Source organism: Macrotis lagotis, chromosome 2 (assembly GCF_037893015.1).
Source record: "Macrotis lagotis isolate mMagLag1 chromosome 2, bilby.v1.9.chrom.fasta, whole genome shotgun sequence".
Classification (NCBI taxonomy): Eukaryota; Metazoa; Chordata; class Mammalia; order Peramelemorphia; family Peramelidae; genus Macrotis; species Macrotis lagotis.
This window is the reverse complement of record NC_133659.1, coordinates 167,040,102-167,112,190: the sequence shown is the minus strand read 5'-3', so window position 1 is coordinate 167,112,190 and position 72,089 is coordinate 167,040,102. Positions and strand designations below refer to the sequence as shown.

The window sequence follows — 72,089 nt, the reverse complement described above, 5'->3', positions numbered from 1 at the left end:
AGGAAAACAAAAGAGCCAAAATGGGCACATGCAGAGTAAATACGGAGCAACAGCCCAAACCATAGTCCCCCCCAAATTTTGAAGAGTTCCCTTATGAATTTGAACAATAATTAGACAAGATGAGAAGCCATTGAAGGTAGTAATTAGGAGGATTCACTAGATTAGGGACCCAATTGTCTCACAAGGGGCCCCCAACTTACATTATAATAGCCATAGAGGCTCTGATAATGGCTAAGATGCATCGCACTTTTGATTATAATTTGGAGAAAAACCTAGACCTATGAAATGATTGTACATATGATAACAAGGATTTCTAACGGTAGGAGAACAGTAAGAAAAACACCAAAATATCTACTGGAGCACAATTACATGAAAAGAAAAATGGTTCCGGAAGTAAAGTTCTATTCATTAGAGAATGTCTATATGCACTTTTGAAGTGAAATAAGGTCTTATGCCATACATGAGAAAGATTGAGGAATGCAGAGCATGATGCAAAGACCTCTCTGCTGATACACAATTAAATAAGGTAGCCCAGAAATAAATGTAAACAATTATTATATCACTGTAAATGGGACTAACAACTAGCTTCTTTGACTTTGTATGACGCTCAAAAGTTCATGGAGGTTCAGTTTTCCCATTAGACACAGCAAGATAACAGTCTTGCTTCTGAGATTCAGTAAATGCAGATGTAGTTAAGAGGCATAGTGGATAGAGCACTGGCCCTGGAGTCTGGAGGACCTGAGTTCAAATTTGACCTCAGGCTCTTAATAATTACCGAGCTGTGTGACCTTGGGCAAGTCACTTCATACCACTGCCTTGCAAAATCCAGAGAGAGAAAGAGAGAGAGAGAGAGAGAGAGAGAGAGAGAGAGAGAGAGAGAGAGAGAGAGATATTATACTCTCGTAAATAAAAAGTAAATGGGACAATAATTGTTATAAGAACCATGTAGTGCTCTACAAAAGAAGCATTTTTCCAATGATGGAGGTGCCAAGAGCTCATCGTGAAATGTGGATTAAGAAAACATTAATATGAAAAGAATTGACAGGACTTGATAAATGAGGGGAAAAGTGGGAAATGTAGGCGAAAAACAGATTGTCCACTTTCACCATGAAACATACTTTATTTGGGGCATGGAATTCAAGCAAAGGTAGGAAGACCCCAAATGGAAATCAAAAACCAGATCAGAGCACACAATAGAGAGAGAGCCAATGGGTAAGCTTCACGGGACCAGATCTTGATCTCTCAACTCTCAGCCTTGTCTATACTCCAAGTTTCTAGGAAGCTCAAAACGAATTCAACATTTGTTCTTTCCTTACAGCTCTCATCCCTGGAGGTGGAAATCTGGAGAGAGCCAGAATGGTGTTTCTGAGATGACTATAGCTCCCAGACCAAAGATTCTTCTCCCAGAGATTCCATTGAAGACACATCAAGGACATAAATAAATGTAGATTCAAAGAGCAGAGTAAAATACTCCTGTTATTATATTATATTATATTATATTATATTATATTATATTATATTATATTATATTATATTATATTATATTATATTATATCATTATATTATAATGATAGAGGGGCCAAGAGTTCATCAGTAAACATGGAGTTAAAAGGAATATGGATTTGAAAAGAACAGACACCATTTGATAATTGAGTGGTTAGGGTTGGGAAGAGAGGAGAAAAACAACTAATCCAATCTCATTATGAAACAGATGCTTTATTTGGGACAATGGGAGCAAAGGGAAAACCACCAAAGGTGGAAATCAACAACCAGATCACAGCACACACTACAGAGGAGAACTGATGGTGCATCGAGGATTATTGTTTGATTATTTTCAAAGTTGCCTTTCTTCCAAGATCCCAAGAAGATCAACTTTTTAGTTGATGTTCATCCTTTTTCCTGCTGTTTCTCATTTCTGGAGGTTGAAATCAGGAGGGAGACAGAATCATGTTTCTGAGATGATTGTAGTTCCAGGAACAAAGGCCTTTTTTTGTTTTTCAAGGGCACAGATACATGGAGTTTCAGAGAGAGGAGCTAAGATTATAGTCCTCCCCAGATGCCTCTTTCATGGATTGGGCAGCAATTGATATTATTAACACCACCTGGGTTGGCACGAAGGCTGCCAAGGGGGATAGTATGGGTGGCAAGGATCTGGACAATGGCGTGGTGGGCATGAAGGGACGCAAGGGACAAAACAACCCGAAGGGAGACACTTTTGAGGTTGCTGGTTAGATGCTTGGATCAGCTCATTCTCCTTCTCCTGGGATGGACACTTGAGCGTCTGCTGGGAAGACTGCTGGATCTGCTGATTTTGCTGGGAGGACATTTTTCCTCGAGTTCAGTGAAAAGCTGAAAGACAAAAACGTCACAGTATTTCCAGGCAGGTAAACTCACAAAATTAAGAATGTCCCAGTTCTTTTACTGAGAGAGTTTGCATTCTGAAGAAGCTCTTAGGTTAGCTTGAGATTAATCAACTATGCATTGCACAATGAAGACCTCTCTTCAAACAGTAGTTTTGACAGGCACTAGCTCTGTGACTAATTCTTTAAAAAAGTCAAAGTCTTGGTTTTACCCATCCCCAAAACTGACCTCACATAATCAGCCTGTTTAGCTACTGAACTCATGACACTGTTCAAGGAGGAAAACCCCTTATAAACTTTAAAGTGCTAGATTACTGTGAGCTGATCACATTTTGTAATCCCATTCTCCTATTCCAATTCACCAATTTCCCTAGGCCACAGAATTGAAGTCTAAAGAATGCAACAACAACAACCAGAAACTTACAGCTGGAAGGGTTTCTAACATAGATCGAGCAAAAGATATGTTGTGTGTCACCTGGACTGTACCATCAGATGATCAATTGTCAAGGACATGTCTACTTACAAAGACCATTGCCTAAGGCAAGACAGAATAGAATTCTCCTGTCAGTGAAATTGTGAGTCTTTGAAGTATTTCTATTAGTGCAGATTGATTCAACTACATTCCCCTGCCTTTAGACATTTACTATCCATTTACTCAATGGTCCCGTCAGTTAATTCTGTCTTCAATTCTTTTTCTAAAACCTATGGAAAAACCCAATTCAGAATGGAAATAGCCACTTCAAATAAGCTATGGGGCCCCTGATCAAATTCTCCTATTTCTGTTTTTCAATCTATAAAATAAAGTTCTTGGACAGGTGGTATACAGAAAGAAGCAATGGTCTGGGTGTTTGAACACATGAGACAGAAATAAAGGAAAAAGAATCACTGCCCATGAGATTAGACCAAGAAAGATCTTATCTAAAGCAGGAGGTTGATGTCAAAAGAGTTGAGGTGACATCTACAGCTCCTTAGAGGCAAAACATAGACTAGAATCCAGTTCCCAAGGTCTCTGATTCCCAGACCAGAGTTCTCTCAGTGCCACCAAACAGTCTCCTCTGCCCTTCAGCCTCCAAGAGAAATCCCAGTCCTAAGGTAAGCCCCGAACAACTTCAGACTCACCAGATGCTTCAGAAGTGAGTGGGAACCAGGTTGCCAGTAGATGGCTATGACAGAAACAAGAGTCCCTTTATAGTTCTCGGGAGTCCTGATGAACCACCCTTCTTAATAATCCTTACTGGGGCCACTTCCTGCCTTTGAGTGATTCATATGATAATCCTTGTTGTTTACTAAAATCACACTTCTTTGAACTTTAAGGCATTTTTTTTCAAGGTTGAGGCAATGGGCTAAGTTTTGAAATAAGCAGTACATGGTTTTCTGAAATTTTTTCCTAGAAATAATTGATATTTAAGATTGATAAGGAAAGAAGCAGCCTGGGATGGAAAGAATTCTTTTTGGGAGCTTGGGAGTGGAGGAGGCATCCCAGATTCCTTGGAGACTTGGAAGGGACTTAAGAGATCAACTCAGCCAACCTGACCTGAATGGAATTCCCACTGTGACACACCAAACCAATGGAAATCCTTGAAGTATGATTTTCCAAGTTTAAGGCTACATGTTAGCTGAAGCCAGATTTCCTTTGCTTCTCTACCACATACTCCAAGGTGGGGAACTTGCTTTTTTCTTTGCTTACCATTGCACCTCAGCAAGCACTACTGATATTCAAGGAAGAGAGTGGATGACCATTTCTCTAGTCTTTTTTTTTTTTTGCACAGACTCCTCAATCATGAGTTGACCTTGATGTTGACAGAGGTCTGTTTCACCTGTTAAAGAGGTGGGATTACATGAGAAAAAGGATCATAAATTTAGAGCAAGAAAGCATTAGAGTAATGATATTCTGTCACTTTCACTATACCAATGGAGTAATCATGGTCCTATAATGTGATAGGGTTAGGATTTGAAAACAGGTGCTCCCTTTCTAGTATTCTTCCTTCTATACTATGGTCTCCCTGTTGTACACTTGGCCAAAATGAGGCACTTAACAATTTCGTTCCCCATTTCTGAATTCAGCAGCTGTGGGTTCTTTCTATCCAAAGGGACTCACTAAGAGAATGAAGATTCTCGTTTTCTTTTCTAGTCCCTCCTCTCTACCCACCTTATCTGACATCTCAGTGCCCTAATTCTCTCATTGTCCAAGGATGATGTATGGTATCCCTGGGGTACCTCTTTGGAAATGACTTAATATGACCATAGCCTAGAATGCCCTTGATTTTCTCTGGAAGTGTTGCTTGTAAAGGGGCTTTGTCATTTGGGCTGATACCAGTCAGCTAAGGATCAAATCCTATTAGGGACCTTTAAAGCCAATCATGATATGAAGTCAAAGGTATTTCCATTTGTGTCTTGTCCTCCTACTGGCAGGGCCTGACTCTATTCACTCAAGCATACCTCAACCCTGGGAAATAATTTTCTCAGATTCCATAATATTGCTCACATCTACCAAGGATCAGTGACATCTTGGTGATATAATGATTTCTCCATACACTGAGAAGAATCAGATTTGTGGAGCAGAAAGACAGAACACTTGCACCTTATTCATCCTTTCTTTTCTTTTCTTTTCTTTTTTTTTTTTTTTGCTTTCTTTTGGCAAGGCAATGTAGTTAAGTGACTTGCCGAAGGCCACACAGTTAGGTAATTATTAAGTGTTTGAGGCCAGATTTGAGCTCACGTACTCCTATCCCCAGTGAACTGGGATGGAAAAGAGGGGTTCCTTTTTAATTTGTTGGGGGGTCAGGGAGGTAAAGTACACAGACCAGAGGCACCTACTTGCTTCCTGGAAAATAATAAAATATTTCCTCCTACCTTTTAATTTCCTCCAGGTATTATGTCACATTACTCCAATACCGACATTCCCCACAATAAAAACGATTACTCTGGTATTGCATGGGTCAATGCTAACATCTATGTGTACCTCCCTGGAAGGCATGCTAATTCACATACAAAACTTAGAGCATCCTCTTAGCTTTTCCTCTAAACTTCTCATGATCCCTTGCCACGTGTGATTTCTCTGCAAAAGAGTATTTAGCTTAAACATACATTTAGCTTTTGAATACCATGGCCAACTCTTCAGAGTTTCATTGTCTTCGGTAGAGTTTAAATACTTTGCGGTTTAGTTTAACAGAGGAACTCGGTGTCCAGTACTTTATCCTGCCCGCTGAGTTTTCTGAATCTTTCAAGATAATTCAAATAGTAGCAATGAAGTTCCTACTATGCCAACGGTATACCATCTAGATTTCACAGGCATACAACAATGAGGTCAGCACAAGACTTCTGAAGTCATTCATTCAGTTAGGTAGCCTCCATATTCCCTAAACACCTACACTTTACTTCAGAGTCTCTCAATCATTGAGTTACCCTGGTCATTCATGTGTCAATATCCTCATCTATGTCTACACGCTGGAAAGCATACTGCCAAGGGAAGTGAACTTATTCACATTCAAAATTTCTTCATTTACTGTTGCTGATGGTTCCACATTGGGATGGTGCAGGGCAGGCTGGTGGGGATGCTCTGGTTTCTTTGCCAGGCCCAAAATACCCCAAGTAGCAGAGCCCTGATGTATATACTCTTGTACCTCAAGCTCAGAGGCTGCATCAAGTGCACAGTCATCTGGGAAGAAAAAGTCATATACCAGTCCATCAGTGTCATAACTGGCCTTGATACTCTTTACACAGTATCCTGAAGACATTCTATAACATTGCCAAGAATCGTGGTAAGAAGGCTGGGCCCAAGCACACAGCCCATTTCACTCCACTGAAGACTGGAAAAGTGACAGAAAATCATCAAATATTCAGAAGTCGCAAAAGCACCTTGACATGACACTAAATAGCAGGAAAATATTTGCTAAGCTAGCTGGACCCCAATATTGCAAATGCAGTGTTCAAACAAGGAAGAAAATAACATACTGCTACACTGCTACACTGCTTTGCTCACATAAGACCTGTAATAGTTCATCCTATTCTATTCCTCATATTTTCAGAAAGACATTGCCAAGTTGAAAGACATTTATGTAAGGAAAGCTAAAACTCTAAATCAAGTCCTATGAAGAATGGTAGGAAAAATGGGATGATGACCCTGGGAAAGATTGGAATGGAACCTACAAGGGTTTAGCACATCAACAAGTGAGGGCTAATAAACTTTGCGTGCCAGACTCTAAGTTAGTGTTTAACACTGAACAAATTCAGAGGAAAAGTTGACTCAGAAAAAGGGAATTCTGGAGGGAGCAATTGTGAAAAAATGACACAAGATAGGGCTAATTAGAGAACTGAATCAGATATTTGATGATTGGGAAGACCAGAAAGCATTTCCCAAGTAAGGTATTGGAAATAAAGAAGATTTTGATCAGCTTCTGGTGAAAGGTACGAATTCCACAGACATTGGAAGGAAGTCAGAGAAGCCAGGATGCCAGGTAGAAGAAAGAGAACCTTGGTGTTTATCATGCCAGTGCAATAAAACCTGTAGGAGACCCATAAGCTTTTCTCTTTGAAGTCACTGCAAGAGCAAAGACACTGGAACATGGGACAGACATTATGTTCAGAAAATATTTCCTGAATTGACTAGATTGTGGTCTGCATCCCACCGTTAGAGAAACAGTGCTCATAATAAGAATGAAAGCAATATGGACATACACTGCTTCATTCAGTGAAGACAAGGACTTATTTTGTCCAGGACTCTGAACCATAACTTAGGAAAGCCATTGTGAAGTTTGAAGACAGTTGTGTAAAGTAAAATTTCTCTCAAAATCAAGTTCTGTGAGGAATGGTAGAAGAAATGAGATGAAAAGTCATAGAAGGAAATAACAAGGACAGCTAATGCATGTGGGAATTCCATGTAGGAGAATGATTTCATGACTCAGTGGTTCTCTGGAAGTCAAGATCACAAAGGTGAGAACAGAGAATAGAATTGGAATGACCAATAGAAAAATAGTGCTATAATCCACAAAAATAAGATAAAACTCTGAACAGGGATTACAGAAGAAGAGATCAAGATCAAGTCCAAGATTTAGGAGCTGTAAATTGATGATTGAATGAAAAAAAGATGAATGAGTTCTATTCAGTCCTTATTAGATAACAGTTTCTTAAGAATCACATACACACACAGACCCACAGACTCACAGACCGCACCCCCCACACACACAAACACACAAACAGACACACAGAGAAACAAACAGAAAAATAATAAAAATTCCTATTCACAAGGTGCTTCCATCATATCCTGGAATATGACCTGTTTGAGGCAAAGATACTTGGAGAAAAAAATATTCTGACTAACAAAATCACAAAGAGGAAAAATGGAATAATACATTGGCAAGAAGGGTTCATGGTCCCTATTTTAGTTCCAGCAAGGACTTTCCCATTCTGTCCCAACATCTGCAGTAATGAATGTTTCAAAACCAGAGTCTCTTGCCCTAGTGCAGAGGTGAGATGAACCAAACAGGTTGGTGGAGTCAAGAATGCAAAGAAACCCAGGAAGTTGACTGAGCTCTTCACAGTTTTCCTCATAAACTATGTTAAGTCAAGCCTCTCAATGAATCCTGCAGGAACAGAACCCACAAAAAGAGTAAAGATATTTTACAGCTGACTGTAATGTCAATAGTTTCTAGAAAGTCGAATGTCACTTGAATAGACTGGATTCAGTCCAACACAGGGGAGAGTGGATAAATGTGCAGGAACCTCTTGACTACAGGACCCTACTACTACGCTCCCTCCAAGATCCTTTGGTTCAGGCTCAGCTGGGCAGCAGACTGGCTGGGAGGTGACTTAGCCCATGGCAGAATGTGAATTGGAAGTCTTATAACCATGGCCCAGCACAGGGGTCTCAATCACACAGGGACACCCCATCTCAACCATAGTGCAGGGTGGCTAAAGGGAAATTCTCAAGTACAGCAAATGGACTATGACTGAGGCCCCAACTTCTGGGGAAAAAAGGGCTTTTAGAAGAGTTATTCCAATAGAAATTCTTTAGTTAGTGCTTTGGAGACTCAAGAAAACACCTTGAGTTGAACGATTTAAGTAAACATCCCACAGGACCTCAGTTCCATTTAACTATTTAACAATGAGATTATCATTACAAAAGAAATAAATAACTATATAAATTCATATAGAATTATATATCAATATGTGGCAGAGGTAAAAGAGAATCAACAATTTTGCTGAATATAATGCAAAGGCTCTTAGTCTGGAGGGAGCTTTGCCAGTACAGGAAGAACATTCAAGGGGTTAACACAAGAAAACTATTGCCTAAAAAAATTTGTGTGTCAGACACTAAGTTAATGTTTAACACTGAACAAATTCAGAGGAAAAGTTGACTCAGAAACAAAGGAGATACTGGAGTGATTACGTGTGTGTGTGTGTGTGTGTGTGTGTGTGTGTGTGTGTGTGTAAAATGATATTATAACACAAGGTTGGGTTACTTGGAGAACTGAATCAGATATTTAATGATCAGGAATATTAGAAAATATTTCACAAGGGAGGTCTCAGAACTAAAGAAGAATTTGATCAGCTTCTGGTCAAATGTGAATTAGCATGCTTTCCAGGGATGTACACAGGGATGATGGCATGGATACATGCATTAGCAGTATTACCTTTAATATCATGGAGAATGCAGGCAGTGGAGGAATATACCATGATACCTGTAGATAATTAAAAGCCAGGAGAAATATTTTATGATTCTCCAAGAAGGAATAAGAAGCCTCTGGTCTGTGTACTCTATCTCCCCACACCATCAATCAAAAAAGAATCCCTCTTTTCCATCCAAAGTCACTGGGTATATTCAGGAAACAAATGCCTAAAAAGTGAATGATTAGCAAGGTAGAAGTGTTTCCACTTTCTGCTCCACAAGCCTGGTTCTTCTGAGTATATGGAGAAATAATGATACCACCCAGATATCATTGAGAGTTGGTAGGTGTGAGCAATTGTTGTCTACCCCAAGCGAGTGATGGAGGGGCATGAAACAAGGATAACAAAGGATATAAGTACTCCATCAAGATCTCCAAGTGTTCTATTAACCAAAACAACAGTGTCTAAACTCCTTTCCAGTCTCTAATCCACTCTCTCTCCCAACACAAGGTGGCACTTAGTAAGATAATACTTTGCTGTTCATGGGAAACCAGGTGAAGATAATTCACAATACTCTGATACACAACATTTCCCATCAAGCAATATTATGGAATCTGAGAAAATTATTTCATGGGGTGGAACTATGTTTGAGTGAATTAGGGTCAGGCCCTGGCAGTAGGAAGACAAGTGAAAATTGGAAATTTCATTCCATAATATCCTTGGCTTTAAAGTTTCCTTCTAGGATTTAATCATTACCTGTTTGTCATCATCCCAATGGATAAAGTCTTTTCCAAGCAACATTTTGAGAGAAAATCAAGGGCATTCTAGGCTAGGGTCATATTGAGTCATTTCCAAAGTAGTATGCAAGTGCTACCATGCCTTATCTTTGGACCTTGAGAGCATTAGAGCACTGAGATATCAGATGGGGTGGCTACAGAGGAGAGGGTAGAAAAGAAAAAGAGAATCTTCATCTCCTAGGGATGTCCATCTTAGGGAGTCCATTTGGATAGAATGAACCCACAGCTACTGAATTAAGACATGGGGAACAAAATGGTTAACTTCCTCATCTTGTCCTAAGGGTACAACTGTGAGACTGTGGCAGAAAAGGAAGAATACTAGATTCGGAAAGAGAACACCAGTTTTCAAATCCTAACCCTATCACATTGTAAGACCATGATTACTCCATTGGTATAGTGAAGGTGATAGAACTTCATTACTCAAATCTATTGTTGCTCGAAATTTATGACCCCTTTGCTCTTGTAATCCCACCCTTTTAACAGATCAAACTGACTTCAGTCACCATCAAGTTCAACTCATGATTGAGGTGCCTACACACAAAAAATAGTAGATTAATGATCATTAAGGCTCTTCTTTCAATATCATTAGTTTGTTGCTGAGTTACAGTGCTAAGGAAAGAAAGAAGGAAGCTCCCAACCTTGGAGTATGTGATAGAGAAGCAAAGGAAATCTGGCTTTAGGTAACATGCAGCATTAATCTGGAAAATCAGAGTTCAAGGATTTCCAATGGTCCCTATTTTAGTTCTAGCAAGGAATTTCCCTTCCTATCCTATGACTGGACTCTCATCATCTATGTTGAAGGATGTTTCAAAAACAGAAGGTCTTGGATCATGTGAGTTAATTAAATTAGGCAGAGACACCCCACCTTATCCATACTGCAGGATGGCCATTTGGAAATTCTCACAGGCAACAAAAAAACTACAACTGAGTTCCCAAATGCCAGGGCAATAGAGTCTTTATGAGAGTTATCCCTAATAAGAAGACGTCCACACAAGAAGGAGTATATACAAGTATATATTTCCATCCCTATCTCTATCTCTATCTCTATCTCTATCTCTATCTCTATCTCTATCTCTATCTCTATCTCTATCTCTATCTCAATCTCTATCTCTGTCTCTATCTCTATAATCTTTCTCTATCTCTCTCTCTGTCTCTATCTCTATCTCTGTCTCTATATCTCTATCTAAATCTATATCTATAATCTATATTTTTATCACTATGTATTCCATAAGTGACTAGCAAGATCCAGCAGAAAGAGCTAGAAAAAGAAATCCCATTCAAAGTAACTTCAGACAATATAAAACAGCTGGGGTTCTACCTGCCAAGGCAGACTCAAAACCTTTCTGAAAACAATGACAAAAAACTTCCCACAGAAATAAAATCAGATTTAAATAACTGGGCAAATATCAACTGCTCATGGATAGGCTGAGCTAATATACTAAAAATGACAAGTCTCTAAGTTAAAGCACTTATTTAATGTCCAGATTCATCAAAATTCCAAGCCATTATTTTAATGAGTTGGAAAAAATTTCAAGTAAATTCATATGGAGAAATAAAAAATCAAGTATTTCCAGTAATTTAATGGATAAAAATGCAAAAGAAGCCTTACCATATCTAAAAGTAAATTATAAAACATCAGTCATCAAAACTCTCTGGTATTGGCTAAGCAATTGAGTGGTGAATTAGTGGAATAGACTAAGTACAATAGCAGGAAATGATTATAGTAATTTGCTATTTGAAAAACACAGAGTCCAGTTTGGGGAGTAAAACTCTCTTTGATAAAAACTGTTGGGAGAATTAGAAGTTAGTATGGCAGAAACTTGGATTAGACCACTACCTCACACCCTACACCAAGATACCCTGGATTACAGGATGTAGACATGAAAAATAATATCTTAAGCAAACTATGAAACCAAAGAATAGTTTACCTGTCAGATCTATGGAAAGGGAAGCAGTTTATGACCAAGGAAGAGCTGGAGAACTTCATTACAAATAAACTAAATAATTTTGATTACGTAAAATTGAAAAGCTTTTGCACAGATAAAATCACTGTAATCAAGATCAAAAGAAATGTAGGAAATTGGGAAACAAGTTTGACAACTAGTATATCTGACCACAGTCTCATTTCTAAAATATACAGAGAACTGAGTCAAAGTTTGAAAACACACTAGCCATTCCCCAAATGGCAAATGGTCAGTGGACATGCAAAGGCAATTTACAGATGAGGAAATGAAAGCGATCCATCGTCATATGGAAAATTGCTCTAAATCACTACTGATTAGAGAAATACAAATTAAAGCATCTCTAAGTACACATCTCAGATGGGGCGATATGACCAGAAAGGACAATGATCGATGTTGCAAGGGATGTGGGAAATCTGGGACACTAATACATTGTTCTGGAACTGTGAACCCATCTATGTTTTGTGGAAAGCAATATGGAATTATGCCCAAAGGGCAATAAAAATGTGCATATCCTTGGATCCAACAGTACCACTCTGGGTCTATACCATAAAGAGATAATGAAAAAGGGCAAAACATCCCTCATACAAAATGTTCTTAGCATATGATTTCTCTCTCATCACATTCAACTTAGATCAATGTATACCCTGGAGAAAATGTAAAGACTAGCAGACAGCCTTCTGTGAGGTGTGAGGGGAGGGACATGAGATTAGGGGGAAAATGGTGAAATTCAAAATAAATTAATTAATTCAATAAGAAAAAGAAAATGGGATGGTAACACTGACTAGGGTCAAATAGCAATTGGAAAGAATTATTGAATAATACAGAATAATTTACTTATTGCGGACAGAATGGACCAGGGAAAAGGAAGATTTCAACAGGCTTCCTCCCAAAGGGAGGATTCTGCTGGTATTTGAAGGCAGTCCAGGATGCCACAAGGCAGCAATGAGGAGGGAGAGCCTTGATGTTTATCCTGCCAGTGAACTGAAACCACTCTGAAGAGAGACTATTTGGATTTTTATCATTGTGTTCCCAACAAGGGCCTCTGTCTCTAGCACATTTGCAAAACTGACTGGATATAGTTCTGGACCCCCAGTAATAGAAATACAGTGTTCAAACAAGGAAGAATATAACATAGCGCTACACTGCTTTGGTCACATAATACCTGTAATAATTCGTCCAGTTCTATGCCCCATATTTGATGAAAGACATCTCATAAGGCAGGAAAACAAAAGAGCCAAAATGGGCACATGCAGAGTAAATACGGAGCAACAGCCCAAACCATAGTCCCCCCCAAATTTTGAAGAGTTCCCTTATGAATTTGAACAATAATTAGACAAGATGAGAAGCCATTGAAGGTAGTAATTAGGAGGATTCACTAGATTAGGGACCCAATTGTCTCACAAGGGGCCCCCAACTTACATTATAATAGCCATAGAGGCTCTGATAATGGCTAAGATGCATCGCACTTTTGATTATAATTTGGAGAAAAACCTAGACCTATGAAATGATTGTACATATGATAACAAGGATTTCTAACGGTAGGAGAACAGTAAGAAAAACACCAAAATATCTACTGGAGCACAATTACATGAAAAGAAAAATGGTTCCGGAAGTAAAGTTCTATTCATTAGAGAATGTCTATATGCACTTTTGAAGTGAAATAAGGTCTTATGCCATACATGAGAAAGATTGAGGAATGCAGAGCATGATGCAAAGACCTCTCTGCTGATACACAATTAAATAAGGTAGCCCAGAAATAAATGTAAACAATTATTATATCACTGTAAATGGGACTAACAACTAGCTTCTTTGACTTTGTATGACGCTCAAAAGTTCATGGAGGTTCAGTTTTCCCATTAGACACAGCAAGATAACAGTCTTGCTTCTGAGATTCAGTAAATGCAGGTGTAGTTAAGAGGCATAGTGGATAGAGCACTGGCCCTGGAGTCTGGAGGACCTGAGTTCAAATTTGACCTCAGGCTCTTAATAATTACCGAGCTGTGTGACCTTGGGCAAGTCACTTCATACCACTGCCTTGCAAAATCCAGAGAGAGAAAGAGAGAGAGAGAGAGAGAGAGAGAGAGAGAGAGAGAGAGAGAGAGAGAGATATTATACTCTCGTAAATAAAAAGTAAATGGGACAATAATTGTTATAAGAACCATGTAGTGCTCTACAAAAGAAGCATTTTTCCAATGATGGAGGTGCCAAGAGCTCATCGTGAAATGTGGATTAAGAAAACATTAATATGAAAAGAATTGACAGGACTTGATAAATGAGGGGAAAAGTGGGAAATGTAGGCGAAAAACAGATTGTCCACTTTCACCATGAAACATACTTTATTTGGGGCATGGAATTCAAGCAAAGGTAGGAAGACCCCAAATGGAAATCAAAAACCAGATCAGAGCACACAATAGAGAGAGAGCCAATGGGTAAGCTTCACGGGACCAGATCTTGATCTCTCAACTCTCAGCCTTGTCTATACTCCAAGTTTCTAGGAAGCTCAAAACGAATTCAACATTTGTTCTTTCCTTACAGCTCTCATCCCTGGAGATGGAAATCTGGAGAGAGCCAGAATGGTGTTTCTGAGATGACTATAGCTCCCAGACCAAAGATTCTTCTCCCAGAGATTCCATTGAAGACACATCAAGGACATAAATAAATGTAGATTCAAAGAGCAGAGTAAAATACTCCTGTTATTATATTATATTATATTATATTATATTATATTATATTATATTATATTATATCATTATATTATAATGATAGAGGGGCCAAGAGTTCATCAGTAAACATGGAGTTAAAAGGAATATGGATTTGAAAAGAACAGACACCATTTGATAATTGAGTGGTTAGGGTTGGGAAGAGAGGAGAAAAACAACTAATCCAATCTCATTATGAAACAGATGCTTTATTTGGGACAATGGGAGCAAAGGGAAAACCACCAAAGGTGGAAATCAACAACCAGATCACAGCACACACTACAGAGGAGAACTGATGGTGCATCGAGGATTATTGTTTGATTATTTTCAAAGTTGCCTTTCTTCCAAGATCCCAAGAAGATCAACTTTTTAGTTGATGTTCATCCTTTTTCCTGCTGTTTCTCATTTCTGGAGGTTGAAATCAGGAGGGAGACAGAATCATGTTTCTGAGATGATTGTAGTTCCAGGAACAAAGGCCTTTTTTTGTTTTTCAAGGGCACAGATACATGGAGTTTCAGAGAGAGGAGCTAAGATTATAGTCCTCCCCAGATGCCTCTTTCATGGATTGGGCAGCAATTGATATTATTAACACCACCTGGGTTGGCACGAAGGCTGCCAAGGGGGATAGTATGGGTGGCAAGGATCTGGACAATGGCGTGGTGGGCATGAAGGGACGCAAGGGACAAAACAACCCGAAGGGAGACACTTTTGAGGTTGCTGGTTAGATGCTTGGATCAGCTCATTCTCCTTCTCCTGGGATGGACACTTGAGCGTCTGCTGGGAAGACTGCTGGATCTGCTGATTTTGCTGGGAGGACATTTTTCCTCGAGTTCAGTGAAAAGCTGAAAGACAAAAACGTCACAGTATTTCCAGGCAGGTAAACTCACAAAATTAAGAATGTCCCAGTTCTTTTACTGAGAGAGTTTGCATTCTGAAGAAGCTCTTAGGTTAGCTTGAGATTAATCAACTATGCATTGCACAATGAAGACCTCTCTTCAAACAGTAGTTTTGACAGGCACTAGCTCTGTGACTAATTCTTTAAAAAAGTCAAAGTCTTGGTTTTACCCATCCCCAAAACTGACCTCACATAATCAGCCTGTTTAGCTACTGAACTCATGACACTGTTCAAGGAGGAAAACCCCTTATAAACTTTAAAGTGCTAGATTACTGTGAGCTGATCACATTTTGTAATCCCATTCTCCTATTCCAATTCACCAATTTCCCTAGGCCACAGAATTGAAGTCTAAAGAATGCAACAACAACAACCAGAAACTTACAGCTGGAAGGGTTTCTAACATAGATCGAGCAAAAGATATGTTGTGTGTCACCTGGACTGTACCATCAGATGATCAATTGTCAAGGACATGTCTACTTACAAAGACCATTGCCTAAGGCAAGACAGAATAGAATTCTCCTGTCAGTGAAATTGTGAGTCTTTGAAGTATTTCTATTAGTGCAGATTGATTCAACTACATTCCCCTGCCTTTAGACATTTACTATCCATTTACTCAATGGTCCCGTCAGTTAATTCTGTCTTCAATTCTTTTTCTAAAACCTATGGAAAAACCCAATTCAGAATGGAAATAGCCACTTCAAATAAGCTATGGGGCCCCTGATCAAATTCTCCTATTTCTGTTTTTCAATCTATAAAATAAAGTTCTTGGACAGGTGGTATACAGAAAGAAGCAATGGTCTGGGTGTTTGAACACATGAGACAGAAATAAAGGAAAAAGAATCACTGCCCATGAGATTAGACCAAGAAAGATCTTATCTAAAGCAGGAGGTTGATGTCAAAAGAGTTGAGGTGACATCTACAGCTCCTTAGAGGCAAAACATAGACTAGAATCCAGTTCCCAAGGTCTCTGATTCCCAGACCAGAGTTCTCTCAGTGCCACCAAACAGTCTCCTCTGCCCTTCAGCCTCCAAGAGAAATCCCAGTCCTAAGGTAAGCCCCGAACAACTTCAGACTCACCAGATGCTTCAGAAGTGAGTGGGAACCAGGTTGCCAGTAGATGGCTATGACAGAAACAAGAGTCCCTTTATAGTTCTCGGGAGTCCTGATGAACCACCCTTCTTAATAATCCTTACTGGGGCCACTTCCTGCCTTTGAGTGATTCATATGATAATCCTTGTTGTTTACTAAAATCACACTTCTTTGAACTTTAAGGCATTTTTTTTCAAGGTTGAGGCAATGGGCTAAGTTTTGAAATAAGCAGTACATGGTTTTCTGAAATTTTTTCCTAGAAATAATTGATATTTAAGATTGATAAGGAAAGAAGCAGCCTGGGATGGAAAGAATTCTTTTTGGGAGCTTGGGAGTGGAGGAGGCATCCCAGATTCCTTGGAGACTTGGAAGGGACTTAAGAGATCAACTCAGCCAACCTGACCTGAATGGAATTCCCACTGTGGCACACCAAACCAATGGAAATCCTTGAAGTATGATTTTCCAAGTTTAAGGCTACATGTTAGCTGAAGCCAGATTTCCTTTGCTTCTCTACCACATACTCCAAGGTGGGGAACTTGCTTTTTTCTTTGCTTACCATTGCACCTCAGCAAGCACTACTGATATTCAAGGAAGAGAGTGGATGACCATTTCTCTAGTCTTTTTTTTTTTTGCACAGACTCCTCAATCATGAGTTGACCTTGATGTTGACAGAGGTCTGTTTCACCTGTTAAAGAGGTGGGATTACATGAGAAAAAGGATCATAAATTTAGAGCAAGAAAGCATTAGAGTAATGATATTCTGTCACTTTCACTATACCAATGGAGTAATCATGGTCCTATAATGTGATAGGGTTAGGATTTGAAAACAGGTGCTCCCTTTCTAGTATTCTTCCTTCTATACTATGGTCTCCCTGTTGTACACTTGGCCAAAATGAGGCACTTAACAATTTCGTTCCCCATTTCTGAATTCAGCAGCTGTGGGTTCTTTCTATCCAAAGGGACTCACTAAGAGAATGAAGATTCTCGTTTTCTTTTCTAGTCCCTCCTCTCTACCCACCTTATCTGACATCTCAGTGCCCTAATTCTCTCATTGTCCAAGGATGATGTATGGTATCCCTGGGGTACCTCTTTGGAAATGACTTAATATGACCATAGCCTAGAATGCCCTTGATTTTCTCTGGAAGTGTTGCTTGTAAAGGGGCTTTGTCATTTGGGCTGATACCAGTCAGCTAAGGATCAAATCCTATTAGGGACCTTTAAAGCCAATCATGATATGAAGTCAAAGGTATTTCCATTTGTGTCTTGTCCTCCTACTGGCAGGGCCTGACTCTAATTCACTCAAGCATACCTCAACCCTGGGAAATAATTTTCTCAGATTCCATAATATTGCTCACATCTACCAAGGATCAGTGACATCTTGGTGATATAATGATTTCTCCATACACTGAGAAGAATCAGATTTGTGGAGCAGAAAGACAGAACACTTGCACCTTATTCATCCTTTCTTTTCTTTTCTTTTCTTTTTTTTTTTTTTTGCTTTCTTTTGGCAAGGCAATGTAGTTAAGTGACTTGCCGAAGGCCACACAGTTAGGTAATTATTAAGTGTTTGAGGCCAGATTTGAGCTCACGTACTCCTATCCCCAGTGAACTGGGATGGAAAAGAGGGGTTCCTTTTTAATTTGTTGGGGGGTCAGGGAGGTAAAGTACACAGACCAGAGGCACCTACTTGCTTCCTGGAAAATAATAAAATATTTCCTCCTACCTTTTAATTTCCTCCAGGTATTATGTCACATTACTCCAATACCGACATTCCCCACAATAAAAACGATTACTCTGGTATTGCATGGGTCAATGCTAACATCTATGTGTACCTCCCTGGAAGGCATGCTAATTCACATACAAAACTTAGAGCATCCTCTTAGCTTTTCCTCTAAACTTCTCATGATCCCTTGCCACGTGTGATTTCTCTGCAAAAGAGTATTTAGCTTAAACATACATTTAGCTTTTGAATACCATGGCCAACTCTTCAGAGTTTCATTGTCTTCGGTAGAGTTTAAATACTTTGCGGTTTAGTTTAACAGAGGAACTCGGTGTCCAGTACTTTATCCTGCCCGCTGAGTTTTCTGAATCTTTCAAGATAATTCAAATAGTAGCAATGAAGTTCCTACTATGCCAACGGTATACCATCTAGATTTCACAGGCATACAACAATGAGGTCAGCACAAGACTTCTGAAGTCATTCATTCAGTTAGGTAGCCTCCATATTCCCTAAACACCTACACTTTACTTCAGAGTCTCTCAATCATTGAGTTACCCTGGTCATTCATGTGTCAATATCCTCATCTATGTCTACACGCTGGAAAGCATACTGCCAAGGGAAGTGAACTTATTCACATTCAAAATTTCTTCATTTACTGTGGTTGATAGTTCCACATTAGGATGGTGCAGGGCAGGCTGGTGGGGATGCTCTGGTTTCTTTGCCAGGCTCAAAATACCCCAAGTAGCAGAGCCCTGATGTATATACTCTTGTACCTCAAGCTCAGAGGCTGCATCAAGTGCACAGTCATCTGGGAAGAAAAAGTCATATAGCAGTCCATCAGTGTCATAACTGGCCTTGATACTCTTTACACAGTATCTTGAAGACATTCTATAACATTGCCAAGAATCGTGGTAAGAAGGCTGGGCCCAAGCACACAGCCCATTTCACTCCACTGAAGACTGGAAAACTGACAGAAAATCATCAAATATTCAGAAGTCGCAAAAGCACCTTGACATGACACTAAATAGCCTTAATATAGTTTGCTAGGAAAGAAGTTGGATTTGGAGCAGAAAAGATGATTCTTTACATGGGAGACAGCAATGGAGACAGCATGTGGCAATAACATGATTAGGCATTTTAAAGAAAGCTGGCTAGCAAAGCCATGTTGAGGTTAGTGAACCTTTCTCTCTGAGAATTACGGAATGTTATTTGTTTGGTGGGTCTTGTTGGTAAACCTGAGTTAGCCAATTCCCAAGTGCATACAAGCGTTTAAAAGGATAGGACAACATGGACAGTATACATTCTGTGAATGATAAAAATTAATTTTTAACTTTTATCTGACTCGGAGGAAAAGGTGACTCAATAATGCAGCAATTAGACTGAACCATTAATTACAGAAAATGGGATGGTAACACTGACTAGGGTCAAATAGCAATTGGAAACAATTATTGAATACTGGAGAATAATTTACTTATTGCAGTCAGAATGCACCAGACATAAGGAGGATGCCAACAGGTTTCCTCTCAAAGGTGGGATTCTGCTTGCATTTGAAGGAAGCCCAGTATGCCACAAGGCAGCAATGAGGAGGGAGAGCCTTGATGTTTATCCTGCCAGTGAATTGAAACCCCTCTGAAGAGAGACTTATAATTGTATTCCCAAGAAAAGGGTCTCTGTCTCTGGAATACGGTTCAGAGATAATGCAGGAAAATGTTTGCTAAATTAGCTGGACCCCAATATTGCAAATGCAGTGTTCAAACAAGGAAGAAAATAACATACTGCTACACTGCTACACTGCTTTGCTCACATAAGACCTGTAATAGTTCATCCTATTCTATTCCTCATATTTTCAGAAAGACATTGCCAAGTTGAAAGACATTTATGTAAGGAAAGCTAAAACTCTAAATCAAGTCCTATGAAGAATGGTAGGAAAAATGGGATGATGACCCTGGGAAAGATTGGAATGGAACCTACAAGGGTTTAGCACATCAACAAGTGAGGGCTAATAAACTTTGCGTGCCAGACTCTAAGTTAGTGTTTAACACTGAACAAATTCAGAGGAAAAGTTGACTCAGAAAAAGGGAATTCTGGAGGGAGCAATTGTGAAAAAATGACACAAGATAGGGCTAATTAGAGAACTGAATCAGATATTTGATGATTGGGAAGACCAGAAAGCATTTCCCAAGTAAGGTATTGGAAATAAAGAAGATTTTGATCAGCTTCTGGTGAAAGGTACAAATTCCACAGACATTGGAAGGAAGTCAGAGAAGCCAGGATGCCAGGTAGAAGAAAGAGAACCTTGGTGTTTATCATGCCAGTGCAATAAAACCTGTAGGAGACCCATAAGCTTTTCTCTTTGAAGTCACTGCAAGAGCAAAGACACTGGAACATGGGACAGACATTATGTTCAGAAAATATTTCCTGATTTGACTAGATTGTGGTCTGCATCCCACCGTTAGAGAAACAGTGCTCATAATAAGAATGAAAGCAATATGGACATACACTGCTTCATTCAGTGAAGACAAGGACTTATTTTGTCCAGGACTCTGAACCATAACTTAGGAAAGCCATTGTGAAGTTTGAAGACAGTTGTGTAAAGTAAAATTTCTCTCAAAATCAAGTTCTGTGAGGAATGGTAGAAGAAATGAGATGAAAAGTCATAGAAGGAAATAACAAGGACAGCTAATGCATGTGGGAATTCCATGTAGGAGAATGATTTCATGACTCAGTGGTTCTCTGGAAGTCAAGATCACAAAGGTGAGAACAGAGAATAGAATTGGAATGACCAATAGAAAAATAGTGCTATAATCCACAAAAATAAAATAAAACTCTGAACAGGGATTACAGAAGAAGAGATCAAGATCAAGTCCAAGATTTAGGAGCTGTAAATTGATGATTGAATGAAAAAAAGATGAATGAGTTCTATTCAGTCCTTATTAGATAACAGTTTCTTAAGAATCACATACACACACAGACCCACAGACTCACAGACCGCACCCCCCCACACACACAAACACACAAACAGACACACAGAGAAACAAACAGAAAAATAATAAAAATTCCTATTCACAAGGTGCTTCCATCATATCCTGGAATATGACCTGTTTGAGGCAAAGATACTTGGAGAAAAAAATATTCTGACTAACAAAATCACAAAGAGGAAAAATGGAATAATACATTGGCAAGAAGGGTTCATGGTCCCTATTTTAGTTCCAGCAAGGACTTTCCCATTCTGTCCCAACATCTGCAGTAATGAATGTTTCAAAACCAGAGTCTCTTGCCCTAGTGCAGAGGTGAGATGAACCAAACAGGTTGGTGGAGTCAAGAATGCAAAGAAACCCAGGAAGTTGACTGAGCTCTTCACAGTTTTCCTCATAAACTATGTTAAGTCAAGCCTCTCAATGAATCCTGCAGGAACAGAACCCACAAAAAGAGTAAAGATATTTTACAGCTGACTGTAATGTCAATAGTTTCTAGAAAGTCGAATGTCACTTGAATAGACTGGATTCAGTCCAACACAGGGGAGAGTGGATAAATGTGCAGGAACCTCTTGACTACAGGACCCTACTACTACGCTCCCTCCAAGATCCTTTGGTTCAGGCTCAGCTGGGCAGCAGACTGGCTGGGAGGTGACTTAGCCCATGGCAGAATGTGAATTGGAAGTCTTATAACCATGGCCCAGCACAGGGGTCTCAATCACATAGGGACACCCCATCTCAACCATAGTGCAGGGTGGCTAAAGGGAAATTCTCAAGTACAGCAAATGGACTATGACTGAGGCCCCAACTTCTGGGGAAAAAAGGGCTTTTAGAAGAGTTATTCCAATAGAAATTCTTTAGTTAGTGCTTTGGAGACTCAAGAAAACACCTTGAGTTGAACGATTTAAGTAAACATCCCACAGGACCTCAGTTCCATTTAACTATTTAACAATGAGATTATCATTACAAAAGAAATAAATAACTATATAAATTCATATAGAATTATATATCAATATGTGGCAGAGGTAAAAGAGAATCAACAATTTTGCTGAATATAATGCAAAGGCTCTTAGTCTGGAGGGAGCTTTGCCAGTACAGGAAGAACATTCAAGGGGTTAACACAAGAAAACTATTGCCTAAAAAAATTTGTGTGTCAGACACTAAGTTAATGTTTAACACTGAACAAATTCAGAGGAAAAGTTGACTCAGAAAAAAAGGAGATACTGGAGTGATTACGTGTGTGTGTGTGTGTGTGTGTGTGTGTGTGTGTGTAAAATGATATTATAACACAAGGTTGGGTTACTTGGAGAACTGAATCAGATATTTAATGATCAGGAATATTAGAAAATATTTCACAAGGGAGGTCTCAGAACTAAAGAAGAATTTGATCAGCTTCTGGTCAAATGTGAATTAGCATGCTTTCCAGGGATGTACACAGGGATGATGGCATGGATACATGCATTAGCAGTATTACCTTTAATATCATGGAGAATGCAGGCAGTGGAGGAATATACCATGATACCTGTAGATAATTAAAAGCCAGGAGAAATATTTTATGATTCTCCAAGAAGGAATAAGAAGCCTCTGGTCTGTGTACTCTATCTCCCCACACCATCAATCAAAAAAGAATCCCTCTTTTCCATCCAAAGTCACTGGGTATATTCAGGAAACAAATGCCTAAAAAGTGAATGATTAGCAAGGTAGAAGTGTTTCCACTTTCTGCTCCACAAGCCTGGTTCTTCTGAGTATATGGAGAAATAATGATACCACCCAGATATCATTGAGAGTTGGTAGGTGTGAGCAATTGTTGTCTACCCCAAGCGAGTGATGGAGGGGCATGAAACAAGGATAACAAAGGATATAAGTACTCCATCAAGATCTCCAAGTGTTCTATTAACCAAAACAACAGTGTCTAAACTCCTTTCCAGTCTCTAATCCACTCTCTCTCCCAACACAAGGTGGCACTTAGTAAGATAATACTTTGCTGTTCATGGGAAACCAGGTGAAGATAATTCACAATACTCTGATACACAACATTTCCCATCAAGCAATATTATGGAATCTGAGAAAATTATTTCATGGGGTGGAACTATGTTTGAGTGAATTAGGGTCAGGCCCTGGCAGTAGGAAGACAAGTGAAAATTGGAAATTTCATTCCATAATATCCTTGGCTTTAAAGTTTCCTTCTAGGATTTAATCATTACCTGTTTGTCATCATCCCAATGGATAAAGTCTTTTCCAAGCAACATTTTGAGAGAAAATCAAGGGCATTCTAGGCTAGGGTCATATTGAGTCATTTCCAAAGTAGTATGCAAGTGCTACCATGCCTTATCTTTGGACCTTGAGAGCATTAGAGCACTGAGATATCAGATGGGGTGGCTACAGAGGAGAGGGTAGAAAAGAAAAAGAGAATCTTCATCTCCTAGGGATGTCCATCTTAGGGAGTCCATTTGGATAGAATGAACCCACAGCTACTGAATTAAGACATGGGGAACAAAATGGTTAACTTCCTCATCTTGTCCTAAGGGTACAACTGTGAGACTGTGGCAGAAAAGGAAGAATACTAGATTCGGAAAGAGAACACCAGTTTTCAAATCCTAACCCTATCACATTGTAAGACCATGATTACTCCATTGGTATAGTGAAGGTGATAGAACTTCATTACTCAAATCTATTGTTGCTCGAAATTTATGACCCCTTTGCTCTTGTAATCCCACCCTTTTAACAGATCAAACTGACTTCAGTCACCATCAAGTTCAACTCATGATTGAGGTGCCTACACACAAAAAATAGTAGATTAATGATCATTAAGGCTCTTCTTTCAATATCATTAGTTTGTTGCTGAGTTACAGTGCTAAGGAAAGAAAGAAGGAAGCTCCCAACCTTGGAGTATGTGATAGAGAAGCAAAGGAAATCTGGCTTTAGGTAACATGCAGCATTAATCTGGAAAATCAGAGTTCAAGGATTTCCAATGGTCCCTATTTTAGTTCTAGCAAGGAATTTCCCTTCCTATCCTATGACTGGACTCTCATCATCTATGTTGAAGGATGTTTCAAAAACAGAAGGTCTTGGATCATGTGAGTTAATTAAATTAGGCAGAGACACCCCACCTTATCCATACTGCAGGATGGCCATTTGGAAATTCTCACAGGCAACAAAAAAACTACAACTGAGTTCCCAAATGCCAGGGCAATAGAGTCTTTATGAGAGTTATCCCTAATAAGAAGACGTCCACACAAGAAGGAGTATATACAAGTATATATTTCCATCCCTATCTCTATCTCTATCTCTATCTCTATCTCTATCTCTATCTCTATCTCTATCTCTATCTCTATCTCTATCTCTATCTCAATCTCTATCTCTGTCTCTATCTCTATAATCTTTCTCTATCTCTCTCTCTGTCTCTATCTCTATCTCTGTCTCTATATCTCTATCTAAATCTATATCTATAATCTATATTTTTATCACTATGTATTCCATAAGTGACTAGCAAGATCCAGCAGAAAGAGCTAGAAAACGAAATCCCATTCAAAGTAACTTCAGACAATATAAAACAGCTGGGGTTCTACCTGCCAAGGCAGACTCAAAACCTTTCTGAAAACAATGACAAAAAACTTCCCACAGAAATAAAATCAGATTTAAATAACTGGGCAAATATCAACTGCTCATGGATAGGCTGAGCTAATATACTAAAAATGACAAGTCTCTAAGTTAAAGCACTTATTTAATGTCCAGATTCATCAAAATTCCAAGCCATTATTTTAATGAGTTGGAAAAAATTTCAAGTAAATTCATATGGAGAAATAAAAAATCAAGTATTTCCAGTAATTAATGGATAAAAATGCAAAAGAAGCCTTACCATATCTAAAAGTAAATTATAAAACATCAGTCATCAAAACTCTCTGGTATTGGCTAAGCAATTGAGTGGTGAATTAGTGGAATAGACTAAGTACAATAGCAGGAAATGATTATAGTAATTTGCTATTTGAAAAACACAGAGTCCAGTTTGGGGAGTAAAACTCTCTTTGATAAAAACTGTTGGGAGAATTAGAAGTTAGTATGGCAGAAACTTGGATTAGACCACTACCTCACACCCTACACCAAGATACCCTGGATTACAGGATGTAGACATGAAAAATAATATCTTAAGCAAACTATGAAACCAAAGAATAGTTTACCTGTCAGATCTATGGAAAGGGAAGCAGTTTATGACCAAGGAAGAGCTGGAGAACTTCATTACAAATAAACTAAATAATTTTGATTACGTAAAATTGAAAAGCTTTTGCACAGATAAAATCACTGTAATCAAGATCAAAAGAAATGTAGGAAATTGGGAAACAAGTTTGACAACTAGTATATCTGACCACAGTCTCATTTCTAAAATATACAGAGAACTGAGTCAAAGTTTGAAAACACACTAGCCATTCCCCAAATGGCAAATGGTCAGTGGACATGCAAAGGCAATTTACAGATGAGGAAATGAAAGCGATCCATCGTCATATGGAAAATTGCTCTAAATCACTACTGATTAGAGAAATACAAATTAAAGCATCTCTAAGTACACATCTCAGACGGGGCGATATGACCAGAAAGGACAATGATCGATGTTGCAAGGGATGTGGGAAATCTGGGACACTAATACATTGTTCTGGAACTGTGAACCCATCTATGTTTTGTGGAAAGCAATATGGAATTATGCCCAAAGGGCAATAAAAATGTGCATATCCTTGGATCCAACAGTACCACTCTGGGTCTATACCATAAAGAGATAATGAAAAAGGGCAAAACATCCCTCATACAAAATGTTCTTAGCATATGATTTCTCTCTCATCACATTCAACTTAGATCAATGTATACCCTGGAGAAAATGTAAAGACTAGCAGACAGCCTTCTGTGAGGTGTGAGGGGAGGGACATGAGATTAGGGGGAAAATGGTGAAATTCAAAATAAATTAATTAATTCAATAAGAAAAAGAAAATGGGATGGTAACACTGACTAGGGTCAAATAGCAATTGGAAAGAATTATTGAATAATACAGAATAATTTACTTATTGCGGACAGAATGGACCAGGGAAAAGGAAGATTTCAACAGGCTTCCTCCCAAAGGGAGGATTCTGCTGGTATTTGAAGGCAGTCCAGGATGCCACAAGGCAGCAATGAGGAGGGAGAGCCTTGATGTTTATCCTGCCAGTGAACTGAAACCACTCTGAAGAGAGACTATTTGGATTTTTATCATTGTGTTCCCAACAAGGGCCTCTGTCTCTAGCACATTTGCAAAACTGACTGGATATAGTTCTGGACCCCCAGTAATAGAAATACAGTGTTCAAACAAGGAAGAATATAACATAGCGCTACACTGCTTTGGTCACATAATACCTGTAATAATTCGTCCAGTTCTATGCCCCATATTTGATGAAAGACATCTCATAAGGCAGGAAAACAAAAGAGCCAAAATGGGCACATGCAGAGTAAATACGGAGCAACAGCCCAAACCATAGTCCCCCCCAAATTTTGAAGAGTTCCCTTATGAATTTGAACAATAATTAGACAAGATGAGAAGCCATTGAAGGTAGTAATTAGGAGGATTCACTAGATTAGGGACCCAATTGTCTCACAAGGGGCCCCCAACTTACATTATAATAGCCATAGAGGCTCTGATAATGGCTAAGATGCATCGCACTTTTGATTATAATTTGGAGAAAAACCTAGACCTATGAAATGATTGTACATATGATAACAAGGATTTCTAACGGTAGGAGAACAGTAAGAAAAACACCAAAATATCTACTGGAGCACAATTACATGAAAAGAAAAATGGTTCCGGAAGTAAAGTTCTATTCATTAGAGAATGTCTATATGCACTTTTGAAGTGAAATAAGGTCTTATGCCATACATGAGAAAGATTGAGGAATGCAGAGCATGATGCAAAGACCTCTCTGCTGATACACAATTAAATAAGGTAGCCCAGAAATAAATGTAAACAATTATTATATCACTGTAAATGGGACTAACAACTAGCTTCTTTGACTTTGTATGACGCTCAAAAGTTCATGGAGGTTCAGTTTTCCCATTAGACACAGCAAGATAACAGTCTTGCTTCTGAGATTCAGTAAATGCAGGTGTAGTTAAGAGGCATAGTGGATAGAGCACTGGCCCTGGAGTCTGGAGGACCTGAGTTCAAATTTGACCTCAGGCTCTTAATAATTACCGAGCTGTGTGACCTTGGGCAAGTCACTTCATACCACTGCCTTGCAAAATCCAGAGAGAGAAAGAGAGAGAGAGAGAGAGAGAGAGAGAGAGAGAGAGAGAGAGAGAGAGATATTATACTCTCGTAAATAAAAAGTAAATGGGACAATAATTGTTATAAGAACCATGTAGTGCTCTACAAAAGAAGCATTTTTCCAATGATGGAGGTGCCAAGAGCTCATCGTGAAATGTGGATTAAGAAAACATTAATATGAAAAGAATTGACAGGACTTGATAAATGAGGGGAAAAGTGGGAAATGTAGGCGAAAAACAGATTGTCCACTTTCACCATGAAACATACTTTATTTGGGGCATGGAATTCAAGCAAAGGTAGGAAGACCCCAAATGGAAATCAAAAACCAGATCAGAGCACACAATAGAGAGAGAGCCAATGGGTAAGCTTCACGGGACCAGATCTTGATCTCTCAACTCTCAGCCTTGTCTATACTCCAAGTTTCTAGGAAGCTCAAAACGAATTCAACATTTGTTCTTTCCTTACAGCTCTCATCCCTGGAGATGGAAATCTGGAGAGAGCCAGAATGGTGTTTCTGAGATGACTATAGCTCCCAGACCAAAGATTCTTCTCCCAGAGATTCCATTGAAGACACATCAAGGACATAAATAAATGTAGATTCAAAGAGCAGAGTAAAATACTCCTGTTATTATATTATATTATATTATATTATATTATATTATATTATATTATATTATATTATATTATATTATATTATATTATATTATATTATATTATATCATTATATTATAATGATAGAGGGGCCAAGAGTTCATCAGTAAACATGGAGTTAAAAGGAATATGGATTTGAAAAGAACAGACACCATTTGATAATTGAGTGGTTAGGGTTGGGAAGAGAGGAGAAAAACAACTAATCCAATCTCATTATGAAACAGATGCTTTATTTGGGACAATGGGAGCAAAGGGAAAACCACCAAAGGTGGAAATCAACAACCAGATCACAGCACACACTACAGAGGAGAACTGATGGTGCATCGAGGATTATTGTTTGATTATTTTCAAAGTTGCCTTTCTTCCAAGATCCCAAGAAGATCAACTTTTTAGTTGATGTTCATCCTTTTTCCTGCTGTTTCTCATTTCTGGAGGTTGAAATCAGGAGGGAGACAGAATCATGTTTCTGAGATGATTGTAGTTCCAGGAACAAAGGCCTTTTTTTGTTTTTCAAGGGCACAGATACATGGAGTTTCAGAGAGAGGAGCTAAGATTATAGTCCTCCCCAGATGCCTCTTTCATGGATTGGGCAGCAATTGATATTATTAACACCACCTGGGTTGGCACGAAGGCTGCCAAGGGGGATAGTATGGGTGGCAAGGATCTGGACAATGGCGTGGTGGGCATGAAGGGACGCAAGGGACAAAACAACCCGAAGGGAGACACTTTTGAGGTTGCTGGTTAGATGCTTGGATCAGCTCATTCTCCTTCTCCTGGGATGGACACTTGAGCGTCTGCTGGGAAGACTGCTGGATCTGCTGATTTTGCTGGGAGGACATTTTTCCTCGAGTTCAGTGAAAAGCTGAAAGACAAAAACGTCACAGTATTTCCAGGCAGGTAAACTCACAAAATTAAGAATGTCCCAGTTCTTTTACTGAGAGAGTTTGCATTCTGAAGAAGCTCTTAGGTTAGCTTGAGATTAATCAACTATGCATTGCACAATGAAGACCTCTCTTCAAACAGTAGTTTTGACAGGCACTAGCTCTGTGACTAATTCTTTAAAAAAGTCAAAGTCTTGGTTTTACCCATCCCCAAAACTGACCTCACATAATCAGCCTGTTTAGCTACTGAACTCATGACACTGTTCAAGGAGGAAAACCCCTTATAAACTTTAAAGTGCTAGATTACTGTGAGCTGATCACATTTTGTAATCCCATTCTCCTATTCCAATTCACCAATTTCCCTAGGCCACAGAATTGAAGTCTAAAGAATGCAACAACAACAACCAGAAACTTACAGCTGGAAGGGTTTCTAACATAGATCGAGCAAAAGATATGTTGTGTGTCACCTGGACTGTACCATCAGATGATCAATTGTCAAGGACATGTCTACTTACAAAGACCATTGCCTAAGGCAAGACAGAATAGAATTCTCCTGTCAGTGAAATTGTGAGTCTTTGAAGTATTTCTATTAGTGCAGATTGATTCAACTACATTCCCCTGCCTTTAGACATTTACTATCCATTTACTCAATGGTCCCGTCAGTTAATTCTGTCTTCAATTCTTTTTCTAAAACCTATGGAAAAACCCAATTCAGAATGGAAATAGCCACTTCAAATAAGCTATGGGGCCCCTGATCAAATTCTCCTATTTCTGTTTTTCAATCTATAAAATAAAGTTCTTGGACAGGTGGTATACAGAAAGAAGCAATGGTCTGGGTGTTTGAACACATGAGACAGAAATAAAGGAAAAAGAATCACTGCCCATGAGATTAGACCAAGAAAGATCTTATCTAAAGCAGGAGGTTGATGTCAAAAGAGTTGAGGTGACATCTACAGCTCCTTAGAGGCAAAACATAGACTAGAATCCAGTTCCCAAGGTCTCTGATTCCCAGACCAGAGTTCTCTCAGTGCCACCAAACAGTCTCCTCTGCCCTTCAGCCTCCAAGAGAAATCCCAGTCCTAAGGTAAGCCCCGAACAACTTCAGACTCACCAGATGCTTCAGAAGTGAGTGGGAACCAGGTTGCCAGTAGATGGCTATGACAGAAACAAGAGTCCCTTTATAGTTCTCGGGAGTCCTGATGAACCACCCTTCTTAATAATCCTTACTGGGGCCACTTCCTGCCTTTGAGTGATTCATATGATAATCCTTGTTGTTTACTAAAATCACACTTCTTTGAACTTTAAGGCATTTTTTTTCAAGGTTGAGGCAATGGGCTAAGTTTTGAAATAAGCAGTACATGGTTTTCTGAAATTTTTTCCTAGAAATAATTGATATTTAAGATTGATAAGGAAAGAAGCAGCCTGGGATGGAAAGAATTCTTTTTGGGAGCTTGGGAGTGGAGGAGGCATCCCAGATTCCTTGGAGACTTGGAAGGGACTTAAGAGATCAACTCAGCCAACCTGACCTGAATGGAATTCCCACTGTGGCACACCAAACCAATGGAAATCCTTGAAGTATGATTTTCCAAGTTTAAGGCTACATGTTAGCTGAAGCCAGATTTCCTTTGCTTCTCTACCACATACTCCAAGGTGGGGAACTTGCTTTTTTCTTTGCTTACCATTGCACCTCAGCAAGCACTACTGATATTCAAGGAAGAGAGTGGATGACCATTTCTCTAGTCTTTTTTTTTTTTGCACAGACTCCTCAATCATGAGTTGACCTTGATGTTGACAGAGGTCTGTTTCACCTGTTAAAGAGGTGGGATTACATGAGAAAAAGGATCATAAATTTAGAGCAAGAAAGCATTAGAGTAATGATATTCTGTCACTTTCACTATACCAATGGAGTAATCATGGTCCTATAATGTGATAGGGTTAGGATTTGAAAACAGGTGCTCCCTTTCTAGTATTCTTCCTTCTATACTATGGTCTCCCTGTTGTACACTTGGCCAAAATGAGGCACTTAACAATTTCGTTCCCCATTTCTGAATTCAGCAGCTGTGGGTTCTTTCTATCCAAAGGGACTCACTAAGAGAATGAAGATTCTCGTTTTCTTTTCTAGTCCCTCCTCTCTACCCACCTTATCTGACATCTCAGTGCCCTAATTCTCTCATTGTCCAAGGATGATGTATGGTATCCCTGGGGTACCTCTTTGGAAATGACTTAATATGACCATAGCCTAGAATGCCCTTGATTTTCTCTGGAAGTGTTGCTTGTAAAGGGGCTTTGTCATTTGGGCTGATACCAGTCAGCTAAGGATCAAATCCTATTAGGGACCTTTAAAGCCAATCATGATATGAAGTCAAAGGTATTTCCATTTGTGTCTTGTCCTCCTACTGGCAGGGCCTGACTCTAATTCACTCAAGCATACCTCAACCCTGGGAAATAATTTTCTCAGATTCCATAATATTGCTCACATCTACCAAGGATCAGTGACATCTTGGTGATATAATGATTTCTCCATACACTGAGAAGAATCAGATTTGTGGAGCAGAAAGACAGAACACTTGCACCTTATTCATCCTTTCTTTTCTTTTCTTTTCTTTTTTTTTTTTTTTTGCTTTCTTTTGGCAAGGCAATGTAGTTAAGTGACTTGCCGAAGGCCACACAGTTAGGTAATTATTAAGTGTTTGAGGCCAGATTTGAGCTCACGTACTCCTATCCCCAGTGAACTGGGATGGAAAAGAGGGGTTCCTTTTTAATTTGTTGGGGGGTCAGGGAGGTAAAGTACACAGACCAGAGGCACCTACTTGCTTCCTGGAAAATAATAAAATATTTCCTCCTACCTTTTAATTTCCTCCAGGTATTATGTCACATTACTCCAATACCGACATTCCCCACAATAAAAACGATTACTCTGGTATTGCATGGGTCAATGCTAACATCTATGTGTACCTCCCTGGAAGGCATGCTAATTCACATACAAAACTTAGAGCATCCTCTTAGCTTTTCCTCTAAACTTCTCATGATCCCTTGCCACGTGTGATTTCTCTGCAAAAGAGTATTTAGCTTAAACATACATTTAGCTTTTGAATACCATGGCCAACTCTTCAGAGTTTCATTGTCTTCGGTAGAGTTTAAATACTTTGCGGTTTAGTTTAACAGAGGAACTCGGTGTCCAGTACTTTATCCTGCCCGCTGAGTTTTCTGAATCTTTCAAGATAATTCAAATAGTAGCAATGAAGTTCCTACTATGCCAACGGTATACCATCTAGATTTCACAGGCATACAACAATGAGGTCAGCACAAGACTTCTGAAGTCATTCATTCAGTTAGGTAGCCTCCATATTCCCTAAACACCTACACTTTACTTCAGAGTCTCTCAATCATTGAGTTACCCTGGTCATTCATGTGTCAATATCCTCATCTATGTCTACACGCTGGAAAGCATACTGCCAAGGGAAGTGAACTTATTCACATTCAAAATTTCTTCATTTACTGTTGCTGATGGTTCCACATTGGGATGGTGCAGGGCAGGCTGGTGGGGATGCTCTGGTTTCTTTGCCAGGCCCAAAATACCCCAAGTAGCAGAGCCCTGATGTATATACTCTTGTACCTCAAGCTCAGAGGCTGCATCAAGTGCACAGTCATCTGGGAAGAAAAAGTCATATACCAGTCCATCAGTGTCATAACTGGCCTTGATACTCTTTACACAGTATCTTGAAGACATTCTATAACATTGCCAAGAATCGTGGTAAGAAGGCTGGGCCCAAGCACACAGCCCATTTCACTCCACTGAAGACTGGAAAAGTGACAGAAAATCATCAAATATTCAGAAGTCGCAAAAGCACCTTGACATGACACTAAATAGCAGGAAAATATTTGCTAAGCTAGCTGGACCCCAATATTGCAAATGCAGTGTTCAAACAAGGAAGAAAATAACATACTGCTACACTGCTACACTGCTTTGCTCATATAAGACCTGTAATAGTTCATCCTATTCTATTCCTCATATTTTCAGAAAGACATTGCCAAGTTGAAAGACATTTATGTAAGGAAAGCTAAAACTCTAAATCAAGTCCTATGAAGAATGGTAGGAAAAATGGGATGATGACCCTGGGAAAGATTGGAATGGAACCTACAAGGGTTTAGCACATCAACAAGTGAGGGCTAATAAACTTTGCGTGCCAGACTCTAAGTTAGTGTTTAACACTGAACAAATTCAGAGGAAAAGTTGACTCAGAAAAAGGGAATTCTGGAGGGAGCAATTGTGAAAAAATGACACAAGATAGGGCTAATTAGAGAACTGAATCAGATATTTGATGATTGGGAAGACCAGAAAGCATTTCCCAAGTAAGGTATTGGAAATAAAAAAGATTTTGATCAGCTTCTGGTGAAAGGTACGAATTCCACAGACATTGGAAGGAAGTCAGAGAAGCCAGGATGCCAGGTAGAAGAAAGAGAACTTTGGTGTTTATCATGCCAGTGCAATAAAACCTGTAGGAGACCCATAAACTTTTCTCTTTGAAGTCACTGCAAGAGCAAAGACACTGGAACATGGGACAGACATTATGTTCAGAAAATATTTCCTGAATTGACTAGATTGTGGTCTGCATCCCACCGTTAGAGAAACAGTGCTCATAATAAGAATGAAAGCAATATAGACATACACTGCTTCATTCAGTGAAGACAAGGACCTATTTTGTCCAGGACTCTGAACCATAACTTAGGAAAGCCATTGTGAAGTTTGAAGACAGTTGTGTAAAGTAAAATTTCTCTCAAAATCAAGTTCTGTGAGGAATGGTAGACGAAATGAGATGAAAAGTCAGAGAAGGAAATAACAAGGACAGCTAATGCATGTGGGAATTCCATATAGGAGAATGATTTCATGACTCAGTGGTTTTCTGGAAGTCAAGATCACAAAGGTGTGAACAGAGAATAGAATTGGAATGACCAATAGAAAAATAGTGCTATAATCCACAAAAATAATATAAAACTCTGAACAGGGATTACAGAAGAAGAGATCAAGATCAAGTCCAAGATTTAGGAGCTATATATTGATGCTTGAATGAAAAAAAAGATGAATGAGTTCTATTCAGTCCTTATTAGATAACAGTTTCTTAAGAATCACATGCACACACAGACCCACAGACTCACAGACTGCACCCCCCCCACACACAAACACACAGACACACAGTGAAACAAACAGAAAAATAAAAAAAATTCCTATTCACAAGGTGCTTCCTTCATATCCTTGAATATGACCTGTTTGAGGCAAGATACTTGGAGAAAAAATATTCTGACTAACAAAGTCACAAAGAGGAAAAATGGAATAATACATTGGCAAGAAGGGTTCATGGCCCCTACTTTAGTTCTAGCAAAGAATTTCCCATTCTGTCCCAACATGTGCAGTGAAGGATGTTTCAAAACCAGAAGGTCCTATCCTGGTGCAGAGTTGAGATGAACCATACAGCGTGGTAGGATCAAGATGGCAGAGAAGCCAGGAAGTTGACTGAACCAAGCCTCTCAATGAATCCTGCAGGAACAGAACCCACAAAAAATCAGAGCAAAGATATTTTCCAGCAGACTGTAACATCAATAGATTTCTGGAAAGTCAAATCTCACTTGAATAGACTGAATACAGTACAGCACAGTTTAGAGTGGACAAACATGCAGGAACCTCTTGGATACAGGACTGATGGACCTCCAAAGCCCCTTGATTTAAGCTCAACTGGACAGCAGACTGGCTATAAGGTGACTTGGCACAGGGCAGAATGTGAATTGGAAGTCTTATAACCCTGGCCCAGCATAGGAGTCTCAATCAGATAGGGACACCCCATCTCAACCAGGATGGCTAAAGCAAAGTCCTCAAGTACAGCAAATGGACTGCAACTGAGGCCCCAACTCCTGGGGGAAAAGGGCTTTTGCAAGAGTTATTCCATTAGAAATTCTTTAGTTAGTGCTTTGGAGACTCAAGAAAACACCTTGAATTGAATGATTTAGGTAAATGTTCCACAGGACCTCAGTTCGATTTAACTATTTAACAATGAGATTCTCTTTAGGAAAGGAATAATAACAATATAAATGTATATAGGATTGTATATCAATATTTGGCAGTGGTGAAATAGAAAAAAAATTTCACCTAATACAATGCAAAGGCTCTTAGTCTGGAGGGAGCTTTGCCAGTACATGAAACAACACAAAATGATGGTAAATAAACTTTGTGTGCCAGACACGAAGTTAATGTTTAACACTGAACAAATTCAGCAGAAAAGTTGACTCAGGAATTGGGAATTATTGAGTGAGCACTTATGCAAAATGATATGATAACACAAAAATAGGGTTACTTAGAGAACTGAATCAGATATTTGATGATCAGGAATATTAGAAAGTATTTCACAGGAAAGGTATTGGAACTAAAGAAGACTTTGATCAGCTTCTGGTCAAATATGAATTAGCATGCTTTCCAGGGATGTACACAGAGATGATGGAATTGATACATACATTACCACAATAACCTTCAATATTGTGGCAAATGCAGGTAGTGTAGCAATGTGACATAATACCTGTAGATAATTAAAAGCCCACAGAAATATTTTATGAGTATCTAGGAAACAATAAGAAGCCTCTGGTCTGTGTACTCTATCTCCCCACCCCATCAATCAAAAAGGAATCCCTCTTTTCCATCCAAAATCACTGGGGGATATTCAGGAAATGAATGCCTAAAAAGTGAATGATGACCAAGGTAGAAGTCTTTCCACTTTGTGCTCCACAAGCCTGATTCTTCTGAGTATATAGAGAAATAAGGATACCACCCACATGTCACTGAACCTTGGTAGATGTGGGCAATTATTGAGTCCCAGTTCTGGACATCCTCAATCTTCCCCAGGCGAACAATGGAGGGGCATGAAACAAGGATAACTAAGGATATAAGTACTCCATCAAGATCTCCAAGTGTTCTGTTTATTAACCAAAACAACATTATCTAAATACCTTTCCAGTCTCTAATCCACTCCCTCTCCCAACCCAAGGTGGTACTTAGTAAAATAAGTCTCTGGTGTTCACAGAAACCAGGTGAAGATAATTCACAATACTCTGATACACAACATTTCCCAACAAGCAATATTATGGTATCCGAGAAAATTATTTCACAGGGTCAAGCTGAGTTTGAGTGAATTAGGGTCAGGCCCTGCCAATAGGAGGACAAGTGAAAAATGGAAATTTGATTCCATAATATCCTTGGCTTTAAAGTTCCCTTCTAGGATTTGATCATTATCTGCTTGTCATCATCTCAATTGATAAAAAGCCCTTTTCCAAGCAACACTTTGAGAGAAAATCAAGGGCATTCTTGGCTAGGGTCATATTGAGTCATTTCCAAAGTGGACCCAAGGGATGCCATACCTTATCCTTGGACGTTGAGATCATGAGAGTACTGAGATGTCAGATGGGGTAGATAGAGAGGAGAGAGTACAAAAGAAAAAGAGAATCTTCATTCTTTTAGGGATGTCCATCTTAGGGAGTCCATTTGGATAGAAAGAACCCACAGCTACTGAATTAAGAAATGGGGAACAAAACTGTTAAGTTCCTCATCTTGTCGTAAGGGTACAACAGTGAGACTGTAGTATAAAAGGAAGAATGCTAGATTTGGAAAGGGAGCACCTGTTTTCAAATCCTAACCCTTTCACACTGTAGGACCACAATTACTCCATTTGCATAGTGAAGGTGACAGAATATCATTACTCTCATGCTTTGTTGATCTAAATTTATGACCCTTTTGCTCATGTAATCCCACCTTTATAACAGATGAAACAGACTTCAGTTACCATCAAGTTCAACTCATGATTGAGGTGTCTGCACAAAAAAAAGACTAGAGAAATGATCATCCACTCTCTTCCTTGAATATCATTAGTGCTTGCTGAGGTGCATTGCTAAGCAGAGAAAGAAGTAAGTTCCCAACCTTGAGTATGTGATAGAGAAGCAAAGGAAATCTGGCTTTAAGTAACATGCAGCCTTAATCTGGAAAATCAGATGTCAAGGATTTCCAATGGTCCCTATCTTAGTTTTAGCAAGGAATTTCCCTTTCTGTTCCATGACTGGACTCTCATCATCTACATTGAAGGATGTTTCAAAAACAGAAGGCCCTGGATCATTTGAGTGGATTGAATTAGGGAGAGGTATCCCACCTTAGCCATACTGTAGGGTGGCCATTTGGAAGTTCTCACACACAACAAAAGGATCACAACTGAGTTCCCAAATCCCAGGGAAATAGAGTTTTTATGAGAGTTATCCCTTATAAGAAGAGTTCCCCACAAGAAGGAGTATATATGACTATATATCTATATAGAAATCTATACCTATATCTATCTATCTATCTACCTATCTATCTATCTAGCAACGACTATGTATTCTATATTTGACTAGCAAGATACAGCACAAAGAGCTAGAAAAAGAAATCCCATTCAAAGAAACTTCAGACAATATAAAATAGCTGGGATTCTACCTGCCATGGCAGACTCAGAAACTTTCTGAAAACAATGACAAAACCCTTCTCACACAAATAAAATCAGATTTAAATAACTGGGGAAATATTAACTGCTCATGGATAGGGTGAGCTAATATAATAAAAAATGACAACTCTCCCTAAGTTAAACTACTTATTTAATGTTCTATTCATCAAAATTCCAAAACATTATTTTAATGAGTTGGAAAAAAATTTCAAGTAAATTCATATGGAGAAATAAAAAGTCAAGTATTTGCAGTTATTTAATGGAAAAAATGCAAAAGAAGCCTTACCATATCTAAAATTAAATTATAAAGCATCAGTCATCAAAATTGTCTGGTATTGGCCTTGAAATGGATCAGTGGAATAGCCTAAGTGTAATAGCAGGAAATGATTATAGTAATTTGCTGTTTGATAAAGACAGAGTCCAGTTTTGGGGATAAAACTCTCTTCAATAAAAACTGCTGGGAAAATTAGAAGTTAGTATGGCAGAAATTTGGATTAGACCAGTACCTCACACCCTATACCAAGATATCCTGGATACAGGATGTAGACATTAAAAATAATATTATAAGCAAACTATGAGACCAAGGAATAGTTTACCTGTCAGATCTATGGAAAGGGAAGCAGTTTATGACCAAGGAAGAGATGGAGAACTTCATTATACATAAACTAGATAATTTTGATTACATTAAATTAAGAAGCATTTGCGCAGATAAAACCACTGTAACCAAGATCAAAAGAAATGTAGGAAATTGGGAAACAAGTTTGACAACTAGTATATCTGACAACAAACTCATTTCTAAAATATACAGAGAACTGAGTCAAATTTTTAAAAACCACAAGCCATTCCCCAATTGACAAATGATCAGGGGATATGCAAAGGCAATTTACTGTTGAGGAAATCAAAGCAATCCATGGTCATATGAATAAGTGTTCTAAATCACTACTTATTAGAGAAATACAAATTAAAGCATCTCTGAGTACCACTTCACACATCTCAGACAGGCCAACATGAAGAGAAAGGACAATGATCAGTGTTGGAAGGGTTGTGGGAAATCTAGGTCACTAATGCATTGTTCTGGAACTGTGAACTCATCCAAGCTTTCTGGAGAACAATTTGGAATTATGCCCAAAGGGCAATAAAAATGTGCATATTCTTTGATCCAACAATACCACAATTGGGTCTATACACTAAAGAGTTCATGAAAAAAGGCAAAAGTATCACTCATACAAAAATGTTCTTATCATATGATTTCTTTCTCATCACATTCAACTTAGATCAATGTATACCATGGAAACAATGTAAAGACTAGCACACAGCCTTCTGTGAGGAGTCGGGAGAAGGGAAGTGAGATTGGGGGAAAATTGTAAAATTCAAAATAAATCAATTAATTAAATAAAAAAGAAAATGGGATGGTAACCCTGAGTAGGGTCAAATTTCAATTGGAAACAATTATTGATTAATAGAGAATAATTTACTTATTGGAGACAGAATGCATCAGGAAAAAGGAGGATTCCAGTAGGCTTCCTCACAAAGGTAGGATTCTGCTGGTATTTGAAGGAAGCCCAGGATGCCACAAGGCAGCAATGAGGAGGGAGAGCCTTGATGTTTATTCTGCCAGTGAATTGAAACCACTCTGAAAAGAGACTATTTGGATTTTTATCATTATATTCCCAACAAGGGCCTCTGTCTCTAGCACATTTGCTAAACTGACTGGATTGAGTTCTGGACCCCATTAATGGAAATACAGTGCTCAAATAATGAAGAACATAGCATAGTGCTACACTGCTTTGGTCACATAAGACCTGTAATAATTGGTTCTGTTCTAAGCCCCCTAATTTAGGAAAGACATTGCTAAGTTGGAGGACATTTAGGTAAAGAAAAGTAAAACTCTAAATCATGTCTTATGAGAAATGGTTGGAAAAAAATGAGATGATGACCCTGGAATAGACAGGAAGGATTTTAGAATTTGCCTCTCACCTTATGAAGGGGCTGTCTTTGAGAAAATTGGTTCTGGGACTCAGTAAATTTCCAGGGGTCAAGACCTGTATAAATGAATGAAAGCTAGAGAAAGACAGATCTGAACTCAATGGTAAAAGAAATCCCAATAATTCTATGAATTCAGGTATGGTATTACTTGCCCCGAGTCAATCAGCAACATTTCTTAAATGCTGACAAGCTTTTGAGCACTCTGATCTCCTCTGGGATTCAAAGAAAGATAAAAAAACAAACCCTGCACTCAAGGAGTCTAATAGGGGATAAAACATGCAAACAATGTGCAAACCCAAGAATTATAAATGATGCATTACAGATTTCAGAGGGAGGTGAAGATTCAGGGTCACTTATTGAGATTCCTTTGCCTACAATTCTTCAAGGAAAATTCTTTGGCTAGTGTTTTGCAGGTTATGGGAAAAAAGATATTGTTTAGAATTCTTGACTAAATAGCCTTCCGAATCTCACTTCTATTTAAGCATTTAACAGTCAGATTATCATTTAAAAATAACATGAATGTATATATCTGGATATGTATAAGTTATACATGTTATAAAGCTGTACTAAAAAATACTAATCGGGGAGTGGCTAGGTGGCACAATGGATAAAGCACCGGCCCTGGAGTCAGAAGTACCTGGGTTCAAATCTGGTCTCAGATACTTGATAATTACCTAGCTGTGTGGCCTTGGGCAAGTCACTTAACCCCATTGCCTTGCAAAAAGAAATAAAAATAAAAAAATAATAACCATATGGTCATATCAGGCAAAGGTTATTCATCTAGGTTGAGAGAATCGAGACCCACTTTTAGCAGTCTAAATTATGTCTTTTGAGGGATAGTAGGAAGAAATGAGACAGGTCATTAAGGGAGTAAAAAATGATAGGACTAAAATTTGAACCCTGGTGTTTTCATGCTCCATCTAATCATGCCCTTTTACACTGTTGCCACACAGTACCTATCAGTGAAAATGCAAATAACTTTTAGGGCACTAAGAAAATAAAGTGTTTGGAAAACTTGTCCTTTAAGTTGGCATCTAGAAAAAAACATCCATAGAGTCCCACAACTCATTAGATTATTTACAGATATTAGTGCTCTGACTCCAGAATCTTTGATTCTCAGAACAATGTTCTCTCCATGCCACCAACTGCCTCCTCTCTCTTTCAGGCTCCAAGAGAAATCCCAGTCCCAAGCCTAGCCCTGAAGACCCTCAGACTCAGCAGAAGCTCCAGAAGTGACTGGGAACCAGGTGGTCAGTCTATGGTTGTGGAAGCAGCAAGAGACCCTTATTAGGACTGGGAATCCTACTAAGAAGAAGGATCAGTCTTGGAAGTTTCCATCCCACTTATCTCCCAAAGTGACAAAATTCCACTTACAATTCTGAAAACTTTAGTGCTGAAACCACACCTGTGTACAGAATGACCCTTTTTAGTAATTCTCATTGTAGCCACTTCCTACCTGTGAGTAATTGTTTCCAGAATCCTTGTCCAGTCCTCAAATTACAGTTGAGTGTGATAAAGGTATTATTTTTTCTAGCTAGAGACAGTTGATTATCTAAATTTTGAAAAAAAAAGTAGTATATTCTGAAGTTGTTTATTAAAAATAAATGACATTAAATATTATTGAGAAAAGGAGCATCCTGAACTGAAAAGAACATTTGGTGGGAACTTAGAGGGTTTGGGAGGGACATCCCAAATCACCAGAATCCTCAGAGAGTTAGAAGACTGACTTCAGTGATCAACTCATGCAACCTAGCCTGAAAAGAATCCCCACCACGGCACAATGAACCAATGGAAATCCTTGAAATCTGCTTTCCACAGATCAAGACTGCATATCCTACAAATCCAGTTTTGCATTCCTTCTCTACCACACACTCCAGGGTGAAGCACTTGCTCCATTCCTTTCCCCCCATTCCACCTCAACCTCCTCTAATGATATAATACTAGGCAAAATACTTTCTATGTAACATGTAGCCTATACTTGTCATAGTGCGTGACACCTTGAGGTAAAGTAGACAGGTGCTGACTTCAATGTAAGAAAAGATCTCCACATCTTGTTATGGCATTTAACTGCTCTTTGAAGATCAGCAATATGAAGAAGAAATTTCATTTACCCCAGAGGGCAGTTCACATAAAATATTGCAGTTTTTGCAATAGTTTTTTGCAAAAGGTTTTCCTTCTGGGTTTGGGGATCTGGATCATAGCAATAAGAAACAGAGGTTGGATGTCTATCTGAAAGGAATCTGAGACTTTTGTTGGACTTCTGGTACCATGTCAGAACATTATTTGGAAGACCACATGGCAACCTGTTTTAGAATTAAGAAATGAAAGCTTCCAGCAACAGGTAGTTAGCCATTCCACTGTACTCCATTTCTATAAAAACGACACCTCAAATTGTCTTTTCAACACTGAGATCCAGTGTTAGGAAAAAACCTTAATAAAGTAGGAAGCACTGAAGCCAAGGCCAAAATGGTGTACTGGGTGATCTAGGGTAGTAGGACCACAACTTATAAAGATCATGGAAACACAAGAGGAATGCACATACCAAGGAAGAGGAGTCTCAAGGAATTCTGGAAAGCTATCTTGAAGGGTATATTGAGCCTAAATGGCCTTCCGAATCTCACTTCTATTTAAGCATTTAACAGTCAGATTATCATTTAAAAATAACATGAATCTATATATCTGTTATATATATATAAGTTATACATGTTATAAAGCTGTACTAAAAAATACTAACCGGGGAGTGGCTAGGTGGCGCAGTGGATAAAGCACCGGCCCTGGAGTCAGAAGTACCTGGGTTCAAATCTGGTCTCAGACACTTGATAATTACCTAGCTGTGTGGCCTTGGGCAAGTCACTTAACCCCATTGCCTTGCAAAAAGAAATAAAAATAAAAAAAATAATAACCATATGGTCATATCAGGCAAAGGTTATTCTGGTGATACCAGAAATAAATAAAATTGGTTGTGTTTCTCCCAGGAGGGAAGAGCAAAGCAACCTGCATGGAAATTAAAAGGAATCATATCAAAGTGGAATTGTCATAAAAAATTTTCTAGTATTAGAACAATCCCTGAGAGTATAATGGATTAATCCTGAAGTTGTGAGGCTCATTAATTGGAATACTTCAAGGAAAAGACTGATTGATCACTTCTCAAATATTTGTAGTAGATACACCTCCTTCATGGGTTGACCTTGATGGTGGCTGACCTCTGTTTCATGTATTTAAAAGTTGTGCTTGTATGAGAAAAATGATTATAGATTTAGAGGAAGAAAGGATAGGAATGATCATCTGGTCTCTTATCTTCACAACATAGTTGAAATACCACTGTCCAGTGATATGATACAATGATCCAATTCATGCAAAGTGATAGGATTTGAATACAGGTCTTCTCTTTTCGAAATCTAGAAGTCTTCCTACTCTTTAACTATCTCACTGTTGCACACTCAGGATCAACATGTCTTTAAAAATATCATCCCCCCACTAATACATTGTTGGTGGAGCTGTGAACTCATCCAACCTTTCTGGAGGGCAATTTGGGATAATGCACAAAGGGCAACAAAAATGTGCATGCCCTTTGACCCAGCAATACCACTGCAGGGTCTATACCCTGAAGAGATGATAAGAAAGTGTAAAAACATCACTTGTACAAAAATATTTATAGCAGCCCTGCTTGTGGTAGCAAAAAATTGGAAATTAAGTGAATGTACTTCAATTGGGGAATGGCTTAACAAACTGTGGTATATGTATGTCATGGAACACTATTGTTCTATTAGAAACCAGGAGGGATGGGAATTCAGGGAAGCCTGGAACGATTTGCATGAATTGATGCTGATTGAGATAAGCAAACCCAGAAAAACACTGTACACCCTAACAGCAACATCAGGGTGATGATCAACCCTGATGGACTTGCTCATCCCTTCAGTGCAACAACCAGGGACAATTTTGAGCTATCTGCAATGGAGAATACCATCTGTATCCAGAGAAAGAATTATGGACTTTGAACAAAGACCAAAGACTATTACTGTCAAATTGGGGGGGGGGGGGAAGCATTATATTATGATGTAATTTTACTATCTCAAACTTTATTTTTCTTCCTTAAGGATATGATTTCTCTCTCATCACATTCAACTGAGATCAATGTATAACATGGAACCAATGTATAACATGGAACCTAACAAAATGCCTTCTGTAGGTGGTGGGGGAAGGAAGCAAGAATGGGGGGGGGGGGATTGTAAAACTCAAAATGAATAAAATCTTTCTTTAAATAAAAAAAGAAAGAAAGAAAAAATATCATTGCCCATTTGTGAATTCAGTGACTGTGGTTGTATCTACTCAAGTGGGTCTCTAGAAGCCAGGATTACATAGGTGAGACTAGAGAATTCAATTGGAAATAATGATAGAAAATACCAAAAAAAAAAAAAGATATGATAAAACCCTGAACACGGATTGTGTAGTAGAATTGAAGATAAAGATATAGACTCCAGAGCTACAAATCAATTGCTGTATGAGAAAATGAATGGCTTGTATTAACTTCTTATCAAATGCCAATTGTTAAGACACACATACACAAACACACACAAAATCACAAACACACAAATATAAAATAAAAGAAAAAGATGATAATCACTTCTGTCCTCAAGCTGCTTGTATTTTATTCTGAAAGATGAGATGTTGAAGGCAAAGATTATTAGGGGGGAATATTTTAATTTTCAAAGTCAAAAAGAGGAAAAATGGAATAAACCAGTGACTTGGCTTTGATAGGAAGGGATGACTTAATGTTTATTTCCTCCAAAATAGATATCAGGTGTGGAACACTACCAGCAGACTGGTTGTGGGGTTTCTAGGTCCAGAGCAGAAGGTAATTTGGAAGTCTAATAACCCCAGTCCAGGGGACTCAACTAGGTAAGCACACCCCACCTCAGTCAAAATGCAGGGAGGCTGTTGGGAAGCACTTGGAAAAGGTATCCCAATAGAAATACTTTGGTTAGTGCTTTCGAGATTCTATAGAAAAGATCTCACTTTGAGTACTTTTGGTAAATGTCTCACAGGACCTCAATTACCATTAACTATTTAACAACCAGATTATCTTCGAAAACAAATATACATACATACATACATATATATACATATATATTCATATAGGTTTGTATATCAGCATTTTGCAATGGTGTAATAGGGAAAAAAACATTGCATCTACTCTAGGGGAAATGATGTTAGTCTAGAAAGAGCTGGCCCAATTCAAGAAGAGCCTCAACAGTTTACAAGATCAAGAAAGGATGGATGATATAATTCATGTGTATGACTGTAAGATAATTTTTAAGTTTGAACAAATTCAGAGGAAAAGGTGACTCAGGAAGAGAAAATTGTGGAGTGAGCAGTTGTTCAAAATGATCTGATAAGACAGAATAGGGTTACTTAGAGAACATAAATAGTTATATAATGGTAAGAAACACTAGAAATTCCTTCCCAGGAAAAGTAATGGAATTAAAGAAGAAATTTTAAAGAAGCTTCTGGTCAAAGGTGGGATTTCTACAGGCATTTGAAGGAAGACAGGGAAGCCAGGAGGCAAGGATGAAGAGGGAGAACCAGAGTAATAGAACCTATATGAGACTATTAAGCTGTTGTTGTTGTATTCCCTGCAAGGTCACAGGCTCTGGCACATGATACAGTGAATGCTGAACTGACTGGATTGAGTCCTGGATGCCAGTTCTTGAAATACGGTGCCCATAAAAAGAATTAAAGCAATCTAGGTCTACACTGCTTCAGTCAGTCAAGACCTGGACTCTATCATCCAGTTCTGTGAACCATACCTTAGGAAAGACAATGTGAAGCTGAAACACATTTTTGTAAAGTAAAATAGCCCTCTAAATGATGTTCTATGATGAATGGTAGAAAGAAATGAGGCAGAAAGTCTGAGAAATAATTACAACTGATTGCTAATGAAAGAGGGGTTATGGCACAGGAGAATAGTTTGATGATTCAGGGGGTTTCAAGAAGCCGTGATTACATAGGTGAGACTATAGAATAGAATTAGAAATACCAAAAGAAAAGTAGTGTTAGAATCAAAAATGATACAATTAAACTCTGAACATGGATTGTGTCAGAATAAAGATGATGACATAGATTCAGGAACTATAAATTGATGACTGAATGAAAAAATGACTTGTATTAAGCCTTTATGAAATAACAGTTTCTTAAGACTCTCTCTCTCTCTCTCTCTCTCTCTCTCTCTCTCACACACACACACACACACACACACACACACACACACACGCACACACACACACATGCATACACACACACACACAGAGAGAAAGAGAGAGAGAAACAGAAATTTGAAAAAAACCCAATAAGCTTTCCTATCCACAAGCTGCTGCCACTAAATCCTGGAGTATGATATGTTCAAGAAAAAATGCTCAGGGGAAAAATTATTTTGACTTACATAGTCAAAAAGAGGAAAAATAGAATAATACATTGGCTAAACAGGTTCATGTTCACTATTTTAGATCAAACAAGGAATTTCCCATCCTGTTCCATGACTGGACTCTCATCATCTGCATTGAAGTATGTTTCAAAAACAGAAGTTCTTGGTACTTGTCCACAGGTGAGATGAACCAAACAGTAAAGTGGAGACAAGATGGCAGAGATACCAGGAAGATGCTTGAGCATTTCTCACGTTTCCTCATAAACTATATTAAATCAAGTCTCTCAATGAATTCTACAGGAACAGAACCCACAAAAACTCAGAGCAAAGATATTTTCCCACTTACTATAACTTGGATGGATTTCTGCAAGTGAAGGATGTTTCAAAACCAGAAGCTCTTGTTCTGGTGCAGGGGTGAGATGAACCAAACAGGGCGGTGGAGACAAGATGGCAGAGAAGCCAGGAAGTTGACTGAGCTCTTCTCAGCTGTCCTCAGAAATTTTCATTAGTCTGAATAGACTGGGTGCAGCCCAGAACAGGTGAGAGTGGGCAAACATGAAGGAGTCTCTTGGTTACAAGACTGATGTCCAACCAAGACCCCTCAGTCCAGGGCTCAGCTGGCCAACAGACTGGCTGTGAGATAACTAAGCCCAGGGAAGAATGTAAATTGGAAATGTTATAAACCCAGCACAGGGGACTCAATTAGGCAGGGATACTCTACCTCAGCCATAGAGCAGGGTGGCCATTGGGAAGTTCTCAGGTGGAAAAAAAAAGGACTGCAATTGAGGCCTCAAATTCCAGTGAAACGGGTCTTTTATAAGAGTTATTCCAGCAGGAATTTGTTGGTTAGTGCTTTGGAGACTCTAGAGAAAACATCTTGTTTTGAGTGCTTTAGGTAAATGTTTCCCAGGAGCTCCATTTAACTCCAGTTCCATTTAGCTATTTAACCAGATTATCTTTAGAAAGGAAATATGTAGCAATATATACTCATGTAGGATTGTGTATCAATATTTGGCGGTGGTGAAATAGAAATAAACATTGCAGCTGTGTCGGGAGTGCGATGTGCTAATCCATGTATAGCCTAAAAGGATTTACCAGGACAAAAAATGATGAATGTTATACTTTGTGGGCATGACTGTAAGTTAATTTATAGAACTGAACAAATATGGAAGAAAAAGGTGACTCAGGAAAAAAGAATTCAGGGGTGAGTAGTTGTTCAAAAAGACAGGATAACACAAAATAGGGTCACTTAGAGAACAGAATCAGATATCTAATGATCGGAAATATAAGAAATTATTTCCTACAGAAGGTAATGCAGTTAAAGAAGTGTTTGATCAGTTTCTGCTCAAAGGTAGGATTTCTACAGTCATTAGAAGGAAGTCAAAAGAAGGCAGGATGCAAGGATTAAGAGCAAGAATCTTGGTACTTATCATGCTGATACAATAAAGCCAGTAAGAAACTATTCAGCTTTTGTCATTGTAATCAATTCAAGGGCACAGATTCTGGCACATGGAACAGGGATTATGTTTAGAAAATGTTTCCTGAATTGACTGGATTGAGATCTGCATCTCACCTATGGAAAAACAGTGGCCATAATAAGAACAAAAGAAATATAGATACATAATGATTTAGTCAGTGAACACCTGAACCCTTTTGTCCAGTGCTCTGAACCATAACTTAGGAACGCCATTGTGAAGCTTAAAGACAGTTATATAAAGTAAAATTTCACTCAAACTCAAGAGCCGTGAGGAATGATAGGAAGAAATGAGATGAAAAGTCAGAGAAGGAATAAAACTGACTTGATACATGAGGGACTACTGCATAGGAGAATGGTTTGATGGCTCAGTGGGTCTCTGGAAGTCAAGATTATATAGGTAAGACTAGAGAATAGATTTGGAAAGATCAAAAGAAAAATAGTGCTATAATCCAAAAAAAGATATGATAAAACTCTGAACACAAATTATGTAAGTAGTTATCAAGAACAAGTCATAGATTTAGGAGCTATAAATTGATTGAATGAAAAAAATGAATGACTTGTATTTAGTCATTTTTAGATAACAGTTTCTTAAGAATCATCCACACAGACTCACACAGAGACACACATACACACACAAACAGAAAATTTAAAAAAACAATAAATATTCCTATCCACAAGCTACTTCCATCATATCCTGGAACATGATCTGTTTGAGACAAAGATGCTGAGAGAAAAAAATGTTTTGACTAACCAAGTCAAAAAGAGGAAAAATGGAATAATACATTGGCAAGAAGGGTTCATGGTCCCTATTTTAGTTCTAGCAAGGAATTTCCCATTCTGTCCCAACAGCTGCAGTGAAGGATGTTTCAAAACCAGAAGCTCTTAAACTGGTACAGAGGTGAGATGAATCAAACAAGGCGGTGGAGACAAGATGGCAGAGAAGCCAGGAAGCTGACTTAGCTCTTCTTAGCTTTCCTCAGAAACTATGTCAAATGAAGCCTCTCAATGAATTCTGCAGGAACAGCACCCACAAAAAGTCAGAGTACAGATATTTTCCAGCTGACTACAACATCGAAAGATTTCTGGGAAGTCAGCTCTCATTTGAATAGACTGAATGCAGTCCAACACAGGTGACAGTGCAGAAACATGCAAGAACCTCTTGGTTTCAGCACTGATGTCCCTCCAAGGCCCCTTGGTCCAGGCTCAGCTGGCCCAAAGACTGGCTCAGTACAGGGAAGAATATGAAATGAAAGTCTTATAACAGTGGCCCAGCACAGGAGTATCAATCAGGCAGGGACACCCCACCCCAGCCACAGAGCAGAATGGCTAAAGGGAAGTTCTCAAGTACAGCAAAAGGACTACAACTGAGGCCTCAAATCCCAGTGAAGCAAGGCTTTTACAAGAGTTATTCCAGTAGAAATTCTTTAATTAGTGCTTTGTACACTACAAAAAACATTCAATGTTCAGATTATCTTTAGAAATGGAATATATAACAATATAAACTCTTATAGGATTGTACATCAATATGTGGCAATAGTGAAATAGAAAAAAAAATTGCAACAAAATCAGGCAAAGGATCTTAATCTGGTGGAAGTTGTGTGAATACATGAAGAACCTAAAAGGGTTTACCAGAACAAAAAATTATGGACAATATACTTTGCATGACAGACTACAAGTTAATTTTTAGTATTTAGCAAATTCTCAGGAAATAAGACTTGTAGAGATAGCAGTTGTGCAAATGATATGGTAACACAGAATAGGGTCAAATAGAGAACAGAATCAGATATTTAATGATAGGGAACACTATAAATTATTTCCAAGGGAAGGTATTGGAATTAAAGAAGGGTTTGATCAGCTTCTGGTCAAAGGTGGGATTTCTGCAGGCAGTTGAAGGAAGGCAGAGAGACCAAGAGGAAGAAGACAGGGAGACCCTTGGTGCTTATCATGCCCATTTAATAAAACCTTTGTGAGACTATTCATCTTTTATCTTTTTAGTCACTATAAGGACACAGGCTCTGGCACATGGGATAGAGATTATGATTAGAAAATGTTTCCTGAATTGACTGGATTGAGGCTTGGATCCCACTTATGGAAATACAGTGCCTATAATAAGAATGAAAGCAATTGAGGTCTACACTGTTTCAGTCAGTAAAGACATGGACCCTTTTTTCCAGTGCCATGAAATATAATTTAGGAAACTCTTTGTGAAACTGAAGTACATTTAAGAAAATTTTAAAGCAGCAATCCAAATCCTGTCCCTTGCAGAATGGTAGGAGGATATGAGATGGAAAAATCAGAGAAGGCATTATAGCTGAGTGCTAACACAAGAAAGGCTATTGCATAGGAGAATAGTTTGTTCACTCAGTGGGTGTCTAGAAGTCAGAGTTACATAGGTGAAACAAGAAAATAGAATTAGAAATATCAATAGAAAAGCAATACTATAATTCAAAAGAAAATATGATAAAACCCTGAACACAGATTGTGTGGTAGACTACATGATGAGATGGATTCAGGAGTTATAAATCAATTATTGAATGGGAAAAATTCTTACTAAATAGCAATACCACAATGCTCAAACACACACACACACACACACACACACACACACACAAAAGACACAAATTCTCACACAATCTCTCAATCACAAACACAGAAACATAAAATTAAAGAAAAAGACATTAATCATTCTTATTCTCAGATTACTAGCATTTAATTCTGAAAGAAGTGACATTCAAGGCAAAGATGCTCAGGGGAAAATATGGTATGATTGGCAAAATTAAAAAGAGGAAAGATGGAATAAACCATTGATCTTCCTTTGAAAGGAAGGGAGTTTTTAATTTTCATTTCTTCAAAGACAGATATGAGGGAGGAAGACAGTACTTTGGCATTGGCAAGTTTTGCTCTGGCATGGAATTTTCCATCATGTCCCATGACTGGTTTCTCATCATCTACCTTATAGGATGTTTCAAAAGCAGAAGCACTTGGTAGTCATCCAGAGGTGAGATGACCTGAACAGGGTGGTAGAGACCATATGGCAGAGAAGCCAGGAAATTGACTGAGCTCTTCTCACTTTTCCTCAGAAACTATGTTAAATAAAGACTCTCAATTAATTCTACAGGAACAGGACCCACAAACAGTCAGAGTAAGGATATTTTCCAGCTTACTATAACTTAATGGATTTCTAGAAATTCCTGTTTCACTTGAATAGACTGGGTGCAGCCCGACACAGGCAAAAATGGACAAATATGTAGGAGAGTCTTAGTCATAGGAGTGATATCACACCAAGGCCCCTTGATCCAAGCTCAGCTGGCCAGCAGACTGACTGTGAGGTGATTAAACCCAGAGCAGAATGTAAATTGGAAGTCTTATAACCCAGCAAGGGAACTCACTCAAGCAGGGCGTACCCACCTCAGCCATAGAGCAGGGTGGCCAATGGCAAGTTCTCAGGTGCAGCAAAAAAGAATGCAACTGAGGCCCCAAATCCCAGTGAAACAGGGCTTTTACAGGAGTTATTCCAGTAGAAATTCTTTAGTTAGTGCTCTGGAGACTCGAGAAAATATCTTGTGTTGAGTGCTTTAGGAAAATGTTTCTCAGGACCTTGCTTCCATTTAACTGTTTATCAGAGAGATTATCTTTAGGAAAGGAATAAATAACAATATAAACTCAAATAGTATTGTATATCAATATTTGGCAGCAATGAAATAGAAGAAAAAACATTTCATCTAATACAATGTAAAGGCTCTTAGTCTGGAAGGAGCTGTGCCAATACATGAGGAACCTACATGGTTTTACCACAGAACAAAAAATTATGGATAATAAACTTTGTGTGTCAGACTGTAAGTTAATGTTTAACATTAAACAAATTCAAGGGAAAAGTTGATTCAGGAAAAGGGAATTCTGGAGTGAGCATTTGTGCAAAATGATATGATAACATAAGATAGGGTTAATTAGAGAACTGAATCAGATATCACCACAGGGGGAAAGACTCTGGAACATGGGACAGAGATTATTTTGAAAATATTTCCTAAACTGACTGGATTGAGGTCTTCATCTCACCTTTGGAAAAATAGCGCCCATAATAAGAATGAAATCAATGTAGATATACACTGCTTCAGTCAGTGAAGACCAGGACCTATTTTCTCCAGTGCTCTGAACCATAATTTAGGATAGCAATTGTGAAGTTTAAAGACAGTTATGTAAAGTAAAATTTCATGCTAAATCAAATGTTGTGAGGAGTGATAGAAGAAATGAGATGAAAAGTCAAAGAAGGAAATAAAACTGACTATTAATGAATGTGGGAATGCTGTATAGGAGAATGATTAAATGACTCGGTGGGTCTCTGGGAGCCAAGATTACATAGGTGAGACTAGAAAATAGAATTGAAATGACCAGTAGAAAAATAGTGCTATGATCAAGAAAAAGATATGATAAAACTCCGAACATGGATTTTGTAGAGATAGAGATCAGGTCATAGATTTAGGAGTCATAAAGTCATGATTGAATGAAAAAAATGAATGACTTCTACTAATCCATCATTAGATAAAAGTTTCTTAAGAATCACAGAAACACACACACACACACTCACACACACAAGCAGAAAAATGAAAAAAATCCCAATAAGCATTCCTATCCACAAGCTGCATCCATTATATCCCAGAATATGCTTTGTTTGAGACAAAGATGTTAAGATAAAAAATGTTTTGACTAACCAAGTCAAAATGAAGAAAAATGGAATAATACATTTCCAAGAAGGGTTCATGGTTCCTATTTTAGTTCTAGCAAGGAATTTCCCATTCTGTCTCAACATCTGCAGTGACGGATGTTTCGAAACCAGAAGCTCTTGTACTGGTGCAGAGGTAAGATGAACCAAGAGGGCAGTAGAGACAAGATGGCAGAGAAGCCAGTAAGTTGACTTAGCTCTTCTCAGTTTTCCTCAGAAACTATGTTAAATCAAGCCTCTCAATGAATCCTGAAGAAATGGAACCCACAAAAAGTCAAAGTACAGATATTTTCCAGCTGACTATAACATCGATAGATTTCACTTGAATAGACTGAATGCAGTCCAACACAGGTGAGAGTGGACAAACATGAAGGAACCTCTTGGTTACAGAACTGATGTCCCTCCAAGGCCCTTTAGTCCAGGCTCAGTTGGCCAGAAGATTGGCTGTGAGGTGACTCAGTCCAGGGCAGAATGTGAATTGGATGTCATATAACAATAGCCCAGAACAGGGGTCTCAATCTTTCAGGGACACCCTCAGCCACAGAGCAGGGTGGCTAAAGGGAAGTTCAAATGTACAGCAAAAGGATTGTAACTGAGGCCCCAAATCCCAGTGAAACAGGGTTTTTACAAGAGTTATTCCAGTAGAAATTCTTTGATTAGTGCTTTGGAGACTCTAGAGAAAACATTCAACACCCAGATTATCTTTAGAAATGGAATATATGACAATATAAACTCTTATAGGATTGTACATCAATATTTGTCAATGGTGAAATAGAAAAAAAGCATTGCAACAAAATCAGGCAAAGGATCTTAATCGGGCAGAAGTTGTGTGACTACATGAAGAACCTACAAGGGTTTACCAGAACAAAAAATTATGGACAATATACTTTGTGTGCCAGACTGCAAGTTAATTTTTAACATTGAATAAATTCTCAGGAAAAAACAATCGTGGATTTAGCAGTTATGCAAAATAATACAATAATACAGAATAGAGTCAAATAGAAAACAGACTCAGATATTTCATGATCAGGAATACTAGACATTATTTCCAAGGGAAAGTATTGGAATTAAAGAATAGTTTGATCAGCTTATGGTCAATGGTGGGATTTCTGCAGGCATTTCTAGGAAGTCAGAGAAGCCAGGATGTAAGGAAAAAGATGGAGAACCTTGGTCCTTATCATGCCAGTGTAAGAAAACCAGTAGTAGATTATTTAACTTTCATCGTTGTAGTCTCTGTATGGGCACAGGCTCTGGCACATGGGACAGACTGCATTCAGATCTGGATCCCAGCTATGGAAATACAGTGCCCATAATAAGAATGAAAATAATTGAGGTCAACACTGCTTTAGTTAGTGAAGCCCTGCATCCGTTTTTCCAATGTTATGAAACATAACTTGGGAAAGTCATTGTGAAACTGAGAAACATTTATGAAAATTATAAAATAGCAGTCTAAAACCTGTCTCATGAGGAATGTTAGGAAGACATGAGACAGAAAGTCAGAGAAGGCATTATACCTGACTGCTAATGCAAGAAGGGCTACTGCCTAGGAAAATGATTTGATGGCCCAGTAGATATTTAGAAGCCAGGATTGCATAGGTGAGAGAGATAAAGAGAACTGGAAATATCAATAGAAAAGAAGTGCTATAATTCAAAAAAAAAGATATGATAAAATGCTGGACACAGATTGTGTAGTAGAGTTCAAGATGAGGAGAGAGATTCAGGAGTCATAAATCCATTATTCAATGAAAAAAACCTTAAGAAATACCAGTACACTAAGGCTCAGTCACACAGATACACAGGCACACAGACACAAAGACACACTCACTTAATCAAAACCACTCAGACATAAAATTTTAAAAAATCAGTGATCATTCTTATCCTTAAACTACTTGCATTTAATTCTGGAAGAAGCAATGTTCAAGGCAAAGATGCTCAGGGAAAATATATTATGATTGACAAAATTAAAAAGAGAAAAGATGGAATAATCCATTGACCTCCCTTTGAAAGGAAGGGAGGACTTAATTTTCATTTCCTCAAAGACAGATATCAGGGAGCAGGACAGTACTTGGCATTGGCAGGAAGATGTCATGGTCCCAGGTTTTTCTCTGGCAAGTAATTTCCAATCCTTTCCCATGACTGGTTTCTCATCATCTACCAGGGAGAATGCTTCAAAAGCAGAAGCTCTTGGTATTTGTCCATTGGTGAGATAACCCAAATAAGCAGGTAGAGCTACCAGGAAGTTTCTTGAAGTGCTTCTCTGTTTTCCTGAGAAATTATGTTAAATCAAGCCTCTTGATAAATTCTGCAAGAACAAAACCTACAAAATCTTAAAGATATTTTCCAGTTTACTATAACATTGATAGATTTCTGGAAATCTGGTATCATTTGAGTACACAGGGTACATCCAAACACAGGTGAGAGTGAATAAACATGCAGGAGACTCTTCATCACAGAATAAATGTCCCACCAAAGACCCTTGGTCTGGGCTCAGCTGGCCTTCAGATTGGCTGTGAGGTGACTAAGCTCAGGGTAGAAGGAAGGTAAATTGGAAGTATTATAAGCATGGCCCAGTAGATTCAATTAGGCAGGGACACCCCACCTTAGCCATAGAGCAGGGTGGCCAATGGGAAGTTCTCAGGTACAAAAAAAGGAAGCAACTGAGACCCCCAAATCCCAGTGAAATGGTTTTTTACAAGAATTATTCCAGTAGAAATTCTTTGAGTAGTGCTTTGGAGACTCAAGAAAATATATTGTTTTCAGTGCTTTAGGTAAATATTCCTCAGGACCTCCCTTTCCTTTAACTATTTAACAACCATGTTATCTTTAGAAAGAATATATAATGATATAAACTCATAGGATTGTATATCAATATTTGGTAGTGGGGAAATAGAAAAAAAGTTCATCTAATATCATTGAACTAAGATTTTAGTCTGGAGGGAGTTGTGCCAACACATGAAGAACCTAAAGGGCTTACCAGAACAGAAATTGATGGATAATAAACTTTGTGTGCCAGACTGTAAGTTAATTTTTAACATGGAACAAATTCAAAGGGAAAGTTGTCTCAGGAAAAGAGACTTTTGGTGTGAGCACTTGTGCAAAATGATATAACACAAAATGGGATCAAACAGAGAATAGAATGAGATATTTAATGATCAGGAATACAAGAAATTATTTCCATGGGAAGGCATTGGAATTAAGGAAGAGTTTGATCAGCTTCTGGTCAATGGTGGGGTTTCTACAGGCATTGGAAGGAAGTCAGAGAAGCCAGGATACAAGGAAGTAGATGGAGAACCTTGGTGTTTTTCATGCCAGTGTAACTGGATTGAGATCTGGATCCCAGTTATGGAACTACACTGGCCATAATAAGAATGAAAGCAAACTGGATAAATACTGCTTCAGTCAGTGAAGACCTGGACCTTTTTATCCAGTGCTATCAACCATAAGTTAGGAATATTTGGCAATGGTGAAATAGGAAAAAACATTGTAACAAAACCAGCTTTTGTCATTGTAGTCACTGCAAGGATCTCTGGCACATGGAATGGAGATTATGTTTAGAAAATATTTCCTGAACTTACTGGATTGAGGTCTGGATCCCAGTTATGGAACTACACTGACCATAATAAGAATGAAAGCAAGATTAGATAGATAGATAGATAGATAGAGAGATAGAGAGATAGAGAGATAGAGAGATAGAGAGATAGATATACTGCTTCAGTCAGTGAAGACCTGGACCTTTCTGTCCAGTGCTATCAACCAAAACTTAGGAAAGCCATTGTGAAGCCTGAAGACAGTTATTTAAATTAAAATATCACTCAAAATCAAGTGCTGTGTGGAATGGTTGGAAGAAATAAGATGAAAAGTCAGAGAGGGAATTAAAACTGAGTGCTAATGCATGAGGGACTGCAGCATAGGAGAGTGATTTGATGACTCAGTGGGTCTCTGGAAGCAAAGATTACATAGGTGACACTAGAGAAAAGAATTGAAATGACCAATAGAAAAATAGTGCAATAATCCAAAAAAAAGATAAGTTAAAACTCTGAACACAGATTGTGTAAGTAGAGATCAAGTTCAGGTCATAGATATAGGAGCTATAAATTGATGATTGAATGAAAAAATGAATGACTCCTATTAAGCCCTTATTAGATACCACTTTTTTAAAACTCACACACACAGACACACACCTAAAAACAGAAAACTGAAAAAAAAATATATTCTTATCCACAAGCTGCTTCCATTATATCCCAGAATATAATGTTTGAGACAAAGATGTTCAGATGAAAAAATATTTTGACTTACCAAGTCAAAAAGAGGAAAAATTGAATGATACATTGGCAAGAAGTTTTCATGGTCTCTGTTTTAGTTCTAGCAAGGAATTTCCCTTCCTGGACCATGACTGGACTCTCATCATCTGCAGTTAAGGATGTTTCAAAAGTAGAAGATCTTGGTTCTGATGTAGAAGTGAGATGAACCGAACAGGGTGATAGAGATCAGACAGCAGAGAAGTCAGGAAGTTGCTTGAGCTCTTCTCAGTTTTCCTCAGAAACTATGTTAAATCAAGCCTCTCTATGGATTCTGCAGTAACAGAACTCACAAAATGTCAGAGTAAAGATATTTTCCAGCTTACTATAATTGTATAGATTTCTGGAAAGTCCAGTCTCACTTGAATAGATGGGTTGCAGCCCAACACATGTGGGAGTGGGAAACATGCAGGAGCATCTTGGTTACAGCACTGATGTGCAACCAAGGCTCCTTTATCTGGGCTCAGCTAACCAGCAGACTGACTGTGAGGCAATTCAGCCCAGGGCAGAATGTAAATTAGAAGTCTTATGACCCCAGCATAGGGAACTCAATTAGGCAGGTACACCCCATATCAGCCATAGAGCAGGGTGGCTAATGAGAAGTTCACAGGTGCAGCAAAAGGACTGCAACTGAGGTCCTAAATCCCAGGGATAGAGGGCTTTTATAAGAGTTATTCTAGCAGAAATTCTTTGGTTAGTGCTTCGGAAATTCTACAGAAAACATTTAACAGCCAGATTTTCTTTAGAAAAGGAATATATAACAATATAATCTCATATAGGTTAGTATAACAATATTTGGCACTGGTGTAATGGAAAAAAACATTGCAATTAATATCAGGCAAAGATCTTAATCTAGATGGAGCTGTGCCAATATATGAAGAACCTACAGGGGTTTACCAGAACAAAAAATGATGGACAATATACTTTGTGTGCAAAACTGTAAGTTAATTTTTAACATTGAACAAATTCAGAGGAAAAGAGAATTGTGGTCAGCATTTGTGCAAAAATAACATGATAATATAGACTAGGGTCACTTAAGAGAACAGAATCAGATATTTAATGATCAAGGATCCTGGAAAATTTTTCCCAAGGAAGCTATTAGAATGAAAAAAGAATTTGATCAGCTTCTGGTCAAAGGTGGGATTTCTGCAGGCTTTTGAAGGAAGTCAGGGAAGCCAGGATGGAAGGAAGATGAGGGAGAACATTGGTGCTTATCATGCCTTTGTAATAAAACCAGTACAAGACTATTCAGCATTTGTCATTGTAATCACTACAAGGGCACAGGCTCTGGCACAAGGGACAGAGATTATGTTTAGAAGATGACTGGACTGAGGCCTGAAACCCAGCTGTGGAATTACAGAGCCCATAATAAGAATGAAAGCAATTATGGTCTGCACTGCTTCAGTCAGTGAAGACCTTGATGCTTTTTTCCAGGGGTATGCATCATAAGTTAAGAAAGTCATTGTGAAACTGAAAGACCTTTATGAAAATTTTAAAATAGTGATCTAAATCCTGTACCATGAGGAATCTTAGGAATAAATAAGGAGGAAAGTCAGAGAAGGCATTATAATGGACAGCTAATGCAAGATAAGCTACTGCATAAGAAAATATTTGATGATCACTTTGTCTTTAAAAGCCAGGCTTACATAGGTGAATTGAGAGAACAGAATGGGAAATACCAATAGAAAATTAGTGCTATAATCCAAAAAAAAGGATTTGATAAAAGACTGAACAAAATCCTCAAGATGTGGAGATGCATTCAGGAGCTATAAATCGATGTTTGAATGAAAAAATGAATGGCTTTTGTTAAATCCATATTTAAGGCCAATATCTTAATTCTAACACACACACACACACACACACACACAGAGAGAGAGAGAGAGAGAGAGAGAGCAAACATAAAATAAAAGAAAAAATAATGGAAAAGTTTCTTTCTACTTCTGGTCAAGATGGCAGAGAGAAGCCAGGCACTGTCCTAAGGTCTCCTGGCTTTCTCTCAGAATTAAAGACAGAGAGCTGGAGTGGCTAGGTGGCACAGGGACAGCTAGGTGGTGCAGGGGTGGCTAGGTGGCGCAGTGGAGAGAGCACCAACCTTGGAGTCAGGAGGACCTGAGTTCAAATCCAGTCTCAGTTACTTAATAATTGCCTAGATATGAGACCTTGGGCCTTGCAAAAAAAGAGAGGAAAAAAAAGAAAGAATACATCTATCCCTCCCTGAAAGGGTTCTCAAAGTGAAAACATCAAGGAATATTGTAACCAAATCCCAGAACTATAAGATAAAAGAGAAAATCCTGCAAGTAACCAGAAAGAAACAATTTAGATACCAGGGAGGTGCTACAGTAAGGATTACACAGACCTGGTTGCATCAACACTAAGGGATCAAAGGGCCTGGAATACAATATTCTGAAGATCAAGGGAGTTTGGAATGCAACCAAAAATTCCCTATTTGGCAAAACTGAGAGTTCTCTTCCAGGGGAAAAGATGGACACTTAACAAAATAGTTTTCCTGATGAAAAGACCAGAATTAAATAGAAAATTTGGACTTCAAACAGGAGATACAAAAAATACATGAAAGGGAAAAATATTTCATTCAATAAAATGAAACTGACTATATTCCCACATGGAAGATTCTCATAACTCTTGAGAATTGTAACTCCATTAGAGAGAATATACTTAGCCAAAAGTAATGGACACTCATGACTTGTCTGTGACTCTGCTAGAATGATTTAGAAACAATATCTTCTTAAAAAGGGCGGTCCGTAAAGAGATGGGAGGATGGAGGAGACTGAATAGGATTAATCATATTACAAGAAGAAGTGCAAAGGACCTATTGCATTAGAGTGGAAGAAGGAAGGAGGTAAGAACTGCCATTTTACTCTCATCAGATTTAGCTCAAAGAAGGATTAACATACACACTTGAAGTTGTTAAGAAACTTATCTCACCTTTCAAGTATTAAAAGGGAAAAGGGGGAGGGGGAGGAAAAGAGAACTAACAGAAGGAAGTGAAGAAAGAAGGGGCAAAGGGAAAGGGAAAAGAAAGGGGAGGGGGTTGGATATAAGGAGCCAAACACACTGAAGGAAGTGGTATTCAGAAGTAAAATACTGAGGAATATGGAAAAGATGAAAAAAGGGGGGAAAAACAAAAAGGAGGAGGAAAACATGGAGGGCAATAAAGAGTTCATAATTATAATTTTGAATATTAATGTGATAAACTCTCCTATAAAATATAAGGAATAACAAAGTGGATTAAAAACCAGAATCCTACAATATGCTGCTTATAAGAAACTCATTTAAAGCAGAGAGATACATATAGAGTAAAGGTAAAAGTAAAAAAGTATCTGTTGAAATGGAAAAGGTAGGGGTAGCAATCCCTATCTTAGACAAAGCAGCTGCAAAAATAGATCTCATTAAAAGAGATAAGGAAGGAAACTATATCCTCCTAAAAGGTACCATAGACAATGGAGCAATTTCAATACTAAATATGCATGCACCAAGTGGTATGGCATCCAAATTATTAGAAGAGATGCTGAATGAGTTACAAGAAGATACAGGCAGCAAAACTCTACTGGTGGGACACCTCAACCTCCCTCTCTCAGATTTTGATAAATCTAACCATAAAATAAAGAAGGAAGTTAAGGAGGTAAATAGAACATTAGAAACCCTAGACATGATTGACCTTTGGAGAAAACTGAATAGGGATAGAAATGAATATACATTTTTCTCCTGCAGTACATGGCACTTACACAAAAATTGACCACGTACTAGGGCATAAAAACCTTATAATCAAATGTAGAAAGACAGAAATAGTGAATACTTCCTTCTCAGATCATAATGCAATAAAAATAATGTATGATGATGGGCCATGGAGGATAGACTTAAACTAAATGTAAACTAAATAACTTCAATTTAAAGAATGGATCAAACAACAAATTATAGATAGAATTAATAATTTCATCCTATATAATGAAAATAATGAGACAACATACCAAAATTTATGGGATACAGCCAAGGTAGTTATTATATATATTATATCTTTAAATGCTTACACGAATAAAATAGAGAAAGAGGAAGTCCATGAACTAAGCATGCAACTAAAAAAATTAGATAAAGAACAAATTAAACCCCCCCAATTAAACACCAAATTAGAAATTCTAAAAATTAAAGAAGAAATAAATAAAAGCAAAAGCAAGAAAACTATTGAACTAATAAATAAAACCAAGAATTGTTTTTTATGAAAAAGCAAAATTGATAAACCTTTGGCTAATTCAGTTTTTAAAAAAGAAGAAAACCAAATTACTAATCTCATAAATGAAAAAAGGTGAATTTGCCATCAATGAGGAGGAAATTAAAGTAATAATCCAGAACTATTTCACCTAAATGTATGTCAATAAATTTGATAATCTAAGTGAAATGGATGAATATTTACAAAAATATAAGTTGCCAAGTTAACCTTAAATATCCAAATAACTCTATCTCAGAAAAAGAAATTCAAAAAACCATCATTGAACTCCCTAAGAAAAAATCTCCTGGGTCAAATAGATTCACAAGTGATCTCTATCAAACATTTAAGCAAAAAATGGTTCCAATTCTATATAAACTCTCCAGAAAAATAAGTGAAGACAGAACTCTGCCTTCTTTGACACCAATATAATACTGATACCTAAACCAGGAAGGGTCAAAATAGAGAAAGAAAATTATAGACCAACTTCCCTAATGAATATGGATGCAAAAGTCTTCAATAAAATCTTAGTAAAGCAATTACAGCAAGTTATCACTAGGATAATATACTACAATCAAGCAGGATTTATCCCAGAAATGCAGGGTTGGTTCAATATTAGTCAAACTGTTAGCATAATTGACTATATCAATAACAAACCTAATAGAAAACATATGATTATCTCAATAGATACTGAAAAAGCCTTTGACAAAATACAGCACCCATTCCTACTAAAAACATTAGAGAGTACAGGAATTAATGGATTGTTCCTTAGAATGATAAGCAGTATCTATCTGAAAGCATAAACCAGCATTATATGCAATGGGGATAAGCTAGATGCATTCCCAAAGATCAGAGGTGAAACAAGGATGCCCATTATCACCACTACTATTCAATATTGTATTAGAAATGTTAGCTTCAGCAATAAGAGAAGAAAAAGAATTGAAGGAATTAGAACTGGGAAGGAAGAAACAAAACTCTCCTTTTGCAGATGACATGATGGTATAGCCTAAAAAATACTTTAAAATCATCTAAAAAAACTACTAGAAACAATTAGCAACTTTAGCAAAGTCACAGGATATAAAATAAACCCTCATAAATACTCAGCATTTCTATATATTACTAGCATGATACAGCACCAAGAGCTAGAAAGAGAAATTCCATTTAAAATAACTTTAAAGTCAAGGCAGACTCAGAAACTCCATGAAAACAGCTATAAAACACTTCTCACACAAATAAAATCAGATTTAAATGACCAGAAAAATATCAACTGCTCATGGATAGGCCAAGCTAATGTAATAAAAATGACAATTCTACCTAAATTAAACTACTTATTTAGTGCCTTACCAATCAAACTTCCAAAAACATTACTCTAATGAGCTAGAAAAAATTGAAGGTAAATTAATATGCAGAAATAAAAAGTCAAGACTGTCCCAGGATTTAATGGGAAAAAAAGGTGCAAAAGAAGGTGGCTTAGTCTTAACATATCTAAATTTATATTATAAAGCATTAGTTACCAGAACTTTCTGGTATTGGCCAAGAAATAGAGTGGTGGATCAGTGGAATAAAGTAGGTGTAGAAGAGATAGTAGGAAATGATTATATAATCTACTGCTTGAAAAGCCCAAAGAGTCCAGCTTCTGGGATAAAAATGCTCTCTTCAACAAAAACTGTTGGGAAAATTGGAAGTTAGTATGGCAGAACCTTGGATTAGACCAACATCTCACACCCTACATCAAGATAAGATCAAAATAGGTACAGGATTTAAACAAAAAAGACAATATTATAAGCAAACTAGGAAATCAGGGAACAGTTAACCTGTCATATCTATGGAAAGAGAAGCAATTTGTGACCAAGGAAGAGATGGAGAACATCAATAAAAACAAACCAGATAATTCTGATTACATTAAATTAAAAAGCTTTTACACAAACAAAACCACTGTAACCAAGATCAAAAGAAATGTAGTCAATTGGGAAACAATTTTTACAACTAGTATTTCTGACAAAAGACTCATTTCTAAAAAATATAGAGAACTAAGTCAAATTTATATAAAACAAGCCATTCCCCATGGTTAAAGGATATGCAGAGGCAATTTATAATGAGGAAATCAAGCCTATCCATAATCATTTTAAAAATTGCTCTAAATAATTACTGATTAAAGAAATGTCAATTAAAACATCTCTGAGGAACCACCTCACACCTCTTTGGCCAATATGACCAGAAAGAACAATGATCAATATTGGAAGGGATGTGGGAAATCTGGAACACTATTGCACTGTTTTTGGAGCTGTGAACTGATCCAGTCTTTCTGGAGAGCAATTTTGGATTACCCAAAGGGCAATTAAAATGCATACACCTTTGATCCAGCAATACCTCTACTGGATCTATACCCTGAAGAAATGATTAAAAAGGGTAAAAACATGACTTGTATAAAAATAATCATAGTGGCTCTGCTTGTGGTTGCAAAGAATAGGAGATGGAGTGAATGTCCATCAATTGAGGAATGGCTGAATAAAAATGTAGTTTATGTAACTTATGGAATACTATTATTCCATTAGAAACCAGGAGGGATGGGATTTCAGAGAAGACTTGGAAGACTTGCATGAACTGATGCTGAGCATGATGAGCAGAACCAGAAGAACACTGTAAACCCTAATGGCAACATGGGGTTGATGATCAACTTTAATGGACTTGCTCATTCCATCAGTGCAATAATCAGGGATAATTTTAGGGTATCTGTGATGGAGAATACATCTGTATCCAGAGAAAGAACTGTGGATTTTAAACAAAGACCAAAGGCTATTATCTTCAATTGTTTTTTTAAAAAAAAAAGTTGCCTTATATGCCACATAATTTTGCAATCTCTAATATTCTATTTTTTCCTCAAGGACATGATTTTTCTCTCACATTCAATTTTGATCAATGTATAGCTTGGAAGCAATGTAGAGATTATCAGACTGTCTTCTATGGGAAGGAAGTGGGGAGAGAAGAGAGGGTAGGGAAAATGTGTAAAATTCAAAACCTTACCAAAAATTGATAGGTAGAAACTACTATTGTATATAATTGGAAAACAAATAAAATATTCAAATAAAAATAAAAAGTTATTAAAAAAAGGGAAAAAAGGCCTTTTCTGCTCAAATTGTTTTCCCCACCTGTATACAAATCAGACCTCAGAGACTAGCACCTTGACTTTGGAAGTTATTTTAAAAATCCATTAAGAATTTTAAAAATAAATATTAAATTTTTAAGAGAAAAAATAATAATCATTCCTATCCTCAAGTTGTTTGCATTTATTCTGAAAGATGAGATGTTCAAGACAAAGATTTTAGAGGGAAAAATTATGATTTGCAAAGTCAAAAGAGGAAAGATGGTATAATCCATTGATCTGTTTTTGGCAGGAAGGAGGAGAGTACTTGGGAATTGGCAGGAAGGGTTCATGGTCTCTATTTTAGCTCTAGCAAAGAAATTTTCATCTTGTCTCATGATTGGTTTCTCATCATTTGAAATAAGGGATGTTTCAAAAGCAAAAGCTCCTGGCACTGGTGCAGAGGTGAAATGAACAGGGAAGAGGGGTAGAGACAAAATGGCAGAGAGAAGTCAGGAAGTTTCCTTAGCTCTGCTCAGTTTTCCTCAGAAACAATTTTAAATTAAGTTTTTTAATGAATTCTGCAGGACTAGACACCACAAAATGCCAGAGTGGAGAAATTCTCAGCTTACTATATCTTACTGTTTTTTGGAAAGCTGTGTCTCACTTGGATAGAGGAGGGTGCATCCTAATACAGGTGGGGTGTGGACAAGCCAGTAGAAGACTCTTGGTCCACCTCTCCATCCTGGCTCAGCCAACCTGTATCACAACAGATTGATTTTGAGGATTCCATACCCAGACCAGAAGGTAAATTGTCAATCTCATAATGCTGGCCCAGGAGACTCAACTAGGCAGGTAAACCCCAGCTAAGGCAAAAATACAGGGAGGTCATTGGGAGACTTTCAACTACAGCAAAAGAATCCACAATTGAGGCCCAAAGTCCCAATGAAATAGTCCTTCTACTAGAATTATTTCAGTAGAAATTATTTGGCTAGTGCTTTGGGGATTCTTTAGAAAACTTCTTTCTCTGAGTGCTTGTACCATTTTCCCCCAGGACCCCAGTTCCATTTAATTATTCAACAACCAGATTATCACTGAAGAAGGAATACCTATCAATTTATTTTCATATATGATTGCATATGTACTTTTTGCAATGGTGTAGCAGAAAAATAGCATTGTATCTCATATCAGGCAAAGGATATGTTTGGAAGGATCTGTGCCAATACACGAAGAACTTACAAGGGTTTACCAGCACAAGAAATGATGGACAATATAATTTGTGGGTATTAGTGTAAGTTAATTTTTAACTTTGAATAAATTCAGACAAAAAGGTGACTCAGAAACAGAGAATGTGTACAAAATGGTACAATAACACAGAATGGGGTCACTTAGAGATCAGAATCAGTTATTTAATGATAGGAAATAGTAGAAATTACTTCACAAAGAAGACAATAGAATTAAATAAGAGTTTGATCAGCATCTGCTGAAAGTTGCGATTTCAGCAGGCATTTGAAGGAAGCCAGGGAAGCCAGGAGGCAGGAATGAAGAGGAAAAGCCTTGGTGGTTATCATGTCAGTATAATATAAAACCTGTACAAGACTATTCAGCTTTTGTCATTATATTTCCATCAGGGACACAGGTCCTGGTATATGGTACAGAGATTATGATTAGAAAATGTTTGCTGAACTGACTGGATTGAGTCCTGGACCCCAGTAATGGAAATACAGTACCCATAATAAAGTAGAAAGCAATCTAACTCTACAGTGCTTCAGTCAGTTAAGACCTGGACCCTTTTGCCCATTGCTATGAACCATACTTTGTGAAGCTGGAAGACATTTTTGGAAAGTAAGATGGCACTCTAAATCATGTCCTATGAGGAATGATTGGGAAAATGAGATCAAAGAGTCAGAGAAGTCAACTAGCCAGAAATGCATGAGGGGATACTAGGTAGAATAGTGACTCTATGACTCAGTGGGTTTCCAAAAACAAGGACCAAACCAAAGTTCAGTTACATGGATGAGACTAGAGATGAAGAATGGAAAAGATAATGCAAGAAGTTACACATAGACCAACATGTTACAATCTATCCTAAGAGAAGATGGAAAGGGTACCTGATTTAGACATAAAAAGCAATCCCACATGCCTTTTAGAACATCAAGGAATAGTTTACCAGTCAGATGTACAAAAAAGAGAAAAATATATGACCAAACTTGAGATAAATGACATTGTGAAATGAAGAATGGATAATTATTTTTACAATAAATTGAAAAGATTTTCCACAAACAAAACCATTATCAGGAAAGCAGAGAGCTTGGAAATAATTTTTACAGCTTCATATATTTCTAACATATATAGAGAACTGAATCAAATGAGATAATAAGAGAAAAAAGGACTTAGGAAAACAAGAAGTGCTCTACAAAATAAAGTGATCCTGTTATTCCCAGTGAGGTACCCAGAGCACATCATTAAACATGAGTAAAAATTCATTTAAATGAAAAGAACTGAAATGGCTTGATTAATGAGGGGTGAGAACTGGGAAGGTAGGGGACAAACAATTGGTCCAGTGTCACAAATGATTTTTGAAGGAGAGTGGGAACAAAGGAACAAGGGCCTCAAGATGAAAATCAACAAACAGATGATAACAAATGGTGTAGAGGAGAATCAATGGTATATCTGGGTAATAGATTCTGGTCTCTCAGTTTACCTTTCAAGATTCCAAAAAACTTGGAGTGTCTAGGTGGTGCAGTGGATAGAGCACCGGCCCTGGAGTCAGGAGTACCTGAGTTCAAATCCAGACTCAGATACTTAACAATTACCTAGCTGTGTGGCCTTGGGCAAGCCACTTAACCCCATTGCATTGCAAAAAAAAAAAAAAAATCTTAAAAAAAAAGAAAAGAGAAAAGATTCCAGAAAACTCAATAAGAAGTTGACATTAATTCTTTCTCTACTGTCTCTCATCTCTGGAGGTGGAAATTGGGAGGGAGACAGACTACTCTTTCTGAGAAGATTTTAACTACTGTAATGAAGGTTCTTCAAAGGATTCCATTTTACACTCATTTCTGATAAAAGCCTCATTTCTAAAGTATAGGAAAAAAAATTGGGTCAAATTAATAAGAACACATTTCATTCCTCAATCAATCACTGATTAAAGATATGAACAGGCCATTTTCAGATGCAGAAATTCAAACTATCTGCAGTCATATGAAAAAATGCTCTCCATCACTCTCTTTTTTTTTAGGTTTTTGCAAGGCAAATGGGGTTAAGTGGCTTGCCCAAGGCCACACAGCTAGGTAATTATTAAGTGTTTGAAACTGGATTTGAACCCAGGTACTCCTGACTCCAAGGCTGGTGCTTTATCCACTACACCACCTAACTGCCCCTCCATCACTCTTATTTTACAATTGATATTTTATTTTTCCAATTACATGTTGTGAAAGCTTTTCAACATTTATTACATGCATATGCATATTTTAGGTTATACAGTTTTCTTCCACCCTCCCTTCCCACCCCCTTCTCCTCAGCAGGGAACAGTCTGGTGAATATTGTGCATACATATTTGTGTTAAACATATTCACAGATTAGTCATTTTCTGTATGAGAAATTAGGATTAAAGCAAAGGAAAGAAAACCATGAGATAGAAAAGAAAAACAAAATAAATTTTTAAAAAGTGAATGTAATGTTCACTCACATTCTGTAGGGATTTTTTTTGTTTTGTTTTCTTTTTTTCTTCTGAATGTGCATGGCATTGTCCATAGCAGGTCTCCTAAGATTGTCCTAGCTCTCTAAACTGCTGAGCAGAGCTACATACATCAAGGTTGATCAACTCAAAATGTTGTTGCTAATGCATATAATATTCTCTTGGTTATGCTCCCTTCACGCAGCATCAGTTCCTGTAAGTGATTTCATGTTTCTCTAGTATCTGACTATTTGAAGTTTCTTATAGAATAGTACTCCATAAAATTCACATAACATAACTTGTTCAAGCCTTTCCTAATTAATGGACATCCCTTCAATTTCCAATTCTTTGTCACCAAAAAAGGAGTTGCTATGAATATTTTGAGACATGTGGTACTGTTTCCATCCTTTTATGATTTCTACCGGAAGTAGACCCCGGTATTGCTATTGCTGGGTCAAAGGGTATGATCAGTTTTATTGGTCTTTGGACAAAGTTCTATATTGCTCTCCAGAAAGATTGGATCAGGTCATAACTCCATCAACAATCTATTAATGATTAATGTCCCAATTCTCCCACAACCTCTCCAACATTGATCATTTTTCCTTGTCATGTTAACCAATCTAATAGGTGTGAAGTGGAACCTCATAGTTGTTTTAATTCGCATTTCTCTAATCAATGATTTGAAGCATTTTTTCATATGATTATATGTAGCTATAATTTCTTCATTTGAAAACTGTCTACTCATATCCTTTGACCATTTATCAATTGGGGAATGACATGTAATAATATAAGTTTGAGGCAATTCTTTCTATAAATGATACCTTTATCAGAAACCCTAGCTACAAAAATTGTTTCCCAGATTTCTGTTTTTCTTCTAATCTTGGCAACATTGGTTTTATTAATTCAAAAAGTTTTTAATTTAATAATTTAATATAAATTTAATATAAAATAAATTTAATAAGATAATCAAAATCATCCATTTTTAAACTTATAATGTACTTTCACTCTTGCTTGGTCATAAATTTCTCCCCTTTTCATAGATCTGACAGAATATTTCTTGATCTGTTAATTGGTCTATGGTGTTGCCCTATTAATTAGACAAATGTACCATTAATTAGAGTGTTCCCACATATCTATCTGATTGACTAATATGTCAGAAAAGAGAAATGATAAATGTTAGCAAGGATGTGGGAAATTTAAGACAATAATGGACGATTGATGGAGTGATAAACTGATCAAACCATTCTGGAGAGGGCCTTGGAACAACACCAAAAGGGCTATAAAACTGTGCATACCCTTTGACCCAACAATTCCACCACTAAGTCTGTATCCAAAAGAAAATATAAAAAGGTAAAGAACCCACCTGTACAAAATATGTGATGGCAAGGGATTGGAAATTGAGAGGATGTACATCAATGTATGAATGTAATGGCATACTATTGTTCTATAAGAAATAAGTAGCAGATGGAATTCAGGAAAACCAGGAAAGACCTCCATGAACTGATGGTAAGTGAAATGAGCAGAACCAGGAGAACAATAAACTCAGTAAGAGCAGCATTGTATGATGACCAATTATGATAAACTTAACTCTTCTCAGCAAAACAGTGATCAAAGACAATTCTAAAAGACCTGTGATGGAAAATGTCACCCACGTCAGAGAAAGATCTAAAAAGTGTGAATGAAGATCAAAACATGCTATTTTCACTCATCTTTTGTTTCTTTTCCCTTTCCAATGGTTTGTAGCTTCTTCATTCTTCATTCATAATATGACCAATATGAAATTATGTTCAGCATCATTGTGCATGTATAGCCTATATCAGAGGGGGAAAATTAAGGGAGGACAGGAGAACATTTTACAGAAGAATATTGAAATATATGCTGATTGGCTGTGAAATTTTAAAAAATAAAGAATTGTCAATAAATGGACAGGACACAGCAATTGACTGATCATCAGATACAAACTTCTGGAGCAAAGGGCTCATTCTATTACTATCTTTGGAATTGACACACCTTGCAAAAAATCCTTTATGTATTTGATCTATAATTAAAGTTTATTGACTATTAAGAATGTGAACATAGGGGCAGCTAGGTGGAACAGTGGATAGAGCACCAGTACTGGAGTCAGGAGTACCTCAGTTCAAATCCAGCCTCAGACACTTAATAATTACCTAGCTGTGTGGCCTTGGGAAAGCCACTTAACCCCATTGCCTTGCAAAAACCTAAAAAAATGTGAACATAAAAGATTTGGAGTTTTGTTGATAGTATCTTAGAATACAGACATTTGCCTAACAGGGTACCAATGGGAGTACAGCAGCTATATATCATATATGTTTCAAGAGGAATATTCCTAAAGATTTGTGGTACTGGATGAATAGTGAAAAGAATTATGTCAAAAAAAACCCAATTCTTAGGACAGAGTATATTAGAAGGAAATCATTCTATGATGTATGAATCCATCTTGAGAAAGTCTCTCTGTTGAAATACAAAACCCATACTAATATAATACTGTAAAAAAAAGTGCTTGTTGATTGAATATACAAATCTTGATATTTTCTCTCTTATGTTTCCCTACCACCCCTGTAATCCTTTGTCCACAAAGATAAAAATAAAAGTACATTCCTAACTAGTCACCAAATTTTCCAATTTCTTTCAACCAAGTGAACTGATACCGACTGATTTCTACTCCAATATTCTTCCCATAGATCATCATGGACAGTAAGTATTACTTTAAGTAGAAAGTTATAAAATTCAGGTTTCAGAGACTCTTAGGAATTTGTCTCAGAACTATACAAGAAAGTAAGGTGACTTCTAGCCAAGGTATATTATTTCCTGGTTATGTACCTAGACCCAACTACCCAGATGTTTTCAGTAAGGATGATTAAAATGATATGTTTTCTAACCACAGTTCTCTTTTTGCTTCAAAAACAAATGAAAATCACAAATAACAAATCATACATAAGATTTTTTTTGTTCTAGGCCACATTGATTCTTATGATATTCTTCAATTGTAAATTATCTCCAAAATAAAAACTATCCTCTAAGTTTGAATATTTTCCATCAAATAAAGTATATGATCACTAGCTTTATTGATGGCAGCCATGAATTCAAAAGGTCACTCAGAAGAGTAATTTGTAGTCCATTAATATTTTAGGTTCATTTTTCTGAAATCTATTTATTCATTAGGACATTCATTTAATTATCATATGTATATAAATATATACATATATATTATATATATATATATTGCCTTCTATTGTCAGGACATCAGCATTAAGTATGAACATTGTGGGCTCATAGGAAAGTATGATAGAGAGTCTCTCTCTTTGCCTCTACAACTGAAGTCTTGATTTTCCTCAAAATACTAACAAGGGGAAGAACAAGTCAGTGAGTGCACAGGAATATCAATATGTAGGTTGAAATGCCCTAGTAAGGGATCAGGACTTGGGAAAGAGAGGACTGTGAGTCAGGCTTGGTCAATCTTTCTACTCAACATGAATAGTTGTGGAAGAGGACACAGAGGAACAAGAAGCACACCAACATCCCCACCCTGCCAAGAGAGTTTGACAGTATGGGTAGAAGTACAACAAAAGTAGAATAGGGGAACAGAGCATCGTTGTCAATATGAGGGAGCCAGATCTTAGTGTGAGTCAGATGATGGAAGGAGAATAGGAGACCCTTGAGATGAAAGTAGTTATAGAGAAAAATTCCATAAGAACCCAGGAGAAAGGTGAGGAGTAACTATAGAGTAGAACAATGGTGGCATTGTTTGAGACTATTAGGAATGAGAAAGTGGACAAAGGCGCAAGGAGAGAAGGATAACAGATGAGTTAAAAATCACCAGGAGAAGGAGAGCAGCACTGGGTAAGAATTTAATAATTACTGAGAAAAAATAATTCAGGTATGTTATCAACATTCCTGGGGTATCAGTCTCAGAGCTGAGTACTTTAAAGATTTTAGGAAGTTTAGATCAAAGGACTAGTGGGAGGAACTGAAAGAAAAAATGACTTTCTTCATTCACTGCAAGCATACCAGGTCAGCAGGTAAAACAAACAGAACTCTTGTGGGAAATCATTTTATTTTCATTTATCCTTATTGAAATGTGTTAGCATTTCTCTGTGTCTTGCAGACAAGAAGAGTCCCCTACGAGAAGGAAGTAATCAATCTAGAAGACAGACATTCTATGAAATGACATCTCACCATCTTCCAGCAACAATAAAAGAAACAAGTCAATATGGGCTCAGGGTGGGTAATTCAGATACAGAGAAATCGCTCAGACCATCTTCCCAAAAATTTTTGAAAGATCTCATAAGAATTTGGACACTAATGAGAAGTCATTGAGAGATAGTGATCAAAAGAAGACCCTGGACAAGAGGCCCCATTACCTACTAGTGGCAGTCAACCCATATTATAGCCATAGAGCCTTTGATAAGGCCTATAAGGAAATAAATTTTTCATCATAATTTGGGTTTGAAAAACCTAGACCGGCGGAACCAAGATGGCAACAAGAAGGGATCGAGTCTTAGGAGCTCTCTGATAAAATTCATCAGCTAAGTACTCTAACTAAACTTTCGAGAGACAGAACCCACAAAGGGACCCAGTGAGGCAGTTCTCCTACTCAAGGTAACCTGGAAAAGAGCAGAAAGGCTCTGCTCCCCAGGGTTGGAGAGGCGGCCCGCCAGAGGGGTGGCCCACCAGAGCCAAAGAACCTCAGCCTCCCGGAGGCAGCCCCAGGGCACTGGGGGTCTCAGCTCACAGCAGTGGGGGAGTCTCCTGAGCTGCACCCCGAG

At 37.8% G+C, this 72,089-nt stretch overlaps 1 long non-coding RNA gene across 1 annotated transcript; it reads right to left on the bottom strand.

Moving 5' to 3' along the window:
* Window positions 1-28,251: 28,251 nt before the first annotated feature.
* Window positions 28,252-56,711, bottom strand: LOC141511277 (uncharacterized). The gene is made up of 3 exons (XR_012475299.1): window positions 56,324-56,711; window positions 30,596-30,724; window positions 28,252-28,897 (listed from the first exon to the last, which is right to left on the bottom strand). It is a non-coding gene; the product is annotated as an uncharacterized LOC141511277 (long non-coding RNA).
* Between the last annotated feature and the right edge of the window lie 15,378 nt (window positions 56,712-72,089).